Source organism: Uloborus diversus, chromosome 2 (genome assembly GCF_026930045.1).
Source record: "Uloborus diversus isolate 005 chromosome 2, Udiv.v.3.1, whole genome shotgun sequence".
NCBI lineage: Eukaryota > Metazoa > Arthropoda > Arachnida > Araneae > Uloboridae > Uloborus > Uloborus diversus.
The window spans coordinates 220079660-220145330 of NC_072732.1; the positions used below are offsets into that span (position 1 = coordinate 220079660).

Below are 65671 nucleotides of genomic sequence, written 5' to 3' on the forward strand. Positions count from 1 at the left end.
TTGGAACCTTTTTTTAAGTCAAATTAGAGGGATCAGCTTACACAAAATCGGCTAATTTTGAAAAAAAAAAAAAAAAATCGATACTCTTGCTAGGCTCCTGCAAGCGATAAATAATTGCTACTGCCAAATAAATATAATAGTTGTTTGTTTTATCACAGCTAATTAGCAGCTGTGTTGTTGTAAACTTTTTTGAAAAGGCATTGGTAAGCACTTTTCTCCGCTCATGACTTAATAAACAATAATAATATATATCTGCGAAATGAACTTAGAACTGCAAAGGATCGCTTCAGATAGGGTTACCAACTTCAAAATTATCACCACTTAGCTTCTGGCGTTGAACCTTTATAATGACTTGATTAGAAAATATTCTCATCATTTTGCCAGCTTGTCAATATTTGCGTTTTATGGTGCGGTGCGATGTTTAACTGTTATTTTGGGAGAAAATTATATGGGTTTTGATTTTTCGATGCTAACAAGGATGATTAACTTTAAATAACTCTTTTAAATAACTTTTAACTCTTTTAATTATCGTTTTTTTTTTCTTTAGATGTCTACATTTTGAAAAATGCAATCTTTTAACATCCGTTATGAGAATCATATTTTGTTCTTTTTTCAAGCTAACTTCGCTTTATTAGGATGCAAATAAATGAAAAGTCTCTCTATTTCTGTTAGAACTCTCATTTCAAGTTTTTAAAGCAAAATTCCATTTTCTGTTATGAGTCAAAAATTAAAATGCTGAATAGATGGTTTATTTTATTTATTTTTTCAAAATTTATTTATTTATTTATTATTTTTTTTTTCGTCAACTGTGTCCACAGATATTAATGAAATGTTTATCATAGGACTCTAAAGTGAATTTTAAAATAATTTTATCAAAACTATTTCTTTTACAAGCCGTTTTTATACTTTTGATGCCTTCACTTTGAGAATTGCAATCTCTTTGCATCCGCTATGGGAATCCGATTTTTCGAATTTTTGATGATTATTACGTTTTGTTAAGAAATAAACAATTAAAATATCTTTTTATTTTTGTTAAAATCACAGAATTTATAAGTTTTAAACGAATTTCTGTGTTTTTTAAGAGTGTCTTGGGTCAAAAAGTTAAATGCTGAACCCTATTCTGAATTTTATTTTATTTATTTATTTTTTGTTAATTATTTTAACTACTGTACAGAAATATTTCTAGTATAATTTAGCATAATGTAGAATAGTAGATAAATATTGATACTTGAGAGAGCGATGCCCCCCCCCCCCGGTCAAATATCAGAAAAACACTCCAGAATGCTTTTCTCGACATAAAAGAGGAAAGTACTCAACTTTAAGTTTAATTGATGCAGTTTGTACCATCTCTAAATTCTAAAATTTCGTTTTAACAAAATTTTTTTTTTTTGCGAAATTTTTTGATTTTTCACAAAATTAATTCAATTTTCACAAAATTATTTGATTTTTCACAAAAAACGGACCCTGTGAAAAATCCTGGACAGACCCCTGCTTAGGTTGGTGATATATCCAATGAGAACCAGAATTTACTTGCCCTGAGACATCTCGGGAAATGCATTAGCCAACTGTAACTTTTCTGGATGTCTTGCCATGACTTACCCCCTTGTTACAGTAGTAAGCTACATTCTTGGTCTCGTTCCAGAATGGCTCCAAGCCCGCGGCAGCCGCAAGGACTTCGAGAGGCTAGAGGGTGCGACTCTGGCCGACATCCTGGAGGAGTTCTACGAGAACCTGACCAAGCCAGACGGGGAGGAATACAGCGTCTCCACCATGCACACAATTCGAGCCAGCATCAGCCGCTACCTGAGCCTGCCGCCCCAGAGCAAGCCCTTCTCCATCATACGGGACCGGGAGTTCAAGCGGGCCAACGAGGCCTTCTACCGCCGCATACGAAGACTGCAGACACCCAGGCAGCAGCCCTTCCAGTACCAGGCGGCTGCCGCCCTGCCACCCGGTAACCCCGCCCTCTGGCGCCCGCCGCCCGGGACGGTCGGCATCCCGTGCCAGAGCAACGGCATCATGCTGGTCCGACTGGGGCCTCAGTGAGCCGCGACCTGAGGTCGACCAGGCATGGGTCCAGAGCTCTTTTAACCGCGTTGATGTTTGTTTACTCGGTTTTTAAAAGTGGTCTCGTAGAGGCCGGTCCGTCTGCTTTTACTCGGCGGATGCTCGGGTGTGGTCGTCGTTTATTATGAGGACTGTGGCTCTGGTGGCCGGCGTCAATGACTATTATTATCTTTTGGGGTTATCAGCTGTGGACCATCCAGGATGTTTCATGCCTGACATCAGGTAAATGAATTGAAAGAAGTCTGGTGTTAATGTTTTGTATGGATCTTGATCTTAATCCTCCTTTGATAAGACATCAATCTTAGGGTCTATGGTACTGTGTCTGATCGGCTGGTGTATTCTGCATCACTGGAACCCATGATTTGTTGTTTTACAAAGTTTTAAAAGCTAACAAATTATGTGTTGCAGTGTTTCAGAGCTACCAGCTATGCATCTCTGAGGACCAAAGAAGATTAGTCGGTCTGAAGAAGTACCACCAAATCCGAGTTTGGTGCTATCCAAGGATTATTAAGATAAAGATCATCATATAATTTTGAAATCAGATTCTCTGAAAACATTTGAGACATACCAAAACAAACATTAGAAGGAACATCATGGATGGATCCACTGCCAATAGGCTTGGAGGAAAATTATGAAGTAACAAAAAATAAAAAATACATGATATGTGGGAATGTTTGCAAAGCTGGATCTGGGAGTAAAAAGGTCTGTTCTTCATAAAAAAAATTTACCTGCTTTTTGGGCCTGGTGTTGATGAAATAAAATCCTTTGTGAGAAATCATGAATCAATATAAAGAAATGCTTATTTGTGTGTGTATTCATGGAAAAATATTGGCAAAATAAGCTAGTCTTTTGCTTTGGTGTGAATTTGCTCTATGAACATAAAAATCTACATTTTCAGTTACCAAAGAAAAAGTTTTTTGACAGAATAATTCTAATTATCTGTGTATCAGTTACCTGATTTTCACTTCTAATTGATATATGTTTTATGGCCAAAAACACTTGACTATTAAATGTATTTTGTGAAATGTCCACACTATTTGTTCATGTAAACCTTAAAATAGTTTTAATGTGAGATTTTAGTATGTTTTTATTGTTCTCTGAAACCTCCAGAATGGAATTTGATATTCACTTGATGCAACTTTTTGAAATTCTGTTCTGACCTCTGTCTTTGAAAATTGTTAACGGTTACCAATTTTTTTTATCATAATCATTCATGGAAAGGTTTTTTCATGTTTCTCATTCAGTCTTGCAAACATTCTCCAAAGCATTGTAAGCATATTTGTGGTGTGAAAGGGGGCTAATCAATAGGTTTCATTTCTATTGCCATGCGTGAGATGTCATGCATGTAATTCAGATACCTCGTTCCATATAGGTAATCGTCGTCAAAGTCATTTAAATCAGAATGGAACCTGATCACAGTGATTGGTTGCAATAATGTATACCTCAAAAAGTTATGTTTCGAATTTTAATAATTTTCATGTGATAGCTGCAGTGATATCATGTGAAACTCAGGATCCTCAGATATTTCGAAAGCAAATGGACTGTAGGGCGAGTTGTGTGACAACCCGTATGGTTATGATGACTGTACAGTTTAGCCTTTTCTGCCGCAACGGAATCCTCATTGTTTTTGCTTTTAAAGCAAAATATTTTTTGAGTTAATACTTTTCAGTGACTGTTGAATTCGCTGTTGACGAAATTTCTGATGCAATACGTTTTTTAAAATGAATGGTTTTGAAGAGCAGTGATTTGCTAGTGTTTCATAGCAATTTCATTTGTTGTTAAAAAAATTTGCATGTTGTACCAAGAATTATTTTTGTGTGAAGTGTTATATTAATGTAAAATTGTTGCAAAATGCTCTTTTCTTTGAATTTAAATTATTTGCACTTATTGTATATGTTGTTTTGTACATCTTTATTATTTGCATGCAATTTGTCATTTTTGGGAATGTAATTGTTTATTGTTTTGGGGGAATAACTACTTAAATTAAGGAATTTTAGACAAGTTTCCTTGCCTTCAATAGGTTTTGCCTTATGAAAATGTATTTGGTATTTTTATTTTAAGTTTCAAAAACGTGAAATTGAAGAATTTAAATCAAGAGCTATTTACTATGTTTTAGTTTTTTTAGTTTGAAGATGATATGAACATGATATACTCATCTGGTTTGATTTCTCTAGGGGATGAAAACGGAAATTCCCCCTCGTGTGATCTTGGATCTCTCTCTCGATGCAACCAATCACTGCACGCAAAATATTCTGCCTGTCGATCCATGCTGCAGAATTTACCCCACAAAAGTATGAAGAGTATTTTGTGTTGCCCGGTGAAAATGTTGCATAAAAATCTTAGCAGAGGGTGATTGTCTGGTTAAATTATGGACTTTATTTTTATACTCAAGGAGATCTCTATACTTTGTACTAGTATGTGTTAATGTATTCACCTTTAGTTGCTCCGTACCCTACAGGTTCGTTTCTTTCATCTTTGATTTGCGGTGCAGTAGTTCTGGAGCGCACGTGGTTTTTGTGTTTTACTTTTTGTTGTATTTATTGAAATTTTTAGTGTTCTCTGGAACTAGTATTTTACATTTTTGTCCAGATGCTCGGAAAATCGGACATATTTTTTGTCTCGTCCTCGCGTAAAATGGCGGCATTGCATATTCATTGGCGCCTGAGGCCTCTTCTCACATGTGGAAAGCTTTTCAAGGTCACTTTTGCTCGACTAACTTGTCAGGATCCATCTTCTCATCAGATATTTTCAGCCTTGCTGATGGTCACCTTATGCTGTTGAATTTCAAATTATTAAAATGATTGTTGCAATAGTTCTGTTAGACAAAATATGAAATTCAAGTAACTGTTTCCAAAAAGAAAAAAATGCTTGAACCCAATGGCATTTGGGAGCAGCATGTTCATGGTAACATGAAGCTACAGAGAAAAGTTGGTTGCCTGAATTTTTTTTGGATGCTTTTGCATGTGGTAAGAGTTTTAGATCTCTTCGAGATAAGTGCTGTTGGAGACAGCTGATTAAAATGTTAAGTCCAATGATGCAATGTGGTCCCGCTTCTCGAAGTTTATCTCCAGCACACATCTGCTGTCGATGACTTTGAACTGGAGCGAGTGCCGATGAATCGATCAACCTTTAAAGCAATAACTCAGATTATATTTTAATGCAACGAAAAGATTAAAATATTTTTCTTTGTGTGATTCTTCCCGAGAAATGTTCCTCCAAATTGCTGGTGGCCAACAACTAGTCCCGAAGATAGCACAGCTCTGTAGTTACTGCTGGTCAAAAAAAAAATAAGAATTGGTCGCACCACGAAGCAAACTAGGTTCTCTGATTTCTCTTTGTAAAGAGGGCTTGAAAGTGGTGCTTAGGTATGTTGGACTAAAATCTTCTAGAGTGGTTGTTTAAATTACGAGAGAAGACCTGGTCTCACATTGGAAATGATTGTAGAGACTTTGTAAACAGCAAGTTTGTCAGAAAAGGTTTTCAATAAGATTGAGTGTTACTATATCTTTCAGGTTATGCTCATTTCAGTTTTTCCATGCTACTTATTTTTAATTTCTGAACTTATGTCTCATTGAGAACCTAATTATTTTTTTCAATCCTTTCACACACACACATCTGACCTTTTTTTTTTTAGAACTTTTATGAAGCAAATATGGAAAGTTTGGTCATTATGCAAAACAAAACTATTTTGATTGTAGTCAACTTTTTTTTGTTTCATATCCTTTCGAAAGAAATTTATTATATGTAGGCCTCTTAGCTTACTGTGATCAATGTTAATGTTATTCATCTCTTAATCTGGTCAAAACCATTGATGCCCAACCTTATCAATTTTCACATATTGATTCGGGTTTTTTTTTTTTTTTTTTTTTTTTTTGTAGTAATGAGAAATGAGTATTAACCTGAGATAATATGAATGTTTCTTGATTTGTGTGCTTGGTAAAGTTCTGTTCAAGTTAGTTTCCTACTTTTCTTATCGATCTCAGCTGTATCCTGCTCTCTTTGCATTAATGTTGGCCACCTCTCCATTCACCAATATTTCGTCTGGATTTCCAAAACCAATGTGTGGACAGAGTGAGCGGCTTTTTTTCTCGTTTCGATAATTTTTACTTGGATTTCTTCTTTTTCTCAGGAATCCCAGTTGTAAATTCGTAACTCTTCGTTCGGCGTGGATCCGAGACTCCCGTTTGCTTCGGCTGTCCGAAAGAAAATTTTCATTGTGATCCAAAGGTATGACCTCTGAAAGCTTGTAGATTCCATGGTCGAAATGTGAAATAATCAGGAATTTGTGCTAGTCACTCTAAACTCTTCTTTTTTTAATAAATGACAGGTAAATGTTTGCGGGTAAAAATTTGATTCGGGACACGACAACCGAAAGTTTGTCGTTTACTTTCGACTCTGCTGTCCCTCTCTTTCTATCAATTTTGAATCTATGTGTATTGTTGAACTAAGAACTTTTAGTTAAAAATTTAAATTTCCTTGCCGTTTTGAAACGGATCAGGAAAAAATTTATTTATAATCATGCTGATATGAAAAAAGTTTGAAAATGTTATTTACTTATGTTCTCTTATTGCTGGCTCATTTCATTTGTTGCAAGTGGAAGTCAATATTTTATTGCAACTAGTTTTTAAGGAACTCAATTGTTATCCAATGTGTCATTGAATATTGATTGAAGGGACTCTGTTTGTCTGCAGCGTGAGAAACTGCTTTGTATATTCTTTGCTTTCTCTCTCCATAAGTCATAATTAACTCTGACACTTTTATGCAACATACACAGTAGCAATAATTATTTCTATGCTTACCGTCAAAAAGTAATGATAAAAATGGTGCACTTTTGCACAAATTTAATTATTCTATTACTTTTTCATAATATTCAAAAAACTTTAACAATAGAATTATGTTTTTATAAACTTTAAAAAAAAGATGAACAACTTAAGTGCTGTTGGAATTAAATTCAATACACGCCATTAAAAAGACGCTTGCCTTCATTCTGTAGCAGGTTTTGTTATCTCGAAATAGAGAAAAAATATTAGTTTTTTTCCTCCTCCTGACTGAAATGAATTTTTAAGGGTTGCTAACAATAACTTAACAGGTTTTACAAACGAACGATGTGCATTTGTGCAGAAGGAAAACCTAAATAATTTGATGGTTTGCATAGAAATCCAGCTCAGTGTATGTATGTGTGTATGTTCAACTTGATACGAAAAATTTCCCCCACTTATATAGGCTAGCTGACATTTATCAGCTGTTTTTTTTTCTTTCTTTTAACTTGGAAGGGATTTGCAAAGAATTTAAGTGCAATATAGTGTAAAAAGTGAATTATAGAAGTGGAGAAGTGAGCACTTACAATAACAAATAAATATGACTCTGTGTACATATGGAAATACCGACTCCCGACATGTTTCACGTACGCTCCTGCAAATAGCTTGTGGAGCCAAAAAAAAAATCGATTTGCAAGGTCTTTAAATATTTTTTTAATGTTTGTGCAACAGTGCTGTTTTTATAACATATACCTGATAATTGTGTATTTAAATTAATTGCTCTTAAATTATTGATTGTAGTGTGTTCTTAATTTATTATGTACGTCAGTTCTGCTAGTTGATTCTCAACTGTTTGCAACGCTTGGGCAACTATGGGTATGGTATGCTATCTTTAGGATCATCTTGAAATTCAGCAACATGTTTCCCGAAACTTTAAGCTCAAAAAATGACCTTGCATAACCTTTCCGCCATGGATGTGGTACATTGTGTCATACTACAAACAAATCCCCTGTCACAACACGGAATATGTAAAATATTAAACGGAGATTTACTCTCTTTTTGTCACAATACGGAATGAGTAAATTATTAAACGCAGATTTTTCCTTAGGTCCATAATATATTATTGGTTATATCATAATGGGCGCCCATATAGGGGACAAGTGGGGCTCCAGCCCCCCCTCCCCCTAGAAATGAGAGTTTCCTTGCTTTTAGTTCTTTTTTCTTAGCAAAAATGTGAAAACATTTCTTCTCCAGTCATAATTGAATAAGTTATTAAAAATATCAATTTTAATAACACGAATCTGTACAGAAACCGGCTTCCATGGGGAAAATATCCTGCTAAACCGTGGAGAAAATGTCTGAGCCCCCCCCCCCCCCCCCGCTTAAAATTTTGCATATGCCCATATATATGATGTTACAGTGCATGTAACATCAGAAGTAGAGGCCACAAATCTGCAAATGTCATTAGTTGTTGCCATGGTGAAAACTTTGCCTTCATTATTTTTATAAAAGTTGGCTCAGTTGAAATTTATCTGAAAAAAAGATTGTTTTTAGCCAAAAAAAAAAATCATTCTCCATACCCAGCAATTGTTGATCTTTTTTTTTTTCAAAATTCCTCTCCAGGGTTTCCCAAGCGTTTGCAGCAAATTTGAGGAACTTACGGTCAAAGGCTATTCGGCAATAACATTTCAATGTGAGGTGCAGTTATATCTATATGGCAGCCAGAGTAGTTTTTGATGTCATGTTTGGTCAGTATTTAGTATTTTCATTTCTGCTTACTTTTCCTGCATGGCCAAACACGAAATGACATTTTTTAATTGCTTTTGAGATAAAAGCCAACAAATTGCCAACAGCCTTCCCGACCGAAAGTGCCTGAGAAATTTCAATACTTATGAATTGTATCGCAAGTTTTGTTTGATTTCACATGTTTATATGTTCTCGGAACTCGTACAATTTCCTATTCGAGTACAAAGAATGATCATCGTCTTCGGACATGCCCCTCGAACTTTCAAATTTCTGGAAAGACAAAAAAAAGAGATGCAATCTGTTTCTTCTAAAGGTGTTTCGACTCGAACAAATGAATGTGTGTTTGGAATTCATGTCTCCCAGAAACAATAATGGAACCATTTTAGTCATTTGTGTTTTGATTTCTAATGAATGAATTATTTGAATTGAGCTTTTTGTTTAATATTTAGTTCTTATTTTTGTTTGACATGATACAATTTGTTTCTTAGTTATGACTGAAAAAAATTTTTTTCTTCCTTTCTTTGATTCTTTTTATTTGTTCTTTTTTAGTGAATTTTTAAATAAATGCATGTTGATTCATTTTTCATTTTGTTTATTTTGTTCTATTCATTTGTTTGGTTGGTTGTTTTACAGCAAGACATTATTTTATGCATGGGATACTTACAACATATATTTTACAGTCAAACCTTTATATATCGAACTTCCACATATCAAAATTTCCTATGTATCGAAATCCCAGCAAATTTCTATGTTTATTACATAGAAAAATTGTTTGTCGAAAAAATCTCTATATATCAAATTTTTTTTCGAGACACATTCGTAGATTTTTTTCTCCACTTTAGACTGTTGTCTCATGAAAAATGAAGGTTAGGGGAGAAAATTATATTTATTAAAGGTTGCTACGAAACTCATAAGGAATCTGGGGTTGAGGGGTGTGTAGATAGGTCGTTGTTTCGTTCTAGAGTTTTTAAATTCCCTCAAGTTTATTTCAAATCTTAGTTGTAGCCAGTAACATTGTAAAATCAGTTTCAAGTTCTCCCTTTTGTCTGTTGATTATCATTCCTAGTCTTTTTAGCTGCAGTAAAAATCATTCAAGTTAAATAGATTGATTTTTTACTTTTCTTTCGATTACATTGTCAAAATGAAAATCCCCTAATGTTGCGGATCAAATTGAATTGAAGAAGAATGAAGATGTATGAAGGCCCAAAAATGTAATTTCTGTTATTTTTTTAATTATTAACTTTTATTTAATCTGATGCTCGTATCAATTAGAAATTGAGTTTCATTCACGTAAATTAGCTTTAATTTTAATGTTTTAGAAGACCTTTAGGATAAAATAAAATCGTTTCTATAAATCGAAATTTCTATATATCGAATTTTTTTCCAACAATTTGCTACTTTGATATATGAAGGTTCGACTGTATTTATATCTTTGTTAATAAGTAACTGATGCCTTATTTGCGTTGCTGAAACATTCAGTTTCAACATATTAATCGTCAAATGCATACTATTGAAAAAAATAACGTTTGACAAATACAATTATACTTATTTTCATGTTCCTCCACTTTTCTGAGTGACATGAGTTATGGCCATTTTTAGGTAGTATTTAGAGTGTCCATCTAATTTCAGCAGAGTCCTATATTGACTGCGGAGAATAACTTTCAGTCTCATTTGCCACCACTTTCAGTTTTGCTATGGTTTGTCTGAAAGTAGTTTTCTTGTCACTAAACTGCAAGAACTTAAAAAATTGATTAAAGTTGATGACAAAATGGAATTTTGACGTCCAAGATTATAAAATAAATCCCATGAGTATGTTTTTAAATTGCATTGTTCAGTATTTTAAAAAAAAGCTTAAGTTATTAATTTTTTAGAAATATATCATAAAAGTCCTTAATTTAGTTGCTAATATAAATATTTTATCCTCATAACAGCAAATCTAAATTTAATTTTGACACAATAATTTTCAAATTGTCTTTTAGCTTAGGTAAGTCACTAACTACATCATTATCAGTGTTCAAATGTATTTTGGTAGTTTTTAAAATTCTTCACTAATGTGTACATTACAATGCACATTACCATGGTTTGAAATTTAACTTTCTCGATTATTTCGTTAAAGTCAAAGCATTTTTGATCCATTACTTTTTAGAGCAAATAGTTTTGTCTTGAAAATTTATTATTTTGTATTAGGAGTTTTCAAGCAAAAGAAAAATTTAGCAATTTATTCGCATCCTGATAAATGCAAAATTTATTATTATAACTCTCCATTGTAATAAGTGCAAAACTTTTCTTTAAAACATTGGTGACATACATCATGGGGATGACTTTTCAACCGCTATGGGGCCGTCCATTAATCATATGAGGCTCAAAAGGGGGGGGGGGTCCAGAAAAAATAACGAAACATCACATAGGGGGAGGGAAGGTTTAGTAATTTATCACGTGTATTTATTTTTTCGACAACCGCGAGAGATTCTGTGCGTAGTGCCCGAAATTGACGCCGCCGAGTGCTTCAATGGAAACAGATATGGATCTCGAAGAATTAAGTACTGTGCCTACAACTACAACTGAAGATCCAGTTGTTGGCATGGAAGAAAGTCTTGGTAATCTGTGATCCGAGGATAATATTTTTTTCGCATTATTATAGCCTTTGTTGTTATTATTGTAGTCTTTCATTATTAGATGATACTTATACCTGTATTTTATAAATATTTAAAAAGATTTTTCGTAGGTACTAAAAATACACATGATATAGTAGGGGGAGGGGATTAGTCTTCAACCTCACCATGTATCACCAAGGGGGACGGGGGGATTAAAAAATGCCAAAAAAAATCACATGATTAATGGACGGCCGCTATATATGTTGAAAGATCATCAACAAACTATTAAAATTTTAGTTACATGAAGGTTCAGGCAATAAAGTTATCTAATCATTGCAAAATTTCTAATTGATATTGCTGCCTTTGCCTCAAGAGCATTTTGTCTGCCAAATTTTCTGAAAATGACTGTATGGCAAGCTTTGGGACCTGCTGCTAATAGATGGACATCTCGTGCAAGAGATCATGGCAGTTGGTTTCTATCTCATATGCTAACTATGCTTCATCTTCCTTAATATTCATGACAGCAACTGCTGTGAAAACAAGTACAAATATCCAAAATATCACTATATAAATAGCTCATTGCCTTGATTTAGTGCTATGCCTTGCTGGTAAAGTGGAATCATGGCACGAGAGCTGCTCATACCGTCTGCTCGTAGATCTATCGTATTTTTGGTAAAGTATTTTCAGCTGTCAAACGATGTCAGTAGCTTGAGAGGGGGACAAGACTCCTCCAACATTTATATTTTGTTCAAAGTTCATAATTTTTTTCGTGAAAATCGTTCTGTCATGCCGAGAGACATGCAATAAGGTTCAATGTGACAGTCTGTCTGCTTTAAAAGGTTATCAGCATTTTGTATATGGAGATAAAATGCAGTTCTAATAATAAACCAGTAGTTTTGTTGAGAGAATTGCATTTCACTGTAAAAAAGTTTAATTTAGTACTTCTTACATTATCACGTTCAAAAAACAGTGGCATATATGTAAGATTCTATGGGGCAAAATACCATTTTACAGTTTGTCAATGGGAATACGAAAGTGAGCTTCCAGAAAATGTTCATTGAAAGAATTGTTCCATGATTGATGTTTCTCAATATACCATTTTAATGAATTGGAACAAGGTAACAAAATTTTGCAGCGGTGTAGCATTTATCGGGCCTTTTCATGTGGACTTTAAAAGTATTTCATATTTGCGGAAAGCCTGAAAAATATTTTACTTTCAGTGTGTCCGATCAATTCTACAAATATTATGATCCACTTATTCCTCTTCTGAAACTGGTTAGTAGTTTTGATTTGGCTATGTAGAACCAATTTCGTGGGGAGATGCAGTTCTTCTTGACAATATATTTTTTCTTCCGCGAAAACAACCGCCTTGTGTTGTTGTTAATGTAATTTGTTGCAGCAACACTAGGCTTTGCAAAATAAAGTACAAAGGGAGGGAAGAGAAGATTTTTCTACTGTTGATCTTTATTTTTACTGAATTTCATCGTCACTACTGAAGAAATATTTTCAAAAAAAATATTACAGAACTTTGCATGATTTGATGTTATATTTTTCATAACTGTTATACATATGCCTTGTAAAAGCAAGTTGACTTTTTTTTTCTTTGGGTAGTGATACTTAGCAGTGTATGTTGTGATAGTTGCCAAGATGTTTCTGGTTTGTTTATGTCTGCCATTTTCAATTTTAAAATTAAGATATATTTTGAGAAATGCGCGATGTTGTGTCGTCGTTCATGAAATGAAAATAGTTTTTCAAGTAATATACATCAATCTGCAATAGAAATTACTTCTTGCATTACAATTGACAACGTTTTTCTATTTGGTGAATTCTTGCAGCGCAAGCAAACTTGTGGTTGTCTTGTAAATTTTAGAACATTATTGAAATGTTTCATTGTAGTGCTGAAGAGTTACAAACACTATTTTTCAGTTGATTCAAAAGGTGATTATATTACCTTTCGCAATCACTTGCTATGCTATGCAATTATGCATTCAGTGTCATCTACAATGGCACTGATAACTATGAAAATTCACCAGAGTTAACTCATAGTTAATTTTCATTTGAATGCTCAATTCCTCATTATTGAGAACATACATTTTTATTTTTTATAAGACAGTGATGCAAAATATTTATGCAATTTTTCTACGGAAGAAGACGATAAAACTCGACCAACGCAATTCCGTTAAAGTGAGCCTCGATTTTTCTCGTTTTCAGGTTGGTCACATGAAAACTTTGAGAGCATGAAAAGGATTGGCGAGACCCAACCTTTCTCATGTACTCATTGAAGCCTCACCTTGCATTCCATGAGCAGCTCCATGTATGTAACCATGGTTCCACTCAATTTTGTAAAAAAAAATAATTATGACAGTTTAAACATCACGGAAAATCACCACATAAGAATCACAGCAAGTACAAATGCAATCCCACTAAAATGGTATTTTTATACAATTATGATTTACTCGCTTATCAAACATCATATGCAAGTTTATTCTTTAAGCTATTTTCTGTGCACAATCTCTGAGAAGTGTCATACTTAGAAGATCTTGTGAAGGTTCGGGAAACTGATTTCTCGAACCTCTTGGGAGATTTGTCGTCGTTTGATTTTTCCATTTCAATCGCAGCTGATGGCATTAAGCGTGTTTAAGAATGCTAACCTAGAATGTAATCATGATAATGATGCCATTTCCAAGCTGACGTGGAAGAAAATGAAACACTCCCCTTCTATTTTAGTTTAAAATTTTGTAGCCGATTTTTTGGCTTTCCGAAATTCTTTACCGAGGAAGCATTTAAGAAACATCTCATCAGCAAACAGTGTTCCAATTTGTAAAGCTGCATCAAGGTCTGTGGCTGTATTTTATTGATGGGAATGGCCAAACGAACGACAACAAATCTCTTATGCTTCTGTTGACTTACAACTATGCAAAGTTGCCATCGTAGTTTTATTTTCGAGATATTTATCTACATATTTTTGACAATATCTGACAATAATGCCATGTTCCTCAAAATCTACACTTTTCATTGAAGAGATTGACTAGATATGCTCTATATGCTTTGTTGTTTTTCTTTTACGAAGCTCCAAAATTGTTTGAGGAAATATAAACGTAACTGTATCAGGTATGTTGTGTAGATTAACTTCCAGTTCTATTATGTCACGTGCCTTTTTAGTATACCACGTGGTGAGTATTCTATGCGAAAATATACCTCCTTTCGATGCTCTTTAGTGCAACCTAAAAGTACAATTACAGGTGTGCAGTGAAGTTGGAGACACTCTTTGGTAACGTACCTCGATTTACAGCTTCAAGCAGAAGAGTGCTTCCCTTTGTCTTGGCCAAATGAGTTTCCCAATCCTTCAGGTTTTTTGGCTAAAGATGTGTTTTGAACTTTGGTATTGCAGAGTCGCGTCTTAATATGAACTCTTGAGTAATTGCTCTCAAATTTTGTAGCCGATTCGAGTGCATGAAATTAGTCCTTCATGTGAAGCGTTAAATGGAAACTTGAATAGCTATGCTTCGCAGGGCCTTATTACTGAATAGGCCGCAGTCTAGAAGCCCCAAACTTGCTGAAATCATTTAAAAAATGGCTAAAATTGTAAGATTTGAGTACGGAGGGCCCAAAAAGTGTTTGTTCTAGGGCCCTTCATTATCTTAATCGGGTCCTGATGCTTCAAAAGACATGCAATTATGTTTCATTTACATGTGCTCAAATTCGTTGAAGCGGAAAAATCCAAGACCTAGAGTAAACCAAAGTTCAGATCTGGTTTACTGTCAGAATGGCCTCTTTCCGAATTTGATACATTACTCGTCTACAATCTAGTATCTTTATTCTTCTAGAGTCTTTTTACAATAATTGCATATATTAATTTGTTGTTGAATTTCCCTAAATCATCTAGTTAAAAAAAAGAGGTCTAGTCTTAAATTGTTAGTTTTTCTTCAAGCGACTACAAGAGTATATAAGCAGTCTACCAGCCTTTATGGCCTTGTGTTTTTCACGAGAGTTTTGAACACAGATAAAAATGGCATGGAACGTAACTTGTGCTGATTTAGAGATTGGAATAATATATATCAGGAGATATTTTTTCAGGAACCGTCAATAACGGAACTCTACCTCTGTTCTTGAATTGCGGATACTCATTTCCAGACTTCACTGCCCACCTGCTGCTGTGACCGTCTTCCGGCCACAGTCCCAGAGAATACTTTCTATCGATATTCTGATTTGAGTTGTGACTGTAGAAAGTGAGACTACCTTGTAACCACATTTCTGAGTCGAGTTGAGGTGTGTCACCCTTATCCGGTGGCAGCCGTTTTCTAAAAACTCGGGTCATGCGTCATTAGCCCATCTACCTCTTCATAGCTCTCAAAGTAAGAAAGAGAAAGTAACCGACGAAGGCCGGGTTGATTTCTGCCAGAGTACAAATTCATATCTAACTCTGTTGACGCACCACTCATTTATTCATGAAGAAACTTGCAGACATATTTTGTAGATCCAATATATTTTTCAAAGGAGAGGCTCTCTTTCCCCGCGGTGGATTGGCAGTGGCTCCGGAAAGTTCATTTTGTCTTTCTTGCGGTTGTGCTGAGCTACCATAAAGTTATCAAGCCGTTCAGTTTTAGTAAAGTCAGCCTTCAAATGGGGACTTCGTTGATTCTCCTTTCGTTGTAGATTTAAGTTTTTTTTTTAAATTGTCGTTATATTCGAAAATCGTTTTGGTTTTCCATTAGAAAATCAAACCTTCAGGAAGATGAATATTATTGTTGACTGTCTTGGTGAAACAAAATTTACCATTACCCAAGTTTTAATGAACAAAGTTTCTCAAAAGTTTTGTGGCTGACTTCTATTTTGGTTTTTCAGTTATTAGGTTTTATGAAGACATCACTTTTATAAGCATCTAACTCTGCTATTACCCTCTTCGTGGCGGACTCGTCGGTGTTTTTAAATTTAATTCTTTTTTAAAATTAAATTATCGCAAAAAGATTTTACTCTTTTTCAATTTATGAATGACTATCATAAAGTTCAGTAAAGTACTTAAAGCCCCATAGTAAGAAATCACTCAATAGTAGTAATCTGCGAAGAAAACTCATGTAAGTCCTTGTAATTTGTACAGCTATTTTCCTAAAACTAAGACCCAGAATCATCTCATTTTGTACGGAAAAGTTTCGAGAAGATTGTTCGCAATTAGCAGCAGCCAAATAATTTGGTACAAAAATCAATTTAATAATGAACTTTTCTTAAATAAAATATGAATATTAAAATATGTTTAGCTATAAGCAGAATTATTGACCATGCCCAATATGGTAAGCTTGAAGCTGAAACTTGTCATTAAATTATCCACGAAGTTAAAAAGAAAGTTCTCCAGCTCATTGAACAATAAAAACTTATAAAACCTTACAAAGGAACTTCATAATTGTGTGTGTGTGCAAAAATAAATAAATATGTGTGTAAAACACGGGTTAAAAAAATTATACGGGAGTCGTCATTTTCATTGATGATTTATATATTTTTTCTCAAATTTAGGTGTAGTTAAAGTTATGTTTGAGCAGCGGCATGAAATCTTTATCCTAGTTTGTTGCTGTTTTAAATTAAACAGGACTTGCTATTTGATCTTTGTGCATTGAGCAAGAAATAAATTTAAAGAAAATAGAAAAACCAATACTTTAAATTTAAGCAAAGCTTAGGAGGATTGTCTAGCAATAGAATGAGATATGAAGGAAGTGCTATGAGAATTGAGAAAGTTTTTTCTCATTCAGATATAAATGCTGGAGGTAAAATAGTTCTACTTGTCTTTTTTTAATAATTGTCAAGCGACTAAATTTAGCGCATCTTGCTCTTGAAGGCTGTCAGCTTTATTTCACTTAACGGGTGTCAGAGACATCAGGTATAGTTTGCGGGTAGTTCGTTTGATACTGGTCTATGTTAGTTGAATTGCGAAGTGTTACGGGTTGACCAAGTATTTGATATTTCTGCAAGTTTAACAAGATTTTAAGATTCAAAATTTATTTATTTGACACTATACGAGTATATATGTGTTTCTTTATTTCTGCTAAATGAAAATAAGTTGAAAGCGATTCATGCTAATTTTCTTAAATCTATCATTCGCCTGATTTGCAATAAAAGTGAAATGACCAAAATTAAACATGTAGTATAAGGTAACAATTAGACGCGGCTGGTTACCATTCTAAGTCTACAAGTTATTTACTACAGTGTAGATGGAAAGGATAACCGCTCCCCAGAAAAAAATTCTGGTTGCATCAGGAAGAAAGGTATTCAGGCCCGGATCTGTGTACCAGCAGACCCCGCAGCGCGGGGAGGGGGAGGCAGCATATTCTTAATGGACCCAACGGCCCAAGATATTGAAAAAAAAAACTAGCACCAAGACTTGTTAACGTTGCAAATATTCACTTCTGGACTCTGGGGAGCGGCCCTACAGATTTTGTTGCAGGGAGGCCCAAAATGTATAGATCCGGACCTGGGTGTATTAAAGAGCCGACTACTACGAAACTTTTTGTTCTAAGCAGCCAGCCATATTTCATTAAAACTTGCTAAAGTCAGTAGCTCAGATGGAGAATCTCCGAAAAGGTATAACGTATTCCCCCATCGGCTACCTAGTCAGCAAATAGATTCTGCATTTCAGACGGTAAAGCATTTAGAAAGATCGATGGTCATTCCGTGTTGCCTTTGCCAATCCGTTCGCCCTTGACTATTTTGATAAGCCGTTCATTCCTTTAGTTCAGTCTCTTGATTTCGGCGTACCTTGGATCAAGGGGTATCGACTCTATATCAGAGATGTGGCATTTATCTTGCACTAGAAGTTTGTATTTTTTTACTCGGGAGGACCTCGTCAACAACACTGGGGAGAAAAAAAAGTTTGTTTCTGTCATGGTACCCGGTGTATAAAGACAATATCGCTTCATCCTGTAGCTAGAGTTTGTGTCTGTCTGTCTTGTTAAAAGGGTGATTCTCAATCATGGTCGAAAGAGAGAAGAAGATAGAGCGAGGCACTGTCAAACTTTACAAACCATGTTTGAAAAAACAATAAAATTCTTTTTACAAAGACGTGTCTGTTTTTCCTTAATCGTCCAACCGGTGGTGCGGTGTTTGCCCAATGGTTATTTGGTTCTGATAGTCAGAAAATTTACAAATACAAAGGAGACGAGGAAAGTAATAGGCCTAGCTGGTCGTGGTAAGTTTTAATGGCAGTCATCAATTCCAAAGTGCAAGAAATAGAAAACAAAAAATCGACCAGAAGATAAATGTATTTTAAAAATATTTAAGAAATTCTTTTAATAAGCTGCTTGTTATTCATAGATATAGTATTAACTAGATACACAACTAGAAACTGGTTCCAAGCCCTTCTAGTAGACGGGCAAGCGTCTGAAACGCGCACGCAACTTTAGTTGTATAAGATGCAAACAGCGTTGCAGCTCAATGCGCTTTTGTCCATTTAACTGCAAGTTTTGTGTGTCTAGTGGCTGTCGCAATGGAATTGTGCATCTAGTCATACTAGATCCATGGTATTATCACACGAGCTCTTTCAGGAAATGTGCTGTGAAGCTCTTAAAATTTTGTTTTATAGAAAATCACCCATGTATGAGATTTACTTAAAAGTGGTTTTAATGCTAACTTACCCCCCCCCCCCTACCAGCAACTGTCCAACCCCTTAGTGAGAGGTCAATACGATTAAGTAGAAGGTGGGAAAAGATCACTCAACTCGTTTTTTAAAACATTTTTTTTATGTAGTTAGTTTGATTAGAAAAGTGAAAAACGGATCTTAACCGCAATGCTGACTTCGGAGAGACTTAAATGAAAGTCTTTGTTACTAATCCTCATTTGTCTAGGAATATAAAAGAGGCCCACGAGTCAATTCACTTTCAGAAAATCGAAAACAAGCATAGGACACTTGAATAAAAGTTCAAGAGAAAACTACAGGCACTTAAGAATATGTGTCGGTTCATTTTGACACTGGATGTGTTTTGAGACCTCCCTCGAAAGTGTGCGGTTTCAGGTGACCACTGAAGAAACGTGGAAGTGTTGTCTGAACATACCTATCGCAAATAACAGCAAGAGAGCTTCCAGGGAATCTGCTTGATACCAAGAAGGACTCGGGGGAGTAAGCCAGACTTTCCTGTAGCATGTCTTCTAATGGAATGCCGTAAGTAAACAACTCAGCAAATACAGCCACCATAAGCGTCCATATAGGGGGGCAAGGGGGGGGCTCGAGCCCCCCCCCCCCCCCCCCCTTAGAAATTAGAACTTCCTTGCTTTTAGTACTTTTTTCTTTTCAAAAATGTAAAAACATTTCTTCCCCAGTCATTAATGAATAAGTTATTAAAAATATCAAATTTTGATGACTCTAATCTGTCCTGAAATCGGTTTCCTTGAGGAAAATATCCAGCTAAACCATGGGGAAAATATTTGAGCCCCCCTTACAATTTTGCATATGGGCGCCCTTGACAGCCACTCCGGGTAACTTTGAACCACTCCCTATTTTTTTTTTAGTCCCGAAGTACAAGTACATAGCGTTTTTGGCCCTCAAAAAACAAAATGCATTTCAAATGGTTATAGTAGGGGAGATAGCGACAGTTTTTAATACATTATTTATATAAGGCCAGAATTTTTTTAAATATTAGATTAGTTTACTTAAAAGAAGAAAACGCGAGTCTACCAAAAAGTTATCGTTGCAATAATTAATAAAAAAATTTGCAATATGTTGCAAAAACTTCTGAAATTGTCTTATATATATAAGGCTGAAACTCGGTAATATTATTGATTACGTATAAACATAACGAAAAATATATGTCTACCGCGTCTGAAGCGTTGCCGTGCCGTGTCTACCACCCACGCAAGGTGCGAAAAAATCAGTCAATTTTGACTTAAATATATAAGCCTAAAAAATTTTTTAATAACTGTTTATAATGTATAAAATATAAAAACAAAAGTCTACCAGTTGTGTTATGTTGCAAAGGCATGATAGACGCCACGGAATGTTAACCTCGTACCTCTATGTACCGTTTATCAGGCCGCTAGCGCTCGCTCGAAAAAGTTTGCTTGTCGTCGCGAAATTTCAATAAATAAAGCTGATTTATTTTTTAATAAATAGTTTACATCCTGTTTTTATTAAAATTTTTAGTCTACCGTGACTAAGAGGTTGCTTAGTCTTTGGTAGACGTTGCTTAAATTATAAAGTAGTTGGAAAAGTATGATTATTTTATCTTTTCATTCTTTATAAATGGAAATTTTTCAATTATTATTTTTTTATGATTACAATTTTCTATCATATTTAAATTGATATTCATACTTTTGTTACACACACACATATATATATATATATATATATATATATATATATATATATATATATATATATATATATATATATATATATATATATATATATATATATATATATATATATATATATATATATATATTTTAACTTCTTCAAAAATATTTTGAATCACCACCTTTTCAAATACATTTCGTAAATGGGGAAGTAAAGCTGTTTATTCATATACTGCGAAGAAAGGAGAGGGGAAGGACACGCTTTTAATAACCTTGGGTCTCTGGCCTGGGCCTGAGTAAGGCCCCTATAGTGGAGGAGCCGACGCATCCGCCATTTTGGAGCAAACTTGATCCAGTGCTTCGCGGCGATAGCATTGCTGCTGATGTTTATATTTCTTTAGCATATGTTAAATTGGATCAAAAGATAATAGCCATCTGCAGAACTGAAAAATCTGCCTTACTGCATTTACTGGAAAATAACAGATTTTTTTTAAAAGTAATAAGCACTTTTCATAATGCAACTCAAAAGGACAAAATAACTTTTCTGGGTCAGAAAGGACAATTTAAGAATTCCTGTAGTTTTCAAAAATTTCCAAGAAAATGACCCCAAAAACGAAGAAAAGTGCGGTTTTAGTCATGTAGAGAATGTTTTACCATTATCTAGCTTTCAATCATAAATTCGAGTGTTGAAACACGCATTTTTTTTTCTTAATGGGAAAGTTTGGTTTAAAATGACTTGAGCGCACTTTTCTTCGTTTGTGAAATATTTTTCTTAAAAGAATTAAAAACTACAGGAACACTTTAACTTTTCTGGGTCAGAAAGGACAATTTTTTTGTCCTTTTCAGTGCATTATGAAAAGTGCTTGTTATTTTTTTTAAAAAAATCTGTTATTTTCAAGTTTTTCGTTTTCAAACAAAATTTTACTTTAGAATTTGATTTTTTAGCGTTAAGTTGTACCTTAAGGTTAAACAAATCATTTAATAAAATTCTGTAGTCTGTAAGTAGTCTAGTTGCTGAGTATACGCAAAAGAATGGTTCACAACATATAAGTAACTTGGGATAAAGATCCTAATACGTCTTTTTACTTAGTGCTGTTATCGATTATTGGCATAGATGCATAGATGAGGATAAAAACCCTAAGAAAGCAACGATTGTGAATAAATTTCATTCTTGCTCCAGAGAGGACTTGATTCAAAATTTTCATTATGATTACTATTAACATTACATTTGCAAGGCAACAAAATTTGTAACAATGGATTTTATATTTAAACATTTAATGGGGAAATTACATCAAATTTGCTATTTTCCATCCTAACCGAAATAATGATGTTACTTCAGAATTTTAAATTTTCAGCCTTAAGTTGTACCTTAAGATTAAGCAAATAATTTAGTAAAATCCAGAAGTCTCTTAGTGATCTAGTAGCTGAAATATAAGCAAAAGCACGCCTCAGATTACTCCATGACAATCAGGCCAAGTGTAATAAAAGTGCTTAAAAAAACATCAATTCTGAACAACCAAAATTTCTCATCTATGATGTATTCTTTTTATTATATCTAATGAAAGAAATTCCATCATCTTATGCTATGATATTGAGAAAATTATTAAGTATGTTCAGCAGTATTCGTAGTAATTGTTTTCGACACGTACCCAGTTTCCTTCCATAAAAGATAACGAACATATCGTCGCCTCAGAGCAACAGTAAGATATCTAATCCTAGAAATAACACTAAGATATCTTACTGTTGTTCTGAGGCGACGATATATTATGCGGAACTCACAGAGGTCAAAAAATTCCGATAGGAGACTCTGCAACACGTCCCTCTGACTTTTTGAATCAATTAAAAAATATTACTTTTAAAGAAGATTTGCTAGAATATTTATTAAAAAACTGGGAACGAGCTAACAAAGCGACTTATTTTGAAGATAAATTTGTGTATATTAACTACAAACAGTGTTAGAGATTTGAAACCATCAACAGAAAAGTTGTAAAAATAGTAGATCATACTCAATCGTGCCCCAGACCGCGAAGAAACCGACATAAAAATGATTTACCATCTTTGTAATTTTTGAAGAGCTGCAGCCTCCATATGACGTCCACCTACGATGTTCAGATACTGATGTATTAGTTATAATATTGGCTAACATGAAGTTTTTGAATTCTTAAATAAAGGTCTGGATGGAAGTTGGCGTTGGAAAATCATTAAGATGTATCAATGTCTCTGAACTTTACAAGAATTTATGAGAAACCGTTTGTTCCGCCTTGGTTGCTTTACACGCAATGACTGGTTGCGATCAAAATCCGGCTTTTTTCCGAAAAGGAAAGGTTCGGCCTTACGTTCTATTTACAAAGTTGGAAGAATACACAGGAGCATTAGCAAATTTAAAGTAAGTATCAGCCATCGCACAATGTAAAATGCATGTCACAGATTGGAAAAGAACTCGAAATTTCGGAAGAGTTGTGCGCCGAATGTACAGACAAAATAAAATGGAAACAATTAATGATGCAAGAACCATTACGTTTTTAAAAGTTTATAAAATTTTTGGAAAAAGATAAAGTAATTCTCGAAAACGTGAAGAGTTTTGATCCGTCATCCTTAATCCTATGTTAGTCTGAACTTCGTGAACATTTCCTCAGAACAGCTTGCATTTCGCAAATTCGGACAAATTTTCATTTAAAAAATCTGACAAGCTTATCACCTCTTGATTGTGGGTGGAATATTGAGGACAGATGAAAAGTTTTTAAATGGTTTACTGAAAACAATTACCGCAAGCAATAAAAGATGTTACATTCGAAGCTTAGCCTTCTGCCTCAGGTAATCATTTTTTTTTCAACCAGACTTGACTTTTAATAAAATTCTTTCTTTTTTTTTATCAATTGTTTTCTATTACAGATATTGATAACTGATGATTTTACCGAGACAGCTAATAATAGTACCGACATTCACAGTGATGATGATTATTGAACTGACAATAATGCTAAATTGAACGTAAGACATTTTGAATATAAATTCAGCAACGAAAGCGAAAACGAAAATTATTTGGGCGAGTCAGACGTGAGCGGCGATTCACCTGATTAATAGTTCATTTAAATAAAATTATGTTCCTTGCTACAGTTTTATAGGTAACAAGTGGTAACCGCACGGCTTTGCCCGTAATTGAAAAACTAAAAGGTCTTTTGGTTCGCCTGTATATTTACAAAGAATGTATGGTGAATTTTCTCGCCAATTGGCTTGTATCCATGTTACAGTTCCACGTTATGATAATTTCGTATCTCGCCAATTGGCTTGTGCCCATGTTACGTTTCCACGTTATGATAATTTCGTAATTACTCGTCCATCTTATGATAATTTTGTTCTTAAAATTGGAATAGAAAAAGAATCACATCTAATTTTCGAAAAATCGCTTCGAGGTGCACATTCCCATGCTACAAACTAACTTTGTGCCAAATTTCATCAAAATCGGCCGAACGGTCTAGGCACTATGCGCGCCACAGAGATCCAGACATCCTACAGACATCCTCCGGACATCCAGACAGAGAGACTTTTAGCTTTATTATTAGTAAAGATTAATTAATATGTAAAGAACTGTTTATTTGATTGTTTTTAATTATTTATTGTTATGTAAGATCGATGCAAAAAATTTTATTTCATAAGTACTTGATCATAAAAAAATAAATAAATAAAATAGGCATAATTTAAAAGGTCAAGACACTATTAATGAAAAATAAACTTCACTATAATTTTGTACATAATTTTAATTTTAATAAAATAATTTTCAATTTCGTTTCAATGTTAAAATATTTTTTTTAATATGCTTAAATCATTCATACTTTTCCAACTACTTTATAATTTAAGCAACGTCTACCAAAGACTAAGCAACCTCTTAGTCACGGTAGACTAAACATTTTAATAAAAACAGGATGTAAACTATTTATTAAAAAATAAGTCGGCTTTATGTATTGAAATTTCGCGACGATAAGCAAACTTTTTCGAGCGAGCGCTAGCGGCCCGATAAACGGTACATAGAGGTACGAAGTCGACATTCCGTGGCGTCTATCATGCCTTTGCAACATAACACAACTGGTAGACTTTTGTTTTTATATTTTATACATTATAAACAGTTATTTAAAAAAAATTTATGCTTATATATTTAAGTCAAAATTGACTGATTTTTTCGCACCTTGCGTGGGTGGTAGACACGGCACGGCAACGCTTCAGACGCGGTAGACATATATTTTTCGTTATGTTTATACGTAATCAATAATATTACCGAGTTTCAGCCTTATATATATAAGACAATTTCACAAGTTTTTGCAACATATTGCAAATTTTTTTATTAATTATTGCAACGATAACTTTTTGGTAGACTCGCGTTTTCTTCTTTTAAGTAAACTAATCTAATATTTAAAAAAATTCTGGCCTTATATATATTGTCGTAAAATTTCGGTCGCTATCTCCCCTACTATTAGGCATGAGCGAGAGGCTTAAACAGGATTTTCTATCACAAGAAAGTGATAAAGGCAGACCCGACTTAGTATCCTCATATCAGTGGTGAGTGGAGAGCACAGCCGACAATTCACGATCTTTTTAAGTTTGAGATTTATTCCGAGAGAAATTTTGGAAGAAGGGAGCTAGAGCTCCATACAGCCCTCGCTCTTAATTATTAACTGCCAGTTCATTGCCATAAATATCCGCGTTAAATTGGGTCCATTATCAATGGCTATCACGTTGAAAAGAAATCTGAGCTTCTCTTAATATATGACGTGCAGAGCCTGATTACCGCACAGGCCGACCAGGCCTTGGCCTGGGGCCCCAAACTACTTAAAGAATTATGCATAGCATTAAAACTATAAGAAAAATTCATATATTTTTTAAAATAATAATAAAGAAAAAAAGTTAATTGGAAAAAACTTCTTTAAAGGAGAATTTTTATTCCTCCTGCGAGCAGCGAATTTACTATGCCATAATTATGAGGGGTCTCGAAGGCGGCTCATAAATGCTCATGATGAATGATTTACATAATTGTGTGGCAAATAAAGAGGAGAGGCCCCAAAAAATGCATTTTGACGAGCCCTAAACCTATAAATCAACTACTAAATTCCGCTATTGAGTCGTCAGGGGGCCTCCAAATGATTGCGGGCCTAGGGCCTCACTTTTAGTTAGTCGGGCCTTGATGATGGAAATGCTGCCTCTTTGTCACCTAAGTGGTTCCAGTTTGAGATGATTGTCGATGAAAAATCGGTAAGTATCCAAAAGCTCTCCATTATTTCTTTCAGAATTGTCTCAAGACGCACTTCGATTGCCAGTATAGCAATGGAATGAAAATGGAGCAGATGCCTGGACTACGTTGACTAATAGAAATTCTTTCGTGAAGGGTTACTATGTCGATACCCATAGGCGGTTGGTGCTCAAAAAAAAAGGGGGGGGGAAGAAGGGTTCAAAGGAGGTGTGGGAGTTTGGAAACGCCCTCTGAAAGTTGATTTTTTTTTTTTTTTTTTTGTAATATTGAGCTATAAGATAAACCCGCCGGTAGTGGCCACTTCAAGGTTTATATTAGAAAAAATAGGGGATTCCAGGTTTCTCACTAGATTCAAACGTGCGCGTTTTGGCACTTTTGAATTCATTGGGAGAATTAGAATCCTATTTTTTTAAGTATAAACCTTGATGTGACCACTACTGAATCACTACCGATGTTTACCTCATATTAATAGATTTTCACATTACCTACTCATTGAATGAGCTCTAGAAAATATTCAATGTTGCTAAAACAGAATCGGGATGGAAGACTACCGCAGATTATTTGGAAATTGTAGTTTCTATTTTCGTGAAATAAAGCAATATACCTGTAGAAAATCATTTTTCAATCAAGCGTTTCTTTTTAATTCTGAAAAGGGGGGGGAGCAGTTGCCCCCTTGTAAGAGCCGCCTATGCCTCTGCCTGCAATATCAGCGATTTTGATGCCGTCGGTGAATATCTTGATGTCTCTTTTATGGAATTTATTTATGACTTCCATTGAGGGGGGACCATTTACTGAGATGGTCAGACGCGAGTTTTGTCTTATTGGCATTAGCAGAAAGGTAGTAATAAAGTGAATACCTGGAAATTCCTCCGATAGATTCAGATACTAAAGAGAGAGTATGACTCTATATAGTCAGAAAATAGGTGTTAAGGCATATAACTTGACTAAAAAGTCTTTGGTATTTGATAAGACATCCCGTTGTTTAGGTATTTTGAGGTCTTGTATTGACTAAATCTGGAAAGTTTGCTGTGATGTTTGACGAGACTTCCCTTCCCATCTCACGCGAAGATGTTGAATATCGACCTTTTAAAGAATTATTTCGGTGGAGCAGTTGTGTTTCAAACCAATAATAATACGGGCAGCACCAGCCTACTTAATCTTTAAGTGTTTCCCTTCTTCAAAACAATGTTTACAATGTGTTTGTTACTTGTAAATTCAGGATTGAAACTATATCTTAAATATTTCAGGATTTTTCAAGTAGGTATGTTCATTGTTTTAAAGCCTTATTCTGCATAGAAAGAATATCTCGGCATGATTTAGGCCTCGCATAAACGATGTTAAAATCAGGTTCGATGAAACGAGTTTTGCGCTGTATCAGATTTCGTCTTGAATGAGATATGTTGTAACGACGTTTATTTATGTGAATCGACAGAAGAAAAGTTCATCTCGAACACCCATCATTTCTATTCAGAGAACGCGTGCCGTTAGAAAACGAATGACTCCTTTCCATCGGCATCTCTCGCCTTATCTGTTTGTGGTCAGAGTTCATCCAAGATAATGCTCTGCGTCATACTGCAAAAGTGTGCCCTCCTCACAGACGAGAAAGATGTCGTCTGCGACGGAAGTGTTCAAGTTGCTCGTTCATTCGGCGAAACAGGTCGTGCAGGTGGTCGCGAACGGAGAGAGGGTGGTGTGTGGTGAGGCGGCAAGTCGAGTAGCCCTTTTAGAACAGACGGATGGCACTGGAATCAGCATCGTTGTCGACAGGTACGTCAAATCTGAAGTTCACGTCAAATCTGAAGTTCATGACTTTAGATTTCAAGTTTTTTTTTTTTTCTAGATTATACAGAACCTTATAAGCTCTAAGTGTGGCTCGCTGCCTGGAACTATCGTAGACCCCCTCCCCCTCCCCCTTAAAATACAATAATAAACAGGAATAATCCATGACGTCAAGGTTCATCTTTACTAATAATAAAGCACAATGTGTGTCTGTTTAAACGTAGAACGTAGGTCTACAAAATGGAATACATAGTTTTTGAAACTAAAAATGTGCACTTCGGAATTGTATGTATTTATCTAGAATTTATTTATTTAATTATTGTCTCAGAATCAGAATTTGATATTTATCTTTGTTTCAATTTTGGGCAAAAATCACATTCATTACTATAAACTTAATTTGGGGGTGAAAAAAAAATTCCATGTCTTAACACTCTTAACATTTTTTATTAATTTAATAGTGGTACCCGCACGGCTTTGCCCGTAATGGAAAATTAAAAGGTCTTTTGGTTCGCCTGTATATTTACAAATAATGTATGGTGAATTTTCTCGCCGATTGGCTTGTGCCCATGTTACGGTTCAACGTAATGATAATTTCGTAATTTACTCGTCCATCTTATGATAATTTTGTTCTTAAAATTGGATTGGAAGAAGAATCACATCGAATTTTCGAAAAATCGCTTCGAGGTGCACACCCCCATGGTACAAACTAACTTTGTGCCAAATTTCATGAAAATCGGCCGAACGGTCTAGGCGCTATGAGCGTCACAGAGATCCTGACAGACAGAGATCCCGACAGACAGAGGGACTTTCAGCTTTATTATTAGTAAAGATAGCTACGATTTTTTTTTTTTTTTTTTACACAAAATGCATTTCATTTCAAGTTCTTGAGTTACTTAAGATAGATGTTACGAACGTTTTTCGCTCGATTTTTTGAAAGTTTTCTTAATTCACCTCGTTAACCATCGATTTCTTTTTTCATAAATAAAAAGAAAAACAAATTTATCCAAGTTTAAAAATTTTTATTGCTTTCGAAAGCGATTTTTTTTTTCTTTTTTTTTTTCAGTATCTGATGCAATTTATTCTTTGCTTCGATGTTCAAAGTTACTAAACACAATTATAAGCGTTTTTAGCTGCACTCAATCTAAATGAATAGTGAGCATCTTTAATATTTCCTTGTATCAGAAGCATTGTATTTACGAAAAATTTCCCACTCAACTGGCAGCTTAATTTTCCACTTCAATCCCCCTCCCTACCCCCCAAGAATTTTTGATTTTGACAAATAGTGTCAATTCTATTATGACAGTTCATATCCTTATAAGGAATAAGGATTTTTGTGACCAATCACTTACACCCCCACCCCCCGGGAGTAAATTCTGGCTGCGCTAGTGACTTTCACGAAGTTGAAAATGTTCTAAATCTCGTCAGAACAATGAAACATTCGCACGCAGATACAGTGGCTCCCAAAAGTGTTCGTACACTTTGAAATTTTTTAGTAAAACCAAAATAACGCGAAACTGAAACGCACTCGAATATGAAGTCCAATATTTTTTCACATCATTCCTATATCATTCTAAATAAAACCCTGCAGTTTTTTCAAAATATTAACGAATTTTTTTGAAATGGGTCAAAAAACGAAGAGACAGAGATACAATAATACACAAAAGTCATCGTACACTCAAATATTTTCGAATAAATTCATGATTAAAATTATCATAAGTAGTTTTTTATTATTTTTGCATTGTGTTGACCCTTAAAAGTCATTTGGCTTTCATTTTTTGTTTATTTATTTCTTAATATTGTGCTTATTACTTTAAATTGCTGGTATTCGTAAAAAACAACAAACATCATTCGAAATTTGAATTTTTTCCTCACAGTAGGGGTTAATTGGTTTGAAATGTCTCTAAATTAGTTAATTTATTCCATTCTATAGTAAAGTGCTTGATAAAATGCTTTAAAGAAAAGGTCAACCGGCAAAGTTGACATAGCGTGATCGGAGATTTACAATTAAAAAACTTATGAAAAACACACATTTGAGTGCTATAAAAGTTTCTGCAGAGTTAAATGAAAATTTTTACATTTAATTTTCACCTAAAATTGTTCGCCAAGTTCTCTAATTAGCTGGATTAAATGGGACCGCTTCCCGCAGAAATTTTCTTGGCCGTGCGAAAAAAAGAAAGCTTACGCTTTTCGTCACAAAATGAATCTTACTACTAATATATATGCGAAAGTTTGTCTGGATGTATGGATGTTTGTTACTCTTTCACGCAAAAACTACTGAACGGATTTTGATGAAACTTTACAATTTTATAGCTTATGCATCAGAATAACACATAGGGTAGTTTTCGTCCGATTATGGGGGACAAAACCTCCTTAGGGGGCAATAAAACACAATTTTCGTATAAATTCTCCAATATGGGGATGAAAAAATACTTGCACATATTTACATTATATGTCCATCGAAAGCTCTGATTTTTCTGCTGCTAGTTCGGGTGCCTACGTTTTTTAAAAGTTTGTACTTCAATAGCAATATAGAGAAGGTTTTAGACTATGTTCGAAAAAAAAATTAATTTGAATTTTGACATCTCGAATTCAAATTATGTTTCTCGCAATCACGAGCGTGTGTGTGTGTATGTACGCGTGTGTGTTTGTGTATGTGTGCAAGCATGAGTGTTTGGGTGTGTAGGTGTGTGTGTAGGTGTGTGTGCATGTACGCGTGTGTGTTTGTGTATGTGTGCAAGCATGAGTGTTTGGGTGTGTAGGTGTGTGTGTGTGTGTGTAGGTGTGTAGGTGTGTGTGTGTGTGTGTAGGTGTGTGTGTGTAGGTGTGTGTGTGTGTGTGTAGGTGTGTGTGTGTGTGTAGGTGTGTGTGTGTGTAGGTGTGTGTGTGTGTGTGTAGGATATGGACGCAACCTGGAGACGGTTTTCGCTAGAGAAGCAGCATCGGGACGGGCAAGTCGACGGCGGTGCTGCAGAGGGAGGCCGGGGGGAAAATAAAATCATAGGAATTCAAAACAGTCAAATGAGAACAATAAGCAATGTGATTGCTCAAAAAAAAGATAAATCTTTTTAAACAAGTGAAGTTTAATTTCATATTTTGGGAATTCCTCAAATTTGTATATGCTTAAGCATCGTTTTTTCGTTTCTAAAGAGTACTATTTTGTTCTTCATACTTATTGCCATTTTACTTTTATGGGTTAGGAAGAAGCTCTATTTTTAATCACGTCAAAGCGGTGTGTTTTGAGTTATTTCAGTTACAGCAGAGAACGAATAAAAGTAGCAATTGTTTTTTATAATTATTAGACCCAGGCAACGGCGGGTATTTTTGCTACGTACAATTATCTGGTAACTAAATAAAGTTATGAAATAGAGTCTGCCCCCCTACCCCCAGTTACCGTCGAACAAAGCTTTATTTTTCGCCAGGAACGGCCAAATACATGCAAACATTTTCTATATAGCATCTTCTGTTCGGAATTAAAAATCATATCTTATGAATATAGATTAACCAAACATTTTATACGCAGTTTCATAAATTTGGCAAGTCTGTGTCGAATGTATGGTACTGTGGTCCTTTGGCGATTAATAATGGATTCGGATTTATTAATTTACATTTTAACGCGGTTTTAATTGCAAAAATATAAAATGAAACTAAACAAAATGACATTTTAACAACTTATTTGATAGGAAGAGTTATGATAACGTGTTCGGGATGAGTGTTCAAAAATTTTGACGCCACAGCCATTACAAAAGTTGCATTAAAATGTCAAAATTCCGCCAAATTAATTTTAGTAAAAAGATCATTAAGTACTATGAGGTATTGAAGTTAAAATTAAACCGCCAAATTAGTGAAACAACACTCTTAAATAACATTAAAACTACTATTAAAGTGTAAATTAATCCACCAAATTCATTTTTCATCCCCAGTCTTACCAGCCGACTACGTGCATTGGCGAATTATTTAAATATTTTTATGAAACTTTTCATTTTATTTTTATTTTTTTGTGCGTGTATTTTTAAGGGTTAATGATGCTAATTAGGATTTTGTGAAATTAATGTCCCTATTTTAATGGCGACAATGGAGAATATTGTTCTTTCTTTTTTCTTTTTTCTTGTTTTTGTTTTTTTATTTGTTTTTTATCCTATCGGACCTGTACTGATGAAGATTTTTGGAAATAATCATGACTGAGATCATCAGAGGGAAGAAGCTATACATTATACAATAATTTAGATAGCCGGTGTAGCGCTGGATATTATTTGACGGAGATCGGGATTATGAGGAAACTGTTTCACTTTATTTAAGAATAGTTGACCTTACTCGAATTGGATTGTTTGAGAATTATTCAAACTAACTTCTTTAGAACTCCTGAACGTTTTCGTGATTCATTTTGTGTGATTTTTTGGATGTCTTCCCAGTTTCTCCGACATTTCATTTGCCCCCCCCCCTTCCCCCTGATTTTCGGTTTTAATCATACCTTTTGATACTTTTAAAGAGGCAGGCAATTTCAAATGTCAGCGAAACTGGAGACAAACCATTTTTTGGTAACTATTTGACCTCAGCCTGTGTTGACCGTTAACTTGAATTGATTGAAAAAAACTACATCAACGTGAGCGAAGCCGCGGGTAAAAGCTAGTGATAAATAAGTTCAAAACGTTTTGGAATTACTTCTTATTTACAGATGAAAATGAATTCAACATTTTTGGTTTAATTGTTGTATAATTGTAAAGAGAAGACAAAATTTGGAACTTAATCTTAAAAACTTAGTTGGACCAGTTAATCAGGACGGTAAAGGTGTTCTTGTGTGAGGGTGCATATCAGCATCAGGACTTGGTAGTTTGGAATTTTTTGATGAAATAATGAATCATACTGTTTATTTAAATATTTTAAAAACTAATTTCAAACTCTTAGCCAAAAATTTGGTTATCGGAAACAACTTTGTTTTTTATCAAGATAACGATAAGAAGCACACGGTTTTCAACGTTTGCGTCTAGTGCCTCAAAAATTGTCCTAAAAAATTTAGAAAATACCCCTTCAATCTTCAGATTTGAACTTAATGTAACATATTCAGAGATATTTGGAGGCGAGAATACGAAAGTACGACTTTGAAACGAAAATAGAGCTAGAAACAATAAGACTCAAAGTATGGTTGAACACTTACTAAGAAATTACGCAAAAAGAAAAAAAAAAAAAGAAAGAAAGAAAGAAAAAAGAATGAAATCTATGTTTAAAAGGTGTTGTTGATATTGCATGATATTCTACTAAATAATAACTTCATAAAAAGTTCGATTATTCAACAATATATATACATTTTTTAAAGTGTACGAAGACTTTTGTGAGATGGAATTTCCGGCACTTTTTGGTTTTTGATTTAAAAAAAATAAGTTTTAATATATATTTTTTAAATTTCATTTTGTTTTGTTGAAAATTGATCATAGATCTTAAAATTAAATACCTATTCCGAAATATTAATTCCAACCAATGGGTAGGATCCTATTTCATTGAAAGTCGTAGGTGTACAAACACTTTTGGGAGCCACTGTATGTATTAAAGTTGGGGAAAACATTTTGAGATAAGGATTAAATTGAAATAGAATGATATATTTAAATCTGAAATTTTATTTATTCTCTTTTTCAATGAATTTTATTTTCATCAGTGCAAGATTTTGTATACACCCTTTACATTTACAGTAAAATCTTGCTTTACTAATATCCAACAAAACGGTAAGTTTATTTTACAGTCGCTATGAATTTGCATGAAACTCAATTAAAATTGTTCTTTAACTTAAGGATATCCCGCACAGTTTTGGACTTCTGAGTCTATTTCTGAGAACGGTAGCTATTTTTTATTCTTCCAAAACGAAAATTCATCTTGTAGTCAATAAAAAGGAGAAAACATTTTCCCTTCTTGTTGCCTTATAATTATCTTTGATGACTGTAGCCTGTTTAAAATACTCAACTGAATACACGATTCCTAGAAATAGTGATAGAAATAGGTCACCAGCTATTGTCCAGTTTACACTTGTTACGTTAATTTTTTTTTTTTTTTTTGAAAATATTATTACTGTTTCTAACAGCTATACATTGTCTTCTAAAGAAAAATATATCATCTCTTTGTGTAACGATATTGATCTACAGCGGAAATTGCGTTGGAACCAGAGCTTAATTTACATAGGAGCTCAGAGGGGGGAGGGGGAGCTGAGTTCCCGTACTTATTTTCATTTTTACTTTCTTTTACAAAAAAGGAAGTATTGTATTCGCAAAAAAAATTTCACTCGAAAATCGACCTTAATTTCCATTTTGCTCACCCCTGAATGAATGCTGAGTTTTTTTTTCAACCCGACCACACGTGGATATATGCCTAGGAACATACAGACACCCGAAATATCCATTTTGACGATCTCCGAGTTAATTACAACGAGTTTTCTCGTGTCGTCTGTATGCACGTATGTATGTGCGTATGTGTGAATGTATGTCGCATAACTCAAGAACGGATTGTCCTAGAAAGTTGAAATTTGGTACGTAGACTACTAGTGGGGTCTAGTTGCACCTCCCTTTTTGGTTGCATTCGGGTGTTTTTAAAGGGGTCTTTTGCCCTGTGCGGTACTTAGTCGAAAAAATCTTCAAGCGAGTGGACTGTATGCGTTTTATTGCTATGGACAGACAAGACAGGTTTTCAATGGCGATTTTCTTATCGTAACAAAAAAAAAAAAAAGTTTGCCATATGTTGGCGTGAATAGTTCAAAGAAAATAACTTCGCCAGGGCGATAAAGTTACAAACACTGAACATCCCGCCCGGCGTTGAAATATAACATTATTTCAAATTTACAAGAAATTACACAAGACACAAAACAATTTTAAACACAATAGATAATAGAACATTTTAGAAAAGAGAACAAATATGAAAATTACAATAAACTGATTTAGTTAACAGGATGAAATTTGATTATCTTCAAGTGGCAAAACACTAATTTTTGATATTGGTCTTTTAAAAATGCCTTTGGCCGTCCGTATTTCGGCAACTCTTACGTTTCCGTCTGGACCTGGAATTACCTTAACAATTCGACCCATTGACCAATTACATATGGGAAGTTGAATGTCCTTTAATAAGACTAACATGACTGGAATTAAATTTTGCCTTTTGGTAGAATTACGGTAACCGGGTCGCGTTGGCGTATTTTTTCAAAAACAACCAAATTTGGCACCTACGACTCAATGTAAACAAAGTACTACACTGCAAACAAAGGAAATCTTCCAATGAGAGACATCCAAAGAAAATGGGCGGAACTTCGGATTCACCAAACTATCGCCTTGGAAACTAGAACTGTTTATTAATCTTTTTCTTTCTCTGATCATAACTGTAAAGAAGCAAAGAAAGAAGTAATAAAATTCTTTTTTCATTTTTAAGTGATGAAAATATAGCAAAATATGCAGAAAAATATCATAAAACCTAATTTTTTATAGAACTTTATTAATTTTCTTATTTTAAAATTAAGTTTGCAGAATAGACAAGTAAGAGGTAACTTTTTTCAAGATGTTAACATAATCTGCGTGGGAAGATCAAGCGCATAAAACGAAAAGGTTCATGACATAAATGATGTTACACTTTTTATGTTTGATTTCCTTAGGAACATAAAGATGAAACATACATTTCTAGCAAATTTAACAACATTAAAAATTGGATAGAAAATGACATTAATCTGAAATAGTTTGTCAATAAACAGAAAGAGCCCTTAAGTAAATGTAATGTTCAATTAAAACTTAAAACGATCAACTAAATAAGTTAAATCACATAAAAGATCCATCCAGAAACGTTAGAACAAAAATTTTAATTCGCACTTACTGAATAAGTTATTACGATAAGTAAGAAATTTTAAATTGAAGATGGAACAATAAAACACGAAGGAAATTACTTACTGCCAAAACATTCCAAAAAAGTGTCCAAGGATATGAATAACTAGTTTTTAAATCTATAACTTAAAATAGTTAAAAGTAACAAACATTCCGCGATGTAAAATTTTATAAAATGTTTCTAAGATCTAAAAATTGAAGAAATACAATATATGTTGCCAGTTTTCAGAAAAAAATCTCCTTTGAGGAAAGTAAAAATATTGTTCTATGGAATTAAAATAAAAATATTTAGTAGACAAGTAAATTACAATTTTGTGTTGTGAACTCTGAAATGGTTGATTGGCCAAATGAATAGCGAATAAGCTTTGGTGTAGGGTTGCCGAAATTGCTCCGTCGCCAAGGTAAGGTAGCGGGTTGCCAGAATGGAATATTTATCGCCGCGACCCGGTTACCGTAATTCTACCTGCCTTTTAAACAGCCATTTAGATCGCTGTTGTAAATGGCTCAAATAGCTATTTTGCCAATATTTCCAAATAGTTTGAACCTTTTTTTGCGTTTTCTGCCACCTACTCTTATTAATCCTTCCGATAGGTCTATAAAAGGATTGAGAAATTTTAACTTGCTTGTAGGCATAACTGAAGTTCCTTTTTCCAGTGCCGATATCTCAAGTGAAAAATACCTTACCTGTAAATTTCTTAAGAGATGGTTTTCGGCATTTACACATTCTTCATGCGTGAGCGGACCTGTTTGTTTCACAGGAGATTTGCAGTTTCTGCTAAACCTAAAAATAAATGCTAGAATCCTAATTAATTTTTGAAAGTTGTTAGTGATATCTAATAATCTGTCAAAGAAGTTAGAGTCACTACTAGAAGTTAATGTCGCTTGGGAAACAGGTTTAAGCTCCTAGGTGTAGAGTTGATTTGCCAAGTCACTGGAATTTTTCAAAGTCTGCGGATCAGTTAAGTTCAGTTTGACAAGATTCGGACCATTCCACCACAGTTCACAAGTAGCAAGAGATTTGACATCCATCCCACGTGAAATCTTGTCGGCTGGATTATCCTCCGATAAAACGTGTGACCATTGGAAGTTCTTGGTCAATTGCTGGATTTGCGATACCCGGTTGCTTACAAATGTTTTGAGTAGACTCGAAGAGGTATTAATCCATGCTAGCGCAATAGTAGAGTCTGAATACAGTTCCACAGAGTCTATATGCAATTTAATAGCAGCTAAGACTTTTTGCGTAAGTTTGGATAGAAGCAAACATGCAGAAAGCTCGAGACGAGGTATACTCATGAATTTGGTCGGAGAAACTAGTGATTCACTGCACAGAAGTTGCTTCTTTATCTCGTTGGTTTGAGAGACAGTTTTCACATATATAACTGCACCATAAGCCTTTGAAGATGCATCTGAAAAACCTTGAGGTATAACAGACTTGGTGTCGGATTTTAAAATACATCTAGGCACTTGGATAGATTGCAAGTCAGGGAATGTTTTGACGAAGTTGTACCATTGCTCCGCAATTTCTGGAGGGAGCGTTTCATTCCAGTCTAATTTAAGTAGCCATAATTGTTGCATAAATATTTTTGCCTTGGAGATGACAGGGCCTAAAAGTCCAAGTGGATCGCAGATGCGTGCGATTTCCGAAAGTACATCTCGTTTGGTGAAATTGCGATTTGGATTGTTGCTAACCTTGTACATAAATGAATCACTTGAGCTATTCCAAAGCATTCCTAGCGTTTTAACTACAATTTCTTCAGAATTTCTGTCCAGAGGAAATTCCTGAAGTTCGGTCGTAGAACCTTCGTTGCTGCACCACTTGTGTAAATTCATGCCTCCTCTTTGGAGAAGTTGCGTCAATTCTAACTGAAGATTCAAAAACTCCTTCAAGTTGGAACTACCTGAAAGGCAATCATCCATGTAGAAATCTTGAAGAACGGCTCTGGACCCCAAAGGAAAGTCCTTTCCCTCGTCCAATGCAAGTTGTTGTAAAACTTTCATTGCTAAGTACGGAGCAGATGCAGTCCCATACGTGACAGTTTGTAACTGGTAAATCTTAGTTGTTGCAAATTCACTCTCTTTCCATAATATTTTTTGTAGCTTAGTTTGAGAAGAATCTACTTCAATCATCCTGAACATTTGTTTAATGTCAGTGGTAAATACGTAAATATACTTTCTAAATCTAATTAGAATTGAAAATAGATCTTCCTGAATTACCCCTCCTTTACTCAATAAATCATTCAAAGAATGTCCGCTGGTTGTTTTCGCACTTGCGTTGAAAACTACGCGCAATTTAGTAGTTTTGCTATCTGGTCGAAAAATACCGTGATGAGGGAGATAGTACCTGACATCTGTTCCCTTATCTTCTTTTATTTCTTTCATGTGATTCAAAGTTTTGTATTCGTTAAGAAATTCTGTATACCGCGCTTTCATAGCCGGATCCCGTTCTAATCGTTTCCATAGGTGATCTAACCTTCTAGATGCCGTTTGTTTAGAATTTCCTAGCATGATTTCAGAACATTCTGGTTTGAATGGCATTTGAACTACGTATCTACCATTCGAATTCCTGAAATGCGTTTTTGCGAAGTGTTCATTGCAGTAGTTTAATTCATCATCACTACAGGGCGTGTGATTTTCGACTTCTTCGATTTCCCAGAACTTAGAGTAATATTGAGAGTTTCCAAATTTTTTGCCAAAAAGCAGTGTTTTGCGGAATGATCAGAGCTGCTGTCTGAAATGCTACCCGAAACAAGATAACCAAAACAACTCGATTGTAAATACAAGTTATCTTTCAGCTTTCTTTTATCTGCCTTCAAAAATGCGAAGAATAATTCTGCACCCAAAAGAATATCTACTTTTTGTGGAATATAAAACGCTGGATCTGCTAAGCATACATCGTTTGGAATGTTTAAATGAGCGATATTAATTTTCTTAGAAGGCGTGAAATCTGTGATTTTTGGAACAATTAATAAGTCGATTTCCCAGTGCAAATCCTCCCCTTTATTAGACAAGTGAGCTGATATCTTCTTCTTAATATTTAGCGCTGAATCATTTAATCCACTTATCGGAATATTTATTCTTTCCCTTTTCAAACCCAAAGCTTCCGCTGCCCTAACAGAAATGAATGAATTTTCACTTGCACAATCCAAAATTGCGCGTAAGCCCCTTCTTATGCCAGTAGAATCTCTAACATAAACTATTACAGTGTTTATTAAAACAGTTTTCTCGTTCCCATTAGTAAAGAAAGAGACGCGAGTATTTTCTGACATTTGCGAGTCAAATTCAGAATTGCTTATGTTCTGCTGTTGGCTTAGTCCTTGCGATTGAATCTGAGGCGTTCCCGTCGAACCACCACAATCTGCGTTATTTTGTCTGCTGTTTATGCAGTTTACGTATTTATGAAGTAAAGTATGATGATTCAATTTTTTCTTACAAACGAAGCAAGAACTTTTCGAATTACATTGGGAGACTAAATGACGCTCGCTTAAACAGTTGAAACAAAGCCGATGCTTTTTAACTAGATCTATCCTTTCGGATAATTTCATTGCTTTAAATTTATCACAGTGATACAATTGATGTGTTTGAGTTTTACACGCGACACATATTTTCGAAATGTTATTAGATTTAACAATAAAGGATTTGGATTTACATGAAATATTCGCACTAATACTATTTAAGATTTGACATCTTCTTTCTAAGAATTCCAGCAATGCATCAAAATCTGGAACTTCATTATCTTTAAGAGTTAGTTCATATTGCTTTCTTGTTTCGCGGTCTAATTTTTCTAGAACAACATTCAATAAAATTGCATTAGATAATTTGTCTCTTGCGAAATCTAAGAGTTTTAGCGATCTTAGGTTTTTCTTAACATTATCCAAAATGATACGAAGATCTTTAGCAGATTCGTGTTTAATTGGTTGAATATTAAGAATGTTGTTAATGTGACAGTCGACAATTATTCTTTTGTTTTCGTATCTTTGTTCTAAAGCTTTAAAGAGTGAAGAAAAACTATCGTCAGTCGTTTCTAGAATTTTTGCTTCTCCCTTTAATGAACCGCGTAAGTAATGAAGCTTTTCACTTTCAGAAAGTTCGGGATTTTCATTTATTAGGCTATTGAATTGAGTTTTGAACAAGTTCCATTCCTCAAATTTTCCGCTAAAAGTTAGAAGAGGAATTTTCGAAAGTTTCATTGAAGCCTTTTTTGGCTGATCAACATTCATCGAATTCATTTCTTGTGTAGAAGTATCAATACTTTGTTTTAGTACAGAGTCACTGTAATGCTGTAACTTCAGTTTGTTAATAGATGATTTCAAGCTTACCTCCAAGTTTTAAATATCTTCGTCCACTTGAGACAATAAGTCTTCACATTCCTCAAATTGCTTTTCGGTGATGATTTTGTAGAAGTCATCTTTTAGCGTATCAAATTTTTGATGTATGTTCAGCACTGTCTCAAAAAGAGCTTCTAACTCGGAAATGTCCATCTCGTCCTTTCTTTCAGCGAGGGCAATAGAAATCTTGGTGATTTGCCCTTTAATGTTACCGCGCTTGCGGTTTAACGAGGTGATGTCCGCCATTGCAATTTATAGCGATTGCGTAATTTAACTTAATTGTATATTTGCGAGTTAACTTGAATTTTATAACTAATTCAAATTTATCGTATCCGGCTCGACGGACCAAAATGTGCGGTACTTAGTCGAAAAAATCTTCAAGCGAGTGGACTGTATGCGTTTTATTGCTATGGACAGACAAGACAGGTTTTCAATGGCGATTTTCTTATCGTAACAAAAAAAAAAAAAAGTTTGCCATATGTTGGCGTGAATAGTTCAAAAAAAAATAACTTCGCCAGGGCGATAAAGTTACAAACACTGAACATGCCCCTTTTTGGGGGGAAATCATTGTTAATTTCGATGTAAACTCAAGGTTTGTTGCAATTTGGCGGACACTTGGCGGTATATCGCCAGTCTTTTGGTCGCCAAGTTTTGTTGCCAACTTGACGACAAATTTAGCGTTTTTTTTTTTTTTTTTTTTTTTTTTTTTTTAATCTGGTTTCAATCTGGTTACTGTTGGTGATATTTAGAGAGTAAACTATTGGATCACATTAAAATTACAATAATGGGAAAATGACATTAAATTGGAATAAAAGGAAGTCATGTGAGGCACACATCAGCTCGTTTTCTTTTCAAATGTAAATATTATTTGTGTTTTTTTTCCAATGTTAACATCATAATCGAAATTTTATTACGCGTAAAAAAAGTTGTGGGTACTTTAGGGCTCCCGCACTTTTTATGGTAGAAATTAAGCCCTGACCCCCAAGGTACTGCTGTATGGAAGTTTCACTGTATTAAACCAGATGGCCAGAAACCACAGGCGTCTGGTGCACTAAAAAAATGTGAGGTCAAGGAAAATCGGGGGGGGGGGGAGGGGGGGAGGGGGGCGTAAAATGGGTAACACTACCTAAAACTGATTTTTTTTTAATAATTTGACAGTTAAATTTGAATACCGCTACTGGTTGAATTACCTCCTTTAGAAAATTCCGAAATTTTTGACAGATGGCCACAGATAGACTCCCTCCTTAAATTTCGAAGTTTTCATTTTAATTTTAATGACATAATAACATGAGAAAAATGTGAAAGTCACACTTATTAAGTCACTTCTTTTTGAGCAATCACGATTGCTTATTGTTCTCATTTGACAGTAGTCAATGTCCTTTGATTTTATTTTTCTACACTTATAATGCTAACTTCTCTAGTGCACGTGCCTCCGCGAGCATATACCTCCTCCTCGGAGGTGGCGTCCTTGTCCTCTGGTTCACGGACCTCCGCGAGTATGTCCCATCCCATGTGCCTCGGAATCGACTTTATTTATACTCGACCTTCTCGACAGTATACATTTTTTTTAACGCAAAAATAGTATCCAGCACATAACATTCCATCCTGCATCCGGCCCCTGGCATTCATTTGAATTTTGACGACTTGAATTAAAATTATGGTTGCGATGAAAGTCATTAGTAGAAACAAGAAACCCAACGAGTAGGGTCCTATCGCAATTCGTGATTGCGAAAAACATATTTTGAATTCAAGAGCTGAAAATTCAAACTTCTGATTTTTTTTTTCTCTCTCTCTCTCTTATCTAGTTGTGGCAACATCCACGATCTCGGAACGGATGAAGCCATTGCTCAGAAATATAAAAATGTTCAATTTCTGAAGAAAATCAATGCTGAAGGAAAATGCGTCTTACCAGGTAAGCAGTGAGAGATACAGCCAAATGCTCATCGATACTTGCTGAGAGCGATTCAGTTTTTTGATGAATTAAACAGGGTGCTGTCATAGTAATATAATATTAGGTTAAAAAGTCAAGAAAGATCTGTCAAAGCCCTAACCTCAGATTAATTATAAAATATGGAGTACTTAATCTCTGGTTTCTGCTCGGGCCAACTGGACCTAGACAAAGGGTCCCCAATTTCTTTTCAAATTAACATTATCTGAAATGGAATTAGCATCTATTAACCCTTTCCGGCGCGGTATTCACAAAAAAGGACACCAATTTTAAAAATTTCTTTTAAAAAAAGTTTTTTCTTTAAAACTCCAAAAATTGCTGCATTAGTTGCTTTTATTTCTCTTTAATGCACACAGATGGCAGCACTATTAAATATGACTTTTTTTGTTGGCTTAATTTCTTGTTTAAAATACCTCGATTTTCAAGCTAAAATACAATATATTTTTCAAAATTTTAAAATTTACACCATAAACTAAATTAGTCAACCATTTTCCCTCAGGAACCCTGAGCTAATCTATCATAATTTTGCAAAAGATTCGAGTTCATTTTTAAATGCATAAACAAAGTTTCTTTCCAGGTGTCCCCAAATGTGAACACCGCCCTTCTAGAGCATTGATCTCACTGTTGTGGGTGAAAGATGTAGTTTGATACATTTCAGAGAAGGGGGACCCAAAAGAATAGTTTTCAACGGGCTTTTATTTATTTATTTTGGGTTCTTGACCCAGAACAGGTGAATTTGAAGGCCCATGACTGCACACATTTGAGATCTGCTTTTCCTGTACCAGACAGTTATATACTTTTTTTATTCTCAGCTTTGATATTATTTTCTGTAAATGGTATTATACAGTAGTATTTTTTCATTTAATATTTTATAGCACAAAAAGAATGCACATAAAGCAATAACAATGTGCCAAAAATATTTTTAACATTTTAAGTTGCTTATTTAGATAATTTTATATAATCTATATAAACTTTCTTGAATTTTACTTCATCTTTATCTTGGAATTTTTATAGTAAAAATATTGTATTTTCTGTTCTAAATATTCTTAATGGCATAAATTATTGAAATAATTAGTAAAAATGCTTAAGAGCTTAAAATATTTGAAATTACTCCAATTGTCATACGAGGTAAACATAACCACTTCAGAAAACAATTTCTGCTCTAGGAGGGCGGTGGTCACAAACGGGGACACCACCCCCAGCTGGAGGGGGTGAATTAAAAAAAATTTTGACTGTGAAATCTATGTCCATATAACCAATTTATCCCATCCATTGTGTTTTTTTATTATATTTCTAAAATTTTAATGACCCGCGCCTGTAAGGGTTAAGTTTTAAATTTTAAATTACTAAAAGCAAAATATTTGGTAAAAGGTTCTTTAAAGTAAGAATGTCTTTTCATCCATAAGCTCATTACCTTTTGCATTGAAAAAGGCGTTCCCTGTAACGTCGAAACACGTGTCTGCTGTAACTGGCAATTTGTACTTTTTTTGACGTTGTTTTTTCTTACTTTACTGTTCAGCACAAAGGTATTTATTTATCTTAAAAGGTTCTTTGCTTCTTTTTCTTTCTTTTTGTATTATTTGTAGCTTAAATTAAATTTATGTTCAGTATATTTCCATGAAAAAAATTCTTACAACATTCTATTAAATTATGTTGCAGTTAAGTTTTATAACCTGTACAAAATCCTGCTCAATAACCTGTTTAAACATAACTAGTCGCTAGACTAATTTGGTTAACTTCGTAACTAATCATAAATAGGAACAAAGGCAGGGGACTTATTTTCAAAGTCTAATGACAGTATCCTCTCTTCGTTCTTTCTGTTGCAGGTCTCGTGGATGCCCATACTCATCCCGTCTGGGCAGGAGATCGAGTAAACGAGTTTGCCATGAAGGTAAGATAAAAAAAAATTTGAATTTTGGCTTCTTGAATTCAAATTATGTTTTTCGCAATCACGAGTGTGTGTGTGTACGTAGGCATGTGTGTTTGTGTGTGTGGGGGGGGGGTATGTGTGTTTGTGTGTAGGAGGTACACAACAGGGAACCCCGCTCTGCTATGCCATCTTGGGCTTCCAGAGTACTGACCTTTCGGCCGGGGCCCCCTAAACCCTTACGGGAACGAAATCCAACCACTTACGACTCTAGACACCGTGGACCCAGGTACAGACCTGACTCCGATGGCGCCCATTGCCTACACACTGTTCCACTCGATAGCCATTGCGCAGATACAAATCTGCTCAAACGCAAGTAAAGAGTGGTCGTTTTACATACGTGGATGCTACACCATCGTAAAACCCTCCCCATTTACCCGGGCTTGGGACCGGTATAGGGACGGGCCTGGTCCCCCAAAGACCAAACCCCACCTACGGCTGGGTTGTGTGTAGGGGGTATGTGTGTGTGTAGGTATGTGTGTTTGTGTCTGTGTACAGGCATGAATGTGTGGGTAGTTGTGTGTGTGTGTATGTGTTTGTGTGTGTGTGTATGTGTAGGTGTCTGTATGTATGCGTGTGTGTATGTGTTTGTGTGTGTGTGTAGGTGTATGTGTGTGTATGTGTTTGTGTGTGTGTATGTGTAGGTGCCTGTATGTATGCGTGTGTGTATGTGTTTGTGTGTGTAGGTGTATGTGTGTGTTTGTGTATGTGTGTATGTGTTTGTGTATGTGTGTATGTGTTTGTGTATGTGTGTATGTGTTTGTGCATGTATGTGTATGTGTTTGTGTGTGTATGTGTTTGTGTGTGTATGTGTTTGTGTGTGTATGTGTTTGTGTGTGTATGTGTTTGTGTGTGTATGTGTTTGTGTGCGTGTATGTGTTTGTGTATGTGTGTGAATGTGTTTGTGTATGTGTGTGAATGTGTTTGTGTATGTGTGTGTATGTGTTTGTGTGCGTGTATGTGTTTGTGTATGTGTGTGAATGTGTTTGTGTATGTGTGTGAATGTGTTTGTGTATGTGTGTATGTGTTTGTGTGTGTGTATGTGTTTGTGTGTGTGTATGTGTTTGTGTGTGTATGTGTTTGCGTGTGTATGTGTTTCTGTATGTGTAGTTGTGTATGTATGCGCGTGTGTGTAGCATATGGATGCAACCTGGAGACGGTTTTCGCTATAGGAGCAGCATCGTGAGGAGCCGGTCGACGGTGATGCTGCAGAGGGTGCTGGCGGGAAAATAAAATGATAACACATCAAAACAGTCAAGTGAGAACAATAAGCAATCGTGATTGCTCAAAACCTGTCTCTCTTCTGAGATAATCTTCCGTTTTTCTGTGCATTGAAATAATGCTGAAACGATACTATCTAGGTAGAACTAACAGGGTGTCCAGTTTCAAGTGTAACAAACTGAAATGAGTTACACTGTTTAAAAAAATCCTGACATTTTACTGTAAAAGTTACTGGTATCTATGTTGCCAGTAACTTTTACCGTAAAATCCAATTTTACTATAAAATTTTACGGTAGAATAAGCAAGAGTTTAAAAACGCAAAGTGCGCGCAGTAGGATCGAACTCAGGACCTTCATACTGGCAGGCGGCTGTGCTTGCCAATACAAGTTGGGGAACCATACACGTTGGGACACACCGAGTGGGATATAAATATAGTGTTATGTGCTTCGCATTGTAAGTCACGTGGTGCATCAATTGGCACGCAATCGTTTTCTTTTCCTTTTGGTACAATTTACAGTAATTTTTTTCTGTACTGTAAACACTCCATTTTTACCGTAATATTTACCATAAAAGTTTCCTGAACTTTTAACAGTGTATGATTGCGAAGAAAAGCAGCAAAACAAACACAGGATCGGAGACAAAAAGACCGAATTCTACCGTACAAGGAATTTTTCAAAGCATCAACAAATTTAAAGTAATTGGGAGAGGGGGGAATAATACAATAATACTCACTCCGTCCCAAACTAGTCGCTAAATTTAGTCGAAAATTTGGGGCTCTAAATATTTTGAACCACATTTAAAATTTTTCCGCAAAATACTGCGACTACTGATTTCAACATTTAGTGCAAAATGATTTCATGATTTTGTTTAAACTTTTTTCAGAGATTTGAGGTTGGTATGTTATCAATTAGCAACATTTACTCTTATCAAGCACTCTTTTCTCTCCTCACATTAATGCCAAATGAATTTCAAAACTCTAGGATTCGCATTTTCTTAAGCTACGTCCCATTTTGTTAGAACCCTTTCTCCAGTAATCGTATGAAACTACCTTCTATTTATTTGAATCGTGAATCCATTAGAAAGCAACCTGTTCTTTCTGGTATACTGGTGGTAGAGTGCTTACCGAATGGGGCGGGACTTTAGAGTGCGAAAACTCCGGATATAGCATATCAACCTGAAATTTCGAAAAAAATATTTAAAATACAATAATACCTCCTGTAAGGGACACCTCCAAATAAGGGACACCTCTATTTAAGGGACATTTTTTCTGGTCCCAGTCCCTGGAATTGGAACCTCCATGTATTTGCCTCTGAATAAGGGACACTCTATTTAAGGGACATTTTTTCTGGTCCCAGTCCCTGGAATTGGAACCTCCATGTATTTGCCTCTGAATAAGGGACACTCTATTTAAGGGACATTTTTTCTGGTCCCAGTCCCTGGAATTGGAACCTCCATGTATTTGCCTCTGAATAAGGGACACTCTATTTAAGGGACATTTTTTCTGGTCCCAGTCCCTGGAATTGGAACCTCCATGTATTTGCCTCTGAATAAGGGACACTCTATTTAAGGAACAGTTACAGAGAAAACTTAAACAACTAATTTATAAATGTATCATACGAAGTATTGACTTTACTGGAATTAAGGAATCTAAAATTCAACTAATGAAAGTTTGACATTAACTTGTACAAAGATGATGTATTGTGAAATTCTTGCTAAAATTTGCATGCGTGTTTTCTCCTCTTAGTTTTTTTGAGCGATCACGATTGCTTATTGCTTTCATTTGACTGCTCTTGATGTCCTATCATTTTATTTTCCCACCGCCACCCTCTGCACCATCACCGTGGACAGGCGGGCTCCTCACGATGCTACACCTATAGCGAAAGCCGTCTCCAGGTTGCATCCATGTCCTACACACACGCGCATACATACACAACTACACACACACACGCGCACATACACACACACACACAAACACATACACACATACACCTATACACACATACACCTACACACACATACACCTATACACACATACACCTACACACACATACACCTACACACACATACACCTACACACACAAACACATACACACACAAACACACACGCATACATACACACACACGTGATTGCGAAAAACATAATTTGAATTCAAGATGTCAAAATTCAAATTAATTTTTTTTTTCAAGTACGCTAACAGCCGAAGGATAATTAACAGCCCATGAATAGCTTCGTGTAAAAAACTTAAAATGTGAACACTGATTGAAATTTAAATCATATTAAATTTTAAATTCCGTGAAATCAGACAAGTTCATGCACATTCATGTTCAGTCATGGAATTACTTCAAAATAATTCATGAATGTTACAAAGCTATACCATTTTCAAATTTTTTATTAAATTTTAATCATCAAAAAGAATAACCTTTGAAATTTCATTTATTTTGAATTTTATTCAGTATACATCATTTTTAGCATTTTATCTTAAATGCTAATAGTATATGTCTAGTACGAAATTATACCCAGATAATATACTGCATGTATCATTTCATAAACCTCCGAAGAAGGGACACCTCTACTTAAAGGACAAAGTTTCCGGTCCCCTTGGTGTCCCTTATTGAGAAGTTCTACTGTATCATAAAATCATAGGTATCAGTAATCCGCACAATAAAACGCACCGCAAAAAAAAAAAAGTTGCGGCCCCTATAAGCCAGGGCTAAGGCAGAACTAAATGCAATGTACCAGACAGCCCAGTTACCACATCCAGCATTGCTTTTAATTCACGAGTCGAGCCGCGCCAAATGCTGCGGACACTCGCTAGTGAGAGAAACTCAGTTTTAATGAGATGACATCTGTCTCCAGCTCAGTTATTCACCGTTTCAGACTGATGAGTTCTAATTAGAACGCAACTGCTGTCTCTGGATGTGATAACTGGGCTTTCTGGTATTGTTAAATCCCTTGCATATATTAAAGTAGAGGGCGCGTTGGCAGTGTGCGTCAAGTAGGTGCGCACACGTGCCCCCATGTCATAAAAACTGATTTTGATTATTTTTGCCAGTTAGTTGTTAGTTAGTTAGTTGTTAGTTAGTCGTTGTCAGTTGTATTTTCTGTTAGTGGTTAGGGCGGTGTTTTCAGTTTCTTTAGTTCATTGTATGATTTTATATTTACACGTTTTTAATAAATGTATTGTTTTGTTCGAAATGAGTTATTGCCTATTGAAATACAGTCCACATAACCTACACAAGAGCATCGTACAGGTATATTGCATGCAGTTCTGCCTTAGTCCCAGGGCCCGATTAAGGTATCAGGGGGCCCCAAGGCCATATGCTTTTTCGGGGCCCCTGTGTGGTCAACCCTTACAATTTTATCTATCGGCAAAAACAGTTTTAGCTATTGGGTTTTTTAAAAAATTAGCCATTTGGGGCCCCTAAAATGTGGGGGCCCTAGGTCACGGCCTAGTTGGCCTATTCAGTAATCAGGCCCTGCTTAGTCCTGGCTTAGGAGCGGTAACTTACTGCTAAATAGTTGAAACCAGTTACGTCGTATTAGGAGACCTGCCTGGAAAGGAAAACGCAAGATCACTAAACTTTAAAATACAACTTTTTTTTCCTGGTCATCTGCAAACAATGATGACTCCTACACAATTTTTTAGAAGTAAATGAAGTTCTCAGATTCTCTTCTATATGTTACTTAGTCTTCACTCACCAACAGTTTAGTTTCGAAAACTACAACAAGTATGATAATATATCGTTTGTTTCCATTTACCACATGTATCATGTTACCAACCCTTTACTCACTAACAGTTTAGTTTCAAAAAGACCACAAATGTGATATTAGCGCTTGTTTTCGTTTACCACATGTTTCGTGTTACCGTCCACTTACTAACCTACAGTTTAGTTTCAAAAATGACCTTTAGTGCGGTGATAGCGTTTGTTTCCATTTACCACGTGTTTCATTTTGCCGCAACTAATCCTAAATATTTTGTTCTTATTATTCCAGCTGGCAGGCGCAACGTACATGGACGTGCACAAGGCCGGTGGAGGAATCTATCACACAGTGCAGAAAACGCGCTTAGCGACTGAGGATCAGCTCCTCAGCCTCTTGTTGAACCGACTGGACAGGATGCTGAAGAGTGGAACTACCTTGGTGGAGGCCAAGTCCGGATACGGACTAGACGCCATCACCGAGATGAAGATGCTGCGAGTCATACAACGAGCGCGCGAAAAAACGCGGGTCGACATCTCTTCTACCTTTTGTGGAGCCCACGCAGTGCCCAAGTGAGTAGATGCTGGGAATAAAGCAGGGGTCCCCTGCCTATCCCCAAAAGAGCAATGGCGCATCCCCCAAATACCACAAAGACCCCCTAAAGCAAGAACCACCCCCTCTAAAAAGGAGAAATGTACCCTTAAAACAGCGCCCTTTAAATTTCAATCGCGCAGGATGAGCAACGACGCCCCCCCCCCCCTAGCTTGATCTAGAGTGCGTTCGAAAGCATAACTCATTTAGAATAGTTAGTTAAGAATTTTACTGCAATATTAGTTCCTGTTAAGAAGGCTTCTAAAAATTCAGCAAAAAAAAAAAACATGAATATTTTGTCACGCAAATTATGCAAAAAATATAATAGCTTACCATAGAGTTAAATTCTCTATTCTAAATCCTTCGGTCACGAAAACTGAGGTAGGTACAAAAAAAAACTTGGGAATTAATATGCTAGTTTTGGAGCTATACCTCTTTTGGGACGTTGTGTGACTCGAGTGAACTGGGGAAAAACGTTGACGCGCATGCACCGAGCTTTGTTTACATAAAATCGTTTAACAATTCCTCTGTAACGAAGCCTCCGTCGCGCATTTGGCTACAACTTTCAGATGTAAAGTTGGTGTTTCAAGCCCACCCAGGAGACATATATTCTTATTTTTTGTATTTCTTAAATTTTTAAATACATCTAGGTGTCCTATCTACTTGAAAATTTGCATATGAACTGTCATCAACTTATACTTTAAACCTCTACAAAAACATTTCATGAATATGCTTTAATTTAAAATTTCAATTGTTGTAATTTGGATAAAAAATGGCGGTCATGAGACTGGCCAAACGAAGCTATCTTTTTATTAAATAACACAAGCTTATAATCTTGGATGTATATTGAAACAGCAAATCTTATTAAATTTCAGTTAATGCAGTTAAATTTGTGAATTCAACATTATCAAATTAAGAGTCTTTTTTTTTAAAGCTGCAGCTGCACAAAGTGAATGGGGGCTTGATTGTTGATGTCTTCAATTTTCGTAAAAATTTCAGGAGTGGTACTACGATAAGAAAAAGTGAAGTTTCGTTTTTTGAAAACTGATTTGTATGTCCTAGAGCAGGGGTCAAAGTTTAAGGTCATCAAAAAAAAAAGAGAGCTAAATTTATTATTGCTTTGCTTCAAATGCATTGAGTGAACCAAGCCAATTCTTTTAAATGTGGATACTACTTGATACTACTGTCCAACCACGGATTGCATGGAGTTTTCAAACGTCCAGATAAGACAAATCTATGTGAATAAGAGCATGAGGGGGAAAAGTAAAAATTTGATCAGCGTATTAAGCTCATTTGAATGAGACTCTGCTTCTGCAAAAGCTGACATCGGTAAAAAATAATAGATTCGGCCATTTCCGGCGGTAAAACGGATGTTTGTCTTTCCATACAATCCGTCGTCAGACAGTAGGTACATGTTAGCGTAAATATTTTGGTGGCTCACTCATGACTTTGAGGGCAAAGGTCAATTGAAATGGCTGCTTTTTTTTTTCTTTTTCCTTTTTTTGCCTTGTTTAGGCCCGGATATCTGCTAAAGCCGTGAGTAACCCTCGGAAACAAGTATATGATTAACAACTCACCACAGTATAGTACTAAGAAAAACATAACTTTCGACCAATATAAACTTTCGTTTCTCTTGGCTTTAGTACTTAAACATTATGAGCTTATGTTAATTCAGTAAAAGCATAGCATCGGTCGGCCAGTGGCGTGACTGACCTTTTATCTAAAGAAGACCCTTATCTAAAGAAGTTCTTCTGCCCTTATATAGAAGTTTAGTAAGACCTCATTAGGAGTATGCTGCTCAGTTTTCGTCTCTTTATCTTAAGAAAGATATTAATGTATTGGAACGGGTTCAAAGGCGGGCTTCAAGGATAATAAATGGACTTTCTCATTTAGACTACGATTCCAGGCTTAGAATGCTAAAATGTGCAGTCTTGAGCAAAGAAGAGACCGAGGGGACAGATTCAGTTGTTTAAATTTATTAAAATGAAAGATGTTACGGGGATAAAGTTTAGCACTGAAAACAGGACAGAGGGTCATTGTTTAAAGCTGTTTAAATCTCAGGCTAACATGGATATTAGGAAAAATACTACTTTAGCAGGGTAGTGGAACCTTGGAACAGCTTACCGGAAGAGGTGGTAATGAGCAAGGGAGTAGATAGTTTTAAGAGGGCCATTGATCTTCACTGGGGATTGTAAATTGACTAGGACCAGCCTAGCTGGGCCCAGAGCCTGTTGCTGGTCCTCACTTTTGTATTTGTATTTATTTTCTCCACTTAGTAACTATATTGTTAACTAGAACTGGAACGAACCTGTAAGGATATTTTTCCATTCCATTTCAGGGGTATGACCCCAGAAGAGGCCACGGAATCCGTCTTGAATGACCAACTGCCGGCACTCAAGCTCATGATGGACACGAACGATATGTCCGTGGATAACATTGACGTCTTCTGCGAAAAGGGCGTCTTCGATGTCGAGCAGAGTCGACGAATCCTGGAGACCGGGCGCATTCTGGGCCTACAACTCAACTTCCATGGAGATGAGCTACATCCCGTGGGCGCAGCAGAGGTACTGAGGGATATTTCAGTATCAGATATTACTAATTAAAGAAAAAATTACCATAAACCAGTGGTGCCCAACCTTCGACCCGCGGTCCACATCCGACCGGAAAAGCTGATCCGTGTGGCCCGTTACCTTGTTTTCTGTTGCAAATCAAAACACACTATTGATGACAATGTTACAAATTTGGAGGAAAATATTCAGAAGTTTTTACACGGAAAACAGATGCATTTCATTAAAAAAGCATCAAGTAATTGATAACTACAATTATTTGTGAGTTTCTTCTTTTTCCATATTTTCCCATGTTATTTTGAAAATTTTTAAATAGTTTGGAATTTTTCTGTGTTTTGACCCGTGAAAACCATATTAACATGAAGTCGGCTCTCGAGTAAAAAAGGTTGGCACCACTGCAATAAACGATAAAGAAAATATAAAATGTAAATAGAATGAAGCTAGTTTCTAGTTTAGTGCTGTCATTGAAAAATCCCTCACACTATCTTTTGTAATTTTGTTTTATTTACTTTTTATGCACTCTTGATCGTTAATGCAATTCATTTCTTAAATAATAAAATTATATGCTTATACAGGGCCATCGGAAAAAGTGTGGCCAAATTTTAAAGAGGTTTAGCAGGGACGATAGCAAGTAAGAATCGTACAAGTTACAGGAGCATATGGTCGCAAAAGTGATGCTGACGCGCTACCTATACACTAAACCAGACATTGGCGGATGCGAAACGGATCACAACGATTATTTTGAGCAAAACTTTAATCCTTACAAAAGGCTTAAAGCCCTTTGTTGAAATTTGTGGCTTTAAGTTGTAGTTCATGCGTCACAGTGACAACGCACCAACCGTCGCACAGAGGGCATTTGAGCCAAAAAGCTGGCCAAAAGTCGAAAATGCAAACTTCAATGAGTAGCTTTGACCTTAAATTTCAGAAAAGGTAGATAAATTTGGCATCACGTGGAAGTGTTCCCTCTGCACTGAGACTAACCAGTCGAATTTACCAGCAGTCAGAACTTAGCGCTTTCGAAATACGGCTGTCTTCGTTTGAGTCATTACAGTTTCTCGAAGTTACTTCATTGTACTATTTTCACGTCAGAAGTAACTCTAGTGAAGTAATTTACTATGGACGGGTTTGAGCAAGGTTTGTGCACTATTATTCATCAGTTTTTATTTATTTTAAACTACTATTTTTACATTAGTACGGTTCGTCAAACTTCACAAAAATTATATCTGTTTTTTTTTTTTTTTTTTTGCAATTCCTAAAAAAGTGAAGGTTTTTAAACATGTTGTACTCATTTGTACTCATTGAAAATTATACCCCGTGATACTTCAGAATCTCTATTTTGATAATCTGAACTAAAAGTTTGCCCGAATTTGCCCGGAAAAATAATAACGCGATCAATAGAGCAGTTGTGATTTTTATTCATTTCTCTTTTTTCGGTTGTTTTTAGGTTCACAGGCTTCTGTTACATCTATGAGTCGAATACAACTGCATAAGATGTTAATTGGCAGTACAGAAAGGTCCTTTGATGGAAAGTTTAAAGAACTAATTAAAAATATAGCTAAAATTACTAACTGCCCTTGCGAAAAATTGTCGGAAGTTAAAAACACCATTAACAGTTTTAAAATTGTTTACATGCGAAAATGGATGCCATGTAATAGAATGGAAAGCCGATTTCTAGAAAACAACCAAAATTGGTTAAAAGAAGGGGTTATGTTACCTACCTACTCAGTTCCGGGTCTTTTACCATTAGGAAGACCCAGTAAGGATTTCGGAGAATCGAGTGAAAGAACGAAGTGCCGAAAAACATCGGAACTAAGAAAAAATGTTGCTGTTGATGAATTAACGTATGCTGCTCAAATGAGTCATCGCGCCATAGGCAACACAGACGTGGCAAAAGTTATCCAAGACATAAATAAACCTCCAACCAGAGCAACAAAGTTTCGAAAAGCAGTCACTGTTGGTTGCATTACTATCAAAAAACACTCGCCCGAAGAGGCTTTAGCAATATTTGTTGAAGTTAATTTGTCTAGGAGTCAGTATGAAGTCATACAGCAGGCTAACAAAGATGTTTATCCTTGTTATAAATATGTACAAAAAGCAAAGCGAGAATGTTTTCCGAAAACTTTTGTCGATGAAATGCTCAAATACAGTTTGTGCTCAAATACAGTTGCAAGATTTAGTAGATCACACAGTCATAAGATTGTGCATGTATTTAGAGCCAGTGTTCCAAGCATACAGTCATGAAGAAGCTGCAGATTTTGTGTTGATTTTTAAGTGGGGTTGTGACGGATCAAAGCAAAGCCAGTACAAATAAAAATTTGAAAATGAGGATGGCACTGATGCTCACATTTTCCTCAGTTCTCTTGTGCCTCTTAGATTAATGTCTGGCAAAAATGTTATCTGGCAGAATCCTTGTCCATCGTCACCTAGATTTTGCAGACCTATTAGAATAAGGTTTATTAAAGAGAACAAAGACATCACAAACGAAGAGATTTGGTATATAGAAAATCAAGCAAAAAACTTAGTTCCAACAAATGTTAGTGAAACAATTAAAATAAAACATTTGTTACTGCCTACAATGGTGGACGGCAAAGTGTGTAATGCGGTCACTGACACTGCATCTACTATGCGCTGCTATATATGCGGTAGCACGTCAAAAACCTTTAATGACTTATCAGCAAAAAGCACAGAAGATCCAGAGAGTTTTAAATTCGGGCTATCTATTCTGCACGCTAGGATTCGGTTTTTCGAATTTTTATTACATTTATCATATAAGATAAAAGCAGGAGTATTCAAAGGTCGTATTACAAAGAAAAATGAAAAAGATCAAATTAAGGCAGCCAAAGTGATAATTCAAAAAGAATTCAAGAATAAAATTGGATTGCTGGTTGACGTACCTTAAGTTGGCTATGGAAACACGAATGATGGAAACACGTCTCGTAGATTTTTTGGTGACGTGAATGAAGCAGCTGCCATTACAGGGATAGATTTAGAATTAATTCTCCGATTTAAATAATATTGGAGGTGATATCTGTTATAACTCGGTAGGCCATTCTAATAATAATTATCCATTTATATGAAATCAATTTAAATAAAACAAGATGATAATAGATAAGCAAAGAGCTTACCTTCATTTGTTCATCTGTTGTTCACGTTGGGCCTTCTCTCTATAATCATTTTATATTTCCTTTAATTGTGTAGTGTTGTCATTATTACATGCTTTATGTAGTTACTGCTCAATAATTTAACTAATAAAGAAATTAAATACATTTATTAGCTAACGTGACATCACATATCTACACACTACGGTGGTTCGAGAGAGACTGACTGTTTTACAATATGGACGCGAACGCGGAACAAAAATGAAAAAGTTTTGGTTTGGATTTGAAAGTTCGCGTTTCAGTTTACAGTTTTGGTTTGCGTTTAGCAAGGTTCCTCTTCAGTTCACTTCAGAGATCACTATTGGAACGTCATTTCTAATACCCCTGCTTGATCTCTGAAGTCATTATTTGCAGGTTGTTTCTATGTCTAGTAAAGTCAGGCTTATGTAAAGGTTTAGTTAAGATATCTGCTGCCATTTCCTTGCTTGGACAATATTCTAAGTCAATTATTCCAGTTTCCTTTAGATGTTTGATACTCTGGTACTTTATATCAATATGCTTCGTTTTAGCGTGATATTTGTCACTTTGAATCATTTTTATGCAGGATTGATTGTCTTCCATGATAACTATTGGTAGTTCTTGCGGTAAATCCAAATTTTTTAAAAGACTAATTATCCATATTGTTTCTTGTGCTGCATTAGCTGCTGAAATATATTCTGCCTCAGCAGATGAAAGAGCGACTGAATTTTGTTTCTTGGTGATCCATTGAATAGGAAAGTTACCAAGTTTAAAGAGATTTCCACTGGTAGATTTTCTGTTAGATATGTCTCCAGCCCAATCTGCATCAGCATAGGTTGTTAAGATTGGATTCATCTCTTTCTTTATTATCAACTTGTATTCTATAGTTGTTTTTAAGTATCTTATAACTCTCTTAACTGCTTCCCAATCCTTCTGTCTGGGTTTTTCATTCCTTCGGCTGAGGATGTTTACAAAGGCAGATATGTCAGGTCTACTGACTGTTGCTATGTATAACAGTGTTCCTACTGCTTGTCGATATTTTTTATTATCCGGGAGTAAATTTTCTTCATCATTTAGTTTGAGGTAACCCGGTTCCATTGGTGTATCGCAAGGTTTTGCATTTTCAAGATCAAATTTTTCTATTATTTCTTGTATTTTGTTTCTTTGATCTAACATCATGTTTCCCTCTTTTGTTATTTCTATATTTATTCCTAGGTAATGATTTACGAAACCTAAGTTTTTTATCTCAAATTCCTTTTCCAGTTCTTCAATTATGTTACTTACGTCTTTTTCTTCTCCTGCTATCAGTATATCATCTACATATACAATAATGTACACTGCATTATTACCTCTTGAACATTTAAAAAGACATTTATCAGTGTTACTCTGCACAAAATCTAGTTTTAGTAAGAAATCAGCAATTTTCAAATTCCAAGCTCTGGCAGCTTCAGCTTGTCTCAAACCATATATGGCCTTATTCAATTTATAAACTTTATTTTCTTCACCTGGTTTTACATACCCTTCCGGCTGACACATGTAAACTTCTTCTTTCAACTCTCCGTGAAGAAATGCTGTTTTCACATCTACATGGTTTATTTTCAGATTTTTGTGTATTGCGTTAGTTAGGAAAGTTCTTATTGTTGTGTATGCAACAGTTGGTGCAAAAGTTTGATCAAAATCCTGTCCAAACTTCTGTGAAAAATCTTGAGCAACGAGCCGTACGCGAAACTTTTCTACAATTCCTTTAGAGTTGTATTTTGCTTTAAAAACCCACTTGCATCCAATTATTTTCTTCCCTTGGGGAGGATTAACTAATTCCCAAGTGTTATTTTTGTTAATGGATTTTATTTCATCTTCTATAGCTTCAAGCCATTTTGCCTTTTCATATGGGTTTTTAATATCTTCTAACTCTTTCCAGTTTTTCGGTTCTGTTATTTTTTGTATATTTGTAGTGTAAGTAAATCTGTCAGGAGGTATTCCTTTATTTTTTCTTCCTGATCTTCGCGGTTGCTCAGTTGTTTCTTCATCATCTGAATTCTCGTTATCTTCTTGTATATCGATTTTTATTTCTCCAGAATTTTCCCCTGCTTTTGTACACTTTCCTGCAGCAGTGTTTTCATTATCTTCAAGTAAATCAAGGCTTGAATATCTTTGATCTTTATATTTGAATTTTCATTTTCAGTAAATTTTACAGTGCGAGCTTTGATTATATGTTTTCCTTCAACATAAATTCTGTATCCTTTACATCTGTTATCATATCCCACGAAAATACCTTGAATAGCTGTGTCTTCTAGCTTTCCTCGCTTAGTTTTATTAATATACGCATACGCTTTACATCCAAATATTTTTATCTTGGATAGATCGGGTTTATTATTTGTCCATAGTTCATAGGGAGTTATTTCTTTAGCTTTTGTGAGGAGCCGATTTTGAAGGTAGATGGCTGTGTTTATTGCTTCACCCCAAAATTTCTGAGGCAAATTTGCTTGGGACAGTAAACACCGAGTCATTTCAACTAAACTTCGGGTTTTTTCTCTCTGCTACCCCATTTTGAGAAGAGCAATATGGTACAGTTAATTGATGCTGAATACCTTTTTCTTTTAAGAAATTTTCAATCTCTTGATTTATATATTCTCCACCATTGTCTGATCTTAAAGTTTGTAAAATCGGCCCAAATTTATTTTTAGTCATTGCGATATATTCCTTTAATTTTGTTAGCACTTCGCTCTTTTTAGATAGTAAGTATATGATTGTAAACCTACTAAAGTCGTCTATAAAAGTAAGAAAATATATTTTTCCTCCAATAGTTGGTGTCTTTAATGGACCCGATAAATCAGAATGAATTAACTCGAGAATTTGTTTTGATTTATGATGTGTTTGCTTAGGGTAAGGTGCATCTGTTAATTCTGATTTGATGCATGTTTCACATGAAAAATTGTGTGCACAATTTTCTAATTCTAATCCCGTTGCAAGTTTCTTCGATGCTAATTCTTTAATTGAGTTGTAGTTTTTGTGTCCTAATCTCTTGTGCCAAAGTTCAATGCAATTTTTCTTATTGCACTGATGAGTTAGGTTAGCAAAACATTCATCTTTAGAATTATCTAAGATTACTTCATAAAGATTTTGCTTTAATTTTCCTTCCAGAAAAGTTTCCCCTTCATATGTTAATTTGCAACGATCCTTTTCAAACGTTACAGTGCAACCATTCAATGTTGCTTTGCTTACTGACATTAAATTAGTTTCAAGATCTGGAACGTATAAAACATCTTTAAGTGTTATGTTAAAAGTGTTCCCATCCGAAATCCTCGTTTTAAGTTTGACGCTTCCAATTCCATAGGAGCTTAATGATTCACCATTCGCCACAGTTACCGAGCTGTGATCATTATTCATTTCAGTAAATAAACGCTTGTCATAAAATATATGCGAGCTGCAAGCTGAATCCAACAAAACACTGTACCTCTGGATCTTGTCTGAGGAGAGATAAGCCAGATCCCTACTTGAGGTTTTATATTTCTCTTCTTTTGAAAGTGGGTCATCGGAACTCGCTTCACGATATGCGTTTGATTTCGGAATTCTATTCGTCTCGAAACAGAGCGATGAATTATTTTGGAATTTTTCATTGCTTTTGGTATTATTTGTCTGATAGTTACTTTGTTTCTTTTTTAAATGACAGCACTCAAATTTCTCGTGATTTTTCTTGTAACAATATGTACAGAATTTTTTATTCTCACGTTTCGGGTAATTTTTCTTTTTATTCGTATTATTTGCTTTGTAAGCGCTTTCATTAATTGAAGCGGAATTTTCAATTCTTTTGTTATATTCGTCTGTTAATTTACCCTGTATAAAATTTGAGTTTAATTCTTCTTCTGGCCGTGCTTCCAATGCTGTAATTAATGTATCATAACTTGGGGATAAAGAGCATAATAAGAGAGCAGATAAATGGGAATCTTTGATATCTTCACCAATAGCTTTGAGCTTATCAGTGATCTCAAGAATTTTAATAATATGGTTATTCATATTACCACCCTCTTCTAATTTTGTGCCGTATAATTTTATCAGCAAATATAGTTTGCTTGATAAATTAGATCGTTCGTGAATCTTTTTTAACGCCTCCCAAGTACTTCGAGCCATGACTTCATTTTTTACGTGAACTATTTGTTTATCATCAATGGATAAATTTATTAACGCTCTTGCTTTTTGATCTTTTTTAGTCCAAGCTTCAGTTAGAGGGTTCGGTGGATTACCGATTATATGGCCATACAAATCTTCTTTAATGAGAAGCATTTCAGCTTTGAATTTCCACACGGCATAATTGTTTTGATTTAATTTATCAATTGTAAAGCTTTCTTTTGAAGAAGAAGCAATTTTAATTATACCGTTTTTCTGACCTTTATTAGATATGCTTGGATATTATAATAATTTAATGCAAATGTATTAATTAGCTTTTGCCTTTAAATGAGATCCGAGCGAAAGAGCGCTTCAGTCTCATAATCTGTTATAACTCGGTAGGCCATTCTAATAATAATTATCCATTTATATGAAATCAATTTAAATAAAACAAGATGATAATAGATAAGCAAAGAGCTTACCTTCATTTGTTCATCTGTTGTTCACGTTGGGCCTTCTCTCTATAATCATTTTATATTTCCTTTAATTGTGTAGTGTTGTCATTATTACATGCTTTATGTAGTTACTGCTCAATAATTTAACTAATAAAGAAATTAAATACATTTATTAGCTAACGTGACATCACATATCTACACACTACGGTGGTTCGAGGGAGACTGACTGTTTTACAATATGGACGCGGACGCGGAACAAAAATGAAAAAGTTTTGGTTTGGATTTGAAAGTTCGCGTTTCAGTTTACAGTTTTGGTTTGCGTTTAGCAAGGTTCCTCTTCAGTTCACTTAAGAGATCACTATTGGAACGTCATTTCTAATAATATCTTCGGGTTTCGACATAAATGTGGAGCAATTTGGCATGTATACCATGGATACTGCGAAGTATTATGTAAATTTGTATGCCTGGCAACCTATGTCACCAACAGTCCACAAGATACTAGTTCATGCTCCGAGTATTATATCGCATGCCTTGTTACCAATCGGTCAGTTGTCCGAAGAGGCCGCAGAAGCCAGAAACAAGCATTTTCGGCAGTACTGAGAAAAATTCACCAGAAAAATTTCCAGAAAGGATTGTAACGAAGACGTTTTAAATAGACTCTTGTTAACTTCTGATCCATATTTGAGTAGCGTTAGATCATCTAACATGAAGAGAAAAAGGCAAACGATATCGAAGGAAGCCATAAATTTTTTTAAATCTTTTTGTTTTGAAGATAGTGATACTGATGACAAAAGTTTGTAGACTTTCATCACCATCATCCCATGTACGTGTAAAACAGCAAAACTATAATTAATTTGCTCTGCTTTAATTTTTTGTACATTTCACTGCGTCGAATGTCTGTTTAACAGTTAGTAAATATGTACTTCAACATTGTTAAATTGTTTGGTTTCCTTTTACATATCTAAGCCAGCAGTGGCGGATTAGTTAAAGAAATCGGCCCTGGCATAAAGGGATGTCGCAGCCCCATAGTTTTTACAGATACCAATTTTTACAAAAATGATTGGGAAACGATATCACTTAAATATGAGGAAATTATTCAAAAAAATTTAATATTTTCTTTTGAATAAAATTTAACAGATGGTATTCTTTTCTGTGTTTTAATGGTGAACAATTGATACAAGATAAGCTAAACCTTTGTTTGTAAAAAAAAAAAAAAAAAAAGAGGTGATTGTAATAATCTAAGTATTTTTACGTTTTTTGCCTGGTGCTGTATTGATTATATCCATAATGATATCCTCTAAAATTACTTCAGTTAGAATATGGAGGTTATTAGGGAGGCGAAGGGTGTGTGTGACCCCTTAATTTTGTCACACATGTATCAATACAGAGAGAGATAGGGAGTAGATTGATTTTCTTGCATATGGGAGTCATTAAATATTAGCATTAGAAACCTAATTGTTAGTTTAACATTGAGTCATATATAAGGGATCCTGGGGTCTCTCCCCCGGAAAAACTTTCAAATTGTAGTCCTAAAAACGCAATTTTAGATGATCTCTGGTGATGTTTGGAAGAGCGGAGGTTCGAGGGTCCTCTCCGGCAACTTTTCGGAAGTGAAACTCCGAACTTGCATTTATATATTATCTTCAATTATGTTGGGAAGATGGGGTCCGAGAAAATTTCAACATATTAGCTCTGAAAACGCAGTTTTAAAAGATTTTGGGTGATGCTATGGAAAGGAGAGATCGGGCAACATCCACCAAGAATTTTTTTGAAATTGAAATCTTTAAAAGGTAATTGTACACTTTTTTTAAAATAAAAACTAGGACATCGACAGTTACTCAAAAGTTAAGTTCCATAAACGAAACTTTTACCGACTTTCTACGATTTTAGGAGGGAGTTATGGCGAGGCTCTCCTTGGAATTTTTTCGAAACTGAAACATCAAAAACAAAATTTCTGACGTGCTTAACTGATGATGACGAAAGGGAAGCGGGGGGGGGGGGGGAGTTTCTTTGAAATTTTTTGATGCTGTAGAATGTAGATTCGAAAACGAAGTTATAAACGATCTTTCATAATGTTGCTAAGAAGAGAGGATCGAGGACTTTCACCCGGTAAACAATCAAAACTTCGGAAAAAGAAATTAGAGGGATAATATTTAATGCGGAAAGATGATGTAAGTGGACAATGGAAGATATAAAGGTCTGGTGTACTTGTGAGTCCATGACACCATGACATGGACTTTTAAATCATACAGATCTGAAAGTGAGAAACGAAGTAGATCGATAGGGAAACTACTATGGTCAGTTGCAAAAATTGCTTGGTGTGTGGTGTTTAGATATAAATTTGAGGTTTTAATTTAATTTTTGGGAATAGGTCAAAAAAACTGCTGTCATGATGTTATGGAAAATGTGGGAATTTAGAGGTTTTCCTCCTTTTTTTTTTTTTTTTTTGAGCTTGAATTCCGAAAAAGGTAATTTTAGGTGATCTTCGATGATTGTATGGGAAGGAGATGTTTAAGGGGCCTCCGAAATTGTTTTGACACTGATTTCTGGCACTCTTTAATGATGGGGTAAGAACGTTTCAAGGTCGACTGCGGCGGAAATACTCTCCTCGAAGTTTTTCGAAGCTGAAATCCCAAATACGCTGTTGTAGGCCATCTTTAATGACGTTAAACTAGGGAATGGAGTTCGAGAGTTTTCCCCAGGAATTCCTTTAAAAGCTAAGTTTCAAAAACGCACTTTAGGCAAGCTTTGGTGACTAAAAAGGAAGATATAAGCTTTTAGATTCTTCTCTTCCCCCCTTTTGGCTGCGTCCCAATCTTCTTTTATTTAAATTTATTGATATAAAATATGAAACACCCTCCAACAGTGTTCTTCTTCAAAACCATTTACATTTAGATTTTCCATAATAACATTTTCGATTTCCAGCCTAGTATTTTATTTGCTTGAAATGCAAGCCATTTGCGGCCCCAGGGTAAAACACTTTTTTTGAACTGATCTGGTGCTTTGGTGACCTTAAATAACCTTAATGGTCTTTGATTTTTTTTTTTCATTCTATTTTATTTTAAATATCATTTCTTCTTCGCTTCTTGATAAAGTTTTGTTTCAATTTTCAATTCATACACGATTTTTACAGTCGAACACTTAGAACTACTGGTGAGACTGTTAATTTCATTAGTTTCAATCTCTTTCGCTATATTTCAATTTTTCTCCTAGTTAAAACCATATTTCGGGGGGGGGGGGGCTGTGTATTTTTTTATATACAAAACTCTGATTTTCAGGATGATATTTTTCATTTAAAAAAAATAGGGAAAGGTAAAATGGTAGAAAAGGTCAGTGTGCCGGCGGCCCCTGAGAATCATACTTTTTTATATAATCATTTTTAAACTGAAGGGTCTTCAACCGTGGGTTTGAACCCTTCGAGGGATATTGAGTGAAAGAAACTGAATATTTTTATTTTTCGCAAAAAAAAAAAAAAAAAAGTTAGAAACGCACATTTAGGAGGCTTTTGCTTAAATAATCTTTATAATACAGAACTTTGGATGCTCCAAATTGTGTTTTAAGATTGCATTTTATGTTAACGCTTTATTGAAAAACTCTTATTGCAATCGTCACTTTTATTGCAATTGTTATGAACTATAATTCATAACAATTGTGAATTGCCATTCATAAGTAAAGTAATTGTGAATTGCAATTCATAGATGAAATTGAAAAATGGGCAAAAGTATTTTAACTTTTAAATACTGCCCTTGTTTTTCTGTTTCTTATTGCATTACTAAAATGAAATTGGCGGCCCCATTTCTGAAAAACTGGGCTGGTGTAGCACCCCTACGGCCCCCTTGGCGACGGCCTTGCACTCTCCATCCGCGGCCTTGAGCCCATGCGTAAAGAGTTATTGAAACTAGAGAATTTACGTAGCGGTATTTACATTTTACTGTTTGTAGACAGGGCAACTGATCAGCCCGAAACATGGCCGGCCCACCGGGCAAATGCCCGGTTGCCCGCCGGGTGTATCCGCCACTGTAAGCCAGTTAATAATCGGTATAACTTTTATGGGTTGCGTTTGAGCAAGCAAAATTCAGAGTATACATATAACTTGCCCGAGTTTATTATTAGCAACCATTTTTTAGTGAAAAACTAGCAGAATAATCATTATATTTGGAAAATTTGATTTATGGCCAATTTTTTGGCTCAAATGCCCCACTGTGCGTCGCAATGGCAAGCCACTCTGACACGCTTTCATCTAGCACATAAACTTTAAATAACCGCTTTAAGCATACCTTAAGGGTTACAGTACCCCAAAAATGATGAAACGATCAAAAAACTTTTTATTGCTTATTTCAAAACAAAATCTATTCTGAACACAGGGGAAAAGTTTCAATGCTTTAGTTCAAATATTTAAAAAGTTATGAGTGATTTTAGGCCATGCTCCTTATGTGTTGTTATGCAAAAGAAAAACTTCAAATTGCTTTTTCTCGATGATGGTTTTTTTGTGCTTTCATGTCATTAGAATCCCTAAGGATTTTTTTCTATTATAAAGATACAGCTTTAAAGAGTAATACTTTTTGCAATTGGGATAACATATTTGACAAAACTGTGCATTGGATAAGCATTTTATAAATTACTCTAATGTTTATAGCATGTTAAACTTTTAAAAACCAAATTTTTTAAAAGAAACTTTGATTTTTTACATAATTAATCACAGAAAATTTTCGAATGAACTCATAAGCAAATGAATGCACAGATTTTTAGATATGACTAGCCTGCGTGCCCGGCGTTGCACGGGCTACTTAAAAAATGAAAGAGATGTCCAATTGATGTTTTTGTATTACTCTGACATCAGTTTCTAAAGCGCTAAGAAGTAAATAAATACGCGTAATGCAAGGTTTGTAAAACACCAGTAGAGCATATTTTTGTCAAAATTCTCTTTAACGTTAATCATAGTTATCAATGATACAAGTTATGAGTATTTTCAATTAGCACAAAAGATGAAAATATATGCATTATCAACTATAATCTCTGGTCACTTTAAACTGAATTAAATCTGATAGACTATATCTGAAATATTTATGTACAATTACGATCATCTTTTTACATAAAATGACACACACATTTTGAATGATTATGTGAAACTAAAGCACCAAGACTAAATAAATACCAATAAGCATTAATTAAATATCAAGTCATCAGATTCCAAGATAGCTTTAGTTAAAATCCTTAAAAACAATTTTTTTGTTCAACTCTGTTTCACTTAAAGAAATCCAAACAATCTTAATTTAACATGTTCTTTTAACGATACAAACTGTATTTCAAAAATAGAAACAGGAAAGAAAAAGAAAGTTATTGCAATTCGAAAACTCACCCATGTAACGGGAAAAAGTTCAACAAAATAAACATAATTAGTCGCACATCCTAAATGTATCAAAATATGAGGCCGGTGAATGATAAACTTACACTACAATCAATAAACATAGCTAAAGAAACAACTTTTATATGAGAAAAAGAGTTAAGAACGTTGAATGTAAAAAATAAAAAAAGGACAGACGATAAAATAAAGGCTATATTCGAATAGAGCAACCAATTTTAAACAAATTTGAAATGAAATTCTGGATGGAAACGTTGTTTTAAGATTTGGACAGCAGCCAAAAAAATCTCTTTTAAAACAATTATTAGAATTTTATTTGCTCATACGCAAAATGGCAACAGGAAAGAAATAAAAATTCCTGAATAACGTTATGTTAATTAACGTTTTAATTAATATCTCCGCTAATTAAAGTCGTACAATTATGAGATTGGTTCTATTGTTTTCTTTGGAAGATTTCGAATTGATCGGTATCTCGTTCGACTCTCGATTCGCAGCGGTTCTCGAGGAGATAGATCTTCAGACAGACAGACAGACAGACAGACGGACGCGAACAGATTTTAATATTATAGTGGATTATAGTGATGGTTTTGCAAAAAACGTTTTTTAAATTAGGGCAAAAATAAAAAAGCCTTAGGGATTTTAAAAAGTTGAAATTTTCCTCAATTTTTTGAATTTTCAAAAAAAAGTAGGCAATTTTTTAAATTTTGAAAATAAATTATTGATTACGAAATAAGTATGCATGTTATGGTTTCAAAGAAACATAAAATTTATATAAATTAAAAGAAATTGCTTGAAAGGTACTGTAACCCCTTAAACACTAAAAGGTCCGTTTAATGTAACACTTCGTGAGCTATTTCGCATACGTCAGTTCCTGACTTTATGTGCATGTAGTGCGTGAGCATTGCATTTTCGTTCATATGTTTCCGTATGATTCTTGCTTGTTGTCTCCGTTCTTACTCCTCTCAAAATTTGACTCCATATTTTCCATTTACCCTGTAATAAGTATACATTGGTAATTTCAGTGTATGGTATATGAATCTTGTACTGTTTTGACCACGA

At 34.9% G+C, this 65671-nt stretch overlaps 1 protein-coding gene across 1 annotated transcript; it reads left to right on the forward strand.

The window, feature by feature from the left end:
* Positions 1 to 27282: 27282 nt before the first annotated feature.
* LOC129216828 (probable imidazolonepropionase) lies at positions 27283 to 60583 on the forward strand. Its single transcript, XM_054851045.1, has 6 exons — positions 27283 to 27443; positions 41427 to 41533; positions 43396 to 43460; positions 48712 to 48989; positions 51347 to 51572; positions 60563 to 60583. Exons 1-6 carry the CDS (start codon positions 27283 to 27285, stop codon positions 60581 to 60583), a joined length of 858 nt encoding a protein of 285 aa, XP_054707020.1.
* The last annotated feature ends 5088 nt before the right edge of the window (positions 60584 to 65671 follow it).

What these genes read in the sequence shown, in the direction of transcription:
- LOC129216828 (XM_054851045.1), top strand. Translation starts at nt 27,283, where the DNA reads ATGTCGTCTGCGACGGAAGTGTTCAAGTTGCTCGTTCATTCGGCGAAA. An exon ending in ATCAGCATCGTTGTCGACAG is followed by an intron (nt 27,444 to 41,426) that starts GTACGTCAAATC and finishes TCTCTTATCTAG; the next exon opens with TTGTGGCAACATCCACGATC. An exon ending in TAAACGAGTTTGCCATGAAG is followed by an intron (nt 43,461 to 48,711) that starts GTAAGATAAAAA and finishes TTATTATTCCAG; the next exon opens with CTGGCAGGCGCAACGTACAT.